The following is a 52,710-nucleotide window of genomic DNA, read 5'->3' as shown; positions in this document are numbered from 1 at the left end:
AGGGTTAATCGGTAATGCTTGATTTTTAAGCAAGACCGAGTGAGTTTACTCGGAAATGCTCGCTTTTTGAGCAAGACCAAGTGAGGCTACTCGAAAATGCTTGCTTTTTGAGCAAGACCGAGTGAGGATACTCGGAAATGCTTGCTTTTTGAGCAAGACCGAGTGAGTTTACTCAGAAATGCTTTCTTTTTGAGCAAGACCAAGTGAGTTTACTCGAAAATGCTTGCTTTTTGAGCAAGACCGAGTGAGTTTACTCGGAAATGCTTGCTTTTTGAGCAAGACCGAATGAGGCTACTCGGAAATGCTTGATTTTTAAGCAAGACCGAGTGGGGTTACTCGGTAATGCTTGCTTTTTGAGCAAGACCGAGTGAGGCTACAAGAAAATGCTCGCTTTTTGAGCAAGATCGAGTGAGGCTACTCGGAAATGCTTGCTTTTTGAGCAAGACCGAGTGAGTTTACTCGGAAATGTTTGCTTTTTTTAGCAAGACCGAGTGAGTTTACTCGGAAATGCTTGCTTTTGGAGCAAGACCGAGTGAGGCTACTCGGAAATGCTTGATTTTTAAGCAAGACCAAGTGAGGCTACTCGGAAATGCTTGCTTTTTGAGCAAGACCGAGTGAGTTTACTCGGAAATGCTTGCTTTTTTGAGCAAGACCGAGTGAGGCTACTCGGAAATGCTTACTTTTTTGAGCAAGACCGAGTGAGTTTACTCGAAAATGCTTGCTTTTTGAGCAAGACCGAGTGAGTTTACTCGGAAATGCTTGCTTTTTGAGCAAGACCGAGTGAGGCTACTCGAAAATGCTTGATTTTTAAGCAAGACCGAGTGAGGCTACTCGGAAATGCTTGCTTTTTTGAGCAAGACCGAGTGAGTTTACTCGGAAATGCTTTCTTTTTGAGCAAGACCGAGTGAGGCTACTCAGAAATGCTCTCTTTTTGAGCAAGGCCGAGTGAGGCTACTCGGAAATGCTTACTTTAATGATGTCGAAGGCGCGTCCTTGACCGAGTTGATCAACTCAGGAGGGAAGCCTTTTTGTAATGTCAAAGGCGCGTCCTTGGCCGAGTTGATCAACTCGGGAGGGAAGCCTTTTTGTGATGTTGAAGGCATGTCCTTGGCCGAGTTGATCAACTCGGGAGGGAAGCTTGTGATTTTTGCGAGGGCGCGTCCTTGGCCGAGTGGATCAACTCGGGAGGGAAACCCTTTTGTACAATTTTCCAAAGCTAGTAAGAAATAGAGAGAAAGAAGAACTGATTGATATTTTATTGATTGGTGTCTTGTTAAAAACCTTGTCGACCAAAACCCCTTTTCACTTTTTTATAAAGGGAGAAAAGACCGATCAAGGAAAAGAGTGCACCATGTGTTTACACATTTACATCTTTACAAAAATTAACTATAGTATGTCTTCAAATGAGAAGAGTTCCATGTTCTTGGAATGACCTTGCCCGAGAGTTCTTCGAGTTTATATGCACCATTGTCAAGGTAGTGTCGGACCCGAAATGGGCCATCCCAATTAGTTGCCAACTTGTCTTCTCTCAGATTACGCCTTGCCGACCCTTGCACTCTCCACACTAAATCCCCCGCTTTGAAGTTTCTTCTAGTGAGGTTAGAATTGAACCTCCTTGTCATCCTCTGTTTGCATGCTTCAGCTACAATTTGAGCCCGAGCGCGTACTTCGTCGACTAAATCAATTTCTGCTCGCAGAGATGCATCATTAGAAATTTCGTCGAAATGTGCTCATCGAAAAGAGGGCTCTCCGACTTCGAATGGTATCATTACATCCGTGCCATATGTTAGGAGGAAAGGTGTCTCCTGGGTTGTGGATTGGGGGGTACACCGATACGCCCATAAGACTTCCGAAAGCTCTTCGGCCCATGCGCCCTTGGCTGTCCCCAAACTCTTCTTTAATTTCGAGAGGATGACTTTGTTAGCGGTCTCGGCTTGGCCGTTTGACTGGGGATGTTCGACTAACGTGACTCGGTGTTTGATCCCCAAATCATGAAGAAACTTGTTAAGTTTGTGATTTGTGAACTGAAGTCCGTTATCAGTGACGATGGCATGGGGGATCCCTTGTGATGATGTTCTTCCAGAGGAACTTTTGGACATTGCTTGCTATGATTGTAGCAAGAGGCTCGGCCTCGATCCATTTGGTGAAATAATCCACCGCGACTTGCAGAAACTTGCATTGTCCCTTAGCAATTGGGAATGGTCCTAGTATATCCATGCCCCATAGAGCGAAAGGCCAAGGTGAATTGATACTGTGAAGCTGCTCGGCTGATGCGTGTATCAAGTTGCCATGCTTTTGACACTGAATGCATTTTTTAACAAACTCCATGCAATCAGTTTTGAGTGTCGGCCAATAATATCCGGCCCGAAGTATCTTTGCTACTAAAGTTCTCCCTCCCGAATGAGAACCGCAGATTCCTTCATGAACCTCCCTCAACACATAATTTGCCTCTTCAGAGTTTAGACACTTGAGTAATGGAGATGAGAAGCCTCGTCGATAGAGTTCTCCCCCCACCACCGAATACCTCACAGCTTGGGTTCTCAATTTTTTGGCTGCTGAAGGACATGTCGGTTCGATACCTTCAATGATGAGGCGTAGTATATCGGTCATCCAGGTTGCTGGTTGCTCAGAGACTACTAAACATTCAGTGGTATCGATGCTTGGGGATGAAAGTTCCAAGTGAAGGGTGGTTCGGAGTTGTCCCGGTTTGTGATTGCTGGTTGCCAATCGTGCTAATTGGTCAGCCCTTTCATTATTTTCTCGAGGAGTATGCTTCACTGTTACCTGATCAAAATGTTGGCACATGTTTTGAAAGGTGTGATAATACTTCAACAGTTGTTCGTCTTTAACCTGAAAGTTCTCATTGACTTGTTCTGAGACGACTTTTGAATCAGTCCAACACAGCAGCTTTCAAACACCTACTTCTCGAGCCAACCTTAATCCTGCCAACAGCACCTTGTACTCGGCTTGGTTATTCAAAGCCTTGAAAGCAAATCGAAGAGATTGTTCAAGCGCTAAGCCTGTCGGTCCCTCAAGGATTATTCCGGCCCCGCTACCTTGGTGCTTGGACGAACCGTCAACGTGAATTACCCATTGATTACTTTCGAAATTTCTGGCTGGTTGTAACTTATTAACAAAGTCGAATAGGCATTGCGATTTGATCGGACCTCTTGGCTCAAACGATATGTCAAACTCAGATAGCTCCACCGACCAGGCCATCATTCGTCCTGCTAACTCGGGTTTTCTAAGAACTTTGGTGATTGGGCAATCGGTTCGCACTACGATTTTATGGTTGTGGAAATACTGTCAAAGACGTCGCGTCGTGCGGATCAAACCCAGCGCCATCTTTTCAAGAAGTTGGTATCTCCTTTCGGAATCTTGAAGCATTCGACTGACGAAATAGATAGGCTTTTGTGACTCTTTTTCCTGTACTAGGACGGCGTTGATTGCTTCATTGGAGACACATAGATATACCACCATGTCTAGGCTTGGATCGGGTTTTGAAAGTTTCGGGGGCGAGCCGAGTCGATGCTTGAGGGACCTAAATGATTCTTCACATTCAGTCGTCCAGCTGAACTGACTGGCCTTCTTTAACAATCCAATGATGGGTTTTGCCATTTCGGCGAGGCAGGGAAGGAATCGAGAGAGAGAAGTAAGCCGCCCGGATAGAACTTGGACTTCTTTAATGTTACGGGGGCTTCTCATGCTGATCACCGAGTGGCATTTATCGGGATTGGCTTCAATCCCTCTGGCCGACAGCATGAATCCGAGGAACTTTCCCCGGCAATGCCGAAAACACACTTTTCGGGATTCAACCTCATGTCGTGTTTTCTAAGTTGTTGGAAAACTTCGGCCATATCATCTCTACGAGTTTCAAGATCGTTGGACTTAACCACCATGTCGTCGACATAAACCTCCAGATTTTTGTCGATTTGATATGTGAATACTTTGTTCATCAACCGCTGATAGGTTGCTCCTGTATTTTTTAAACCGAACGACATCACTCGGTAATAATAGTTGGCCGATTCAGTGATGAAAGTTGTTTTCACCTTGTCCTGTGGGTGCATTCGGATTTGATTGTATCCCGAATAGGCATCCAAGAAAGTCAATAGCTTATGTCCTGATGCCCCATCAACCAATCGGTCGATATTTGGCAATGGGTAGGCATCTTTAGGGCAGGCTTTGTTGAGGTTGGTGTAATCCGTGCACATGCGCCACTTTCCATTAGGTTTCTTGACCATCACTACGTTTGCCAACCAAGTAGTATACTGCACTTCCCGAATGAACCGAGCTTGCAATAACTTAGCGACTTCCGATTCAACGGAAGCTTTCCTTTCTGTACCCATCTTCCTTTTTTGTTGAGCAACCGGTTTGGCTGCTGGGCAGATTGATAATCTGTGACACATGAATTCAGGGTCTATGCCCGGCATGTCCAAGGGCGTCCAGGCGAATAAGTCTTTGTTTGAAACAATGACTTTGCTCAAAGCTTGTCTCTCGATTTCCGATAAGCCAATTCCAATGTAAGTGACTTGGGATGATTGTGAACCGATCTGCAGGGGAACCTATTTCTTCTATCGGTTCAGCTCGTTCGTCATTTAATCTTGGGTCGAGATCCTATGCTGGAGTCACTTCACACGTCTTGACTTTTCTTGCTTCTCTTCCACTGGGGGCAGCCGCAGACTGGCAAAGTAACACTCCCGAGCTGCCTTTTGATTGGCATGTATGGTGAGGATGCTCCCTCTGTCTAAAGGGAATTTCATGGCCAGATGAGGTGTTGAGACAATAGCCCCCAAGACATTCAGCGAAGGCCGACCGAGTAGGATGTTATAAGACATGTTGGCTTGAACGACAATGTATTTCACCTGTATGTCTCGATGCTCCTTTTCATCAAAGCAAAACCGAGTGGAAAGTTTGATGGATCCTCTGGTGTTGACCCTCTCACCTGCAAAACCTACAAGTGGCTCGTTGTAGTGAGTCAGCTCCTCCTCGGGGATGCCGAGCTGCTTGAAAGTATTCCAATTTAGAATATTGGTTGAACTACCTTGATCTATCAGTGTTTTCTTCATAATGCAATTACGTATCCCTACACTGCATAGGGTCGTCTTGGATCAGGTCAATGCCTTGAAAGTCCTTGTCAGTAAATGTGATGGTAGGCATCCGCCGACTTGGATGTCGTTCAACAGTATTGACCAATCTGACTACTCGCAAATGTCTCCTTTGAACTGACGAAGTCGATCCTCCCCCGGCAAAGCCTCCTGCAATCGTATTGATAACACGCCTATGTGCTGTTTGAGACTCATCCTTCCGATCTCTCGATCTGCTGCGTTCGCGCCGATGTCTATCTGAGCGTTCATATCAGCCTTGCTGTTGAGACTGGTTCGAGGGGCGATGCCGAGATGTATTTGGCCGATCAATGAAATTTTGGAGTTGCCCCTATTTAATAAGGTCCTCAATCCGATCCTTCAAGGCGGCACATTCTTCAGTGGAATGTCCGCGATTTCGATGATACTTGCAAGATTTGTTGGTATCAGCTCGGGGGGGAGTTGATGCTCTTTTTGGAACTGCTAACACTTCCGATACCAGAGCTTGTTCGAGTACTGCGGCTCGACTTGCATTGAGGGGGGTATAATGAGAGTATTTCAGACCCCAGGTAGGTCAGTCCCGAAGGGTTAACTCCTTGCCTCGCCCCCTGTATGGTTGTTCTGTTTGCTTCTCGGGTTTGCCCGGTTGTTCGGCTCGGGCTTGATTTCAAAATTCCGCTAATTCTTCCATTTGCATGTATTTGTCAGCTCTCCTTCGTAGGTCATTCATGTCCGAAGGAGGCTTCATGCAAATGCTATTAACAAATGGTCCAGGCTTCAATGTCGTTGTGAGGTGATGGAGTGCTACGGCTGGATTAAGGTCTCGGATTTCCAAGGTTGCCTTGTTGAACCGATCCATAAAGGTCCGAAGAGACTCTTTCTTGTCTTACCGAAGGCCGACCAGCGATAGAGACGTCAAGCTGTGGGGACGACTCGTTGCGAACTGAATGGTGAATTGGGATGACAAAGTGTTGAAGGAATCGATGGAGTTGGGAGGGAGCCACGTAAACCAACTCAAGGCCCTGCCCTTGAGCGATGTGGGAAAAATCCGACACAAGGCAGCATTGTCGGTTGTGCTCAACGTTACCTGCGTCAGGAAAACATCAAGATGTTCATCAAGATCTGTGGTACCGTCATATTTATCAATAGGCAAGGATTTCCAGTTATCCATCAATGGGAGTTGCATAATGGTAGGGGTGAAGGGGTGGCGGTGCGTTCCAATGGTTGCCAAGTCTGTAGGACGACCAACTGTAGGTTGGGCCGAGGGGAATTTTTCGGGTGCCGCCGTCGAGGCATGTGGGGCCGAGGTGTGGACTTCATGGGATTGCTAGGACCCCTGAGTTTGCATGTTGGTAGTCTGAGTAGGCTTCCACGATGGATCCTGATTTTTCAGTGCCTCGTTTTCGGCTCTTAAGGCCGAAAGCTCCTTTGCATCCTTCTCCCGTTGTTGTTTCATCGCGGCCATCTCTTGTTTCAGCAGACGAACGGTCTCAGAGAGATCGGTTTCGTCTACAACTTCAACATGTTCCTCTTCAGTCTGGTGATCTGCCGTATTCGTTCTCCTTGTAATCGTCATTGCTTTGCTCTGTTAATCTTCACAACTGTCTCGATTCGGCCCCACGGTGAGCGCCAAAATGTACCTGTCTGGAGGGCACACTAGTAATCTTCTTGTACTCTGAGGGTCGAACGAGTGTTCCGATCCAATGTTCCGATGAGGGGGAGGTTGCCTGCAAAAGGCACTCCAACGCTCAAGTCAGGATAAGCATAGATATCGATAACAATTAATGAACAGTGACGTTACCTTATGACCTGAGCTATTTATACTGACATTTATGGGCCCTGATCCCCATGGACCCTGCCATATGCTTACCATATTAGGTAATACGCCCTAATTGATTTATCGGTGTAATTAACCCCTAATTATTTATTAAGGGCAATGCTTTGAGTATAGGACGATCCTGGTGGTCGATTGGGTGTCGGCCACCAGATTTAACCATTCGGTAGCCGATAGGGTTTCGGCTATTTGGTGGCCGAACGCCCTTACCCGTACATATTCTTTTCTTTTTATTAGGATTGCTTGATTGTCCTGCTTCAAATTTTACTTTAACTTCTTCATTTTCTGATTCAAAAGTAGAATAATTTAGAATTATTTTCTCATTTTCTGTATCTTTTATATTTTTTACTTCTTGAACTTGTTTATTTTCTTCTATAATTTTTAGTTGTTCAAGTAATTGTTGAATTTCTTCTATAAATTAGGTTTTGTTAAACTTTTTTCCAATTTTATTTTTATATTTTTTGGTTTAGATATAATTATTTCTTCTAATTTCTTTTTTTAAATATATTGATTATTTTTTTTAAAGTTCTTCTAATTGTTTTAATATTCATGTATTGTATTCATTTTATCATTTTCGTTTGTATCTTTCTCTTGACTAATATTTTATAATGTTTACTTTATATTATTAATTTCTTTTAATTCTTTATTAATATTATTACAACTAAAATCTGCAATTTTATTTACTTCATCTAAAATTGATATTATATTTTTCATCAATTTTTCTATCATTATTTCTAATTTTTTTATTCATATTTTAAATTTTTTATGTAATTGTCATAATTAATTTAGTTACCAACTCTTTAGGTTTTCAGTCAATTTTTGTCTTATTAGTGCCTATTTATAGGGATGGCAAAAATATCTGCATCCGTGGGTATTTGCGGGTAAAATTCGCTACGGATAATAAATGAATAGGCTAATTGGGTGCCCGCGGTTAATGGGGACGGATAATTTTTTACCCGTTTATAAATGGGGTGGGGGCGGGTATGATGATATTCATACCCGTGAATACCTGTTTAATAATATTTCTTAAATATCCTAATTATCCTTGTACCACATAATCCTAAAACTACACTCTCTTATCTTATTTTCTTACAAAAGTGAGGTTGATGAAGTTACCAACATGTGTTAAGTATGTTATAGAATTATGTTGAATGTAATTTGATTAATTTTCTAGCTTTGATTGGACCAATAAAATTTATGTATTTTAAGTTGTTTACTTGGGTTTAGAATTATGAGATTGAATTATTGTAATTTTGTGATGAGACATTAACTTATTTGCGAGATTGGTGTATTTTAAGTTATTGATTATCTTGCATTTTTATTATTATTTCAACAAAATTAACGTCAAATATAACTTCAAAATTAACATTGAATTTTTATTTTTAATATTTCAATGACATTAAATATAAACTTAAAATTATTTGTAATATAATTTTTTTAATTTCTTAAAAAATTTATAAATATCCATGGATATTCATGGGTATTCAAGAAATTCATGGATACCCGCTTAATGGATACCCGCACGAATATGGGGCCAATTTTTATTCAGCGGGGCGAGGACGGGTCTACTACTACCCGCTCCCATGGGGCCCCATTGCCATCCCTGCTAGGGGTGTTCATGGATCTATTTTTTCAAAAAACCGATCAAACCGAACCGTTTTATAAAAGTGGATCGGTTAACCGATCCATTTCTTATAAAGTGGATCGGTTTGGTTTTTTTAAAATATGGATTGGTTTTTTTGAAATTGGATCGTTTCGGTGCGGTGCAGTTATCTATTTTTTACTCATATATGGATCAGTTTTTTTAGAAAACCAAACCGAACTGAACCGATCCACTTTGTAAAAATGGATCGGATAACTTAACCAGTTTTATAAAGTGGTTCGGTTCGGATTTTTTTTCAAAATGGATCAGATTTTTCAATATGGATCAGAACGGTTATGGATCGGTTCGAATCAATTTGAATTTTTTGTACACCCCTAATCCCTGCCTACTTATCTTAGTATTATTGGTTAAATGTATCGTACACCTTCAAAGAGAAGATTTACCAGCAAACTTATCATTAAAAAGAATTATAAATATAAAAATAATAAAAATTTATTTTAAATTATCGAGATTAAAAAAATTGAAAATGATAGATACAAAAATTTTAAAAAGTTATTTAAAATTTAAAAATAAAGTAAATAAAAGTAAAATAAACTAAATTATAGAGAATAAATTAATATTTTGATCTTTAATAGTCTAATTACTCACTTTAATTAAATTCGTCTTCTAGTCCCAGCAGATTCACATACCACATTGGTTACATGCGGTCACACTTGCCGGCGCGTTGCTTATTCTGACACATTCTCTTCCATCCCTCGTTATTTGGAGCAAAGACAAAGTAGTTACTACCATAATTCTACAAGGAAATAGAACAGTTTTTGTCACTCAATATGTAAATAAAAACCAAAAATTTGGTGGAAGTTTGAAATCTATCAACTGCATACATTTGCCACTTGACTCGTCGCTGTCGTCTTTCACGAAACAAACACTGGAAGTTCCTTTCTCTTGTGCTTCCTAGCAACTACTACAGACAATGATCACAATAAGTCTCCGTTCATTCCTCACAACTTCACTGACTTTGCAGTGTCTCACCGCAAACCATGAGTATCACCTCCATAACACTCTTCCTCCTTCTCCACCTCTCCACACACCTCCAAGCGTACACCCCAGATGAAGTTTTCACCCTCAGTTGCGGCACTACCGGAAAGTCCTTCGACGGAGAGAGGACATGGACGGGGGACACAGATACGAAGTACTTATCTAGTCAAGACGGCACCGTTTCAGCTAAGCCAACAACACAATCTTCTATAAATGAAGTCCCCTTCACCACAGCACGCTTGTCCCATTCCAATTTCAGTTATTCCTTCCCTGTCTCCGCAGGTCCCAAATTCGTTCGCCTCTTCTTTTACCCAGCTTCTTATCCTTCCTTTGCCCGCTCCGACGCCTCCTTCACTGTTGAATCAAACCAATTCACCCTCCTCAACGCTTTCAATGCCTCTCTAAACGCAGACGCAGAAAGCACCGACACCATATTCAAAGAATATGTGGTCAACGTGGACACGGGTGATAGGCTCAACCTCAGCTTCACTCCGTCGCATCCAAACTCCTACGCTTTCATAAATGGAATCGAGGTATTGTCCATGCCAACCGATCTCTATTACACGTCACAAAATGACCTAGGATTCAAGCTGGTGGGAAGTAAAACGTTGTACAGGGTGGTAACCAGCTCTGCGCTGGAGACAGAGTATAGAATCAAAGTTGGAGGGCAAGCAATCTCGCCACGAAATGACAGCGGTTTGTTAAGGAATTGGGCTGGGCACGATCAAGATTATTTAATGACACAAAATTTACAGAATAATGATCTACCAGCTAACACGGATGGTAAGATGAACATAACCGTGAATCCTGATTACGTGGCACCCAAGGAGCTGTACAGAACAGCGCGTAACATGGGCTCAAACGCCACTCTCAACAAAATCAGCAACCTCACTTGGGAGTTTCCCGTTGATTCTGGCTTCACTTACATGCTCAGACTCCACTTTTGCGAACTTGACCCCCATATTACTAACATCGGTGACAGGGTGTTATTTATTTACATAGCCACCAAGTTGGCCGAGGACCACGCTGATGTTATGAAATGGAGCCAGAATCAGAAAGGTCTCGCTGTGAACAGAAACTACGCCGTTTTAATTCCCAAAAATGATACTCAGAAAAAAGGTTAATCTCTCCCTCCAAATGCACTCTTATAATGATAGTAGGGATTCAATATATGACGACGCGTTCTTGAACGGTGCGGAGATATTCAAAATCAGCGAGGCCGGGTCTAACAACCTGGCCGGACCTAACCCGGACCCATTTCAGACTCCACAGAGCAACATACCGGGCCAAAAGGGAAACAGCAGCAGCGTAAGCGGAACGACGATAATTGGCATCGTGGCGGGGGTGGTATCCGGCGTCGTTTTGATCTCCTTTGTGGTTTTCCTCGTAGTGTTTTTACGACGCAAGAGAGCCACTACAAGCAAGCCCAGTGATTACCACAAGTCAAAGTCGTCAGGGACATCCAAGTGGGGTCCACTTTCGTTCGCAACCAAGTCAACCGCCACACAAAATTCTTCCCTACCGTCCGATCTCTGCCGCCACTTCTCCCTCGCCGAGATCAAATCCGCCACCAACAACTTCGACGACGTCTTCATCGTCGGCGTCGGGGGATTCGGCCACGTCTACAAGGGCTACATCGACGGCGGTTCCACCCCGGTCGCTATCAAGCGCCTCAAACCGGGTTCACAGCAAGGGGCGAACGAGTTCATGAACGAGATCGAGATGCTCTCGCAGCTCCGCCACCAGCATCTCGTGTCCCTCATCGGATTCTGCAACGAGAGCAACGAGATGATCCTCATCTACGACTTCATGGCGCGTGGCACCCTCCGCGAGCATCTCTACAACACCGATAACCCCCCTCTCGCGTGGAAGCAGCGCTTGAAGATTTGCATAGGCGCCGCGCGTGGACTGCAGTATCTCCACACAGGCGCGAAGCACACGATCATCCACCGCGACGTGAAAACCACCAACATCTTGTTGGATGACAAGTGGGTGGCCAAGGTTTCCGACTTCGGGCTTTCCAGAATTGGGCCCACGGGCATATCCAAGGCCCATGTCAGCACCGTTGTGAAGGGCAGCATTGGGTATTTAGACCCTGAGTATTATAAACGGCAGCGTTTGACTGAGAAGTCTGACGTGTACTCCTTTGGAGTGGTGTTGTTTGAGCTACTCTGCCCTCGTCCGCCTCTGATCCGCACTGCGAAGAAGAAACAGGTGTCACTCGCTGATTGGGCCAGGTACTGTTACCAAAATGGGACGGTGGGCCAGATTGTGGACCCCACGCTGAAAGGGAGGATGGGTGCCTGAGGAAATTTTGCGAGATTGGGGTGAGTTGTTTGTTAGACGATGGGACGCAGAGGCCGTCGATGAACGACGTCATTTGGATGCTGGAGTTTGCGTTACAGCTGCAAGAGAGCGCGGAGCTGCGCGAAAATGCTTATGTCGTTACTGATGAAGTTAACGAAAGAAGAGAGGAAAGTGATGATATGTTTAGTAGTGGGACCAGCGTGGGCCAGGTTTCGGATTTTAACAAGAGTAGTAGTGTGGTGAGTGTGATTACGAGCAGCGAAGATCATAGCTATGATCCCAAAGATAGTCAAAAGTTGCTGTCTGGGACCGCTTTCTCCGAAATTATGGACCCAAAGCCGCGTTGAGGTAATCCAACTGACCCGACGCTCTGGAAATGTGGACAATGAAATGAAATTGGATGTGAACACTTGCTAGAGGCACAAAATTTGTTGTATAGTTTCATAATTGTAATATTAGTGTGTACCGGAATCAAGTTGCTTCTGTGTCCTCCTAATGAAGACAAATGCAAGGACACTTGGTAAGTCATACATTTAAACATTTTTGTAATTTCGTTATGTATAGTTTACGCGTTACGTATTCACTCGTTGTAACATTTTTCCATCTAGTGACTTAATCATATATTTCTTGCAGAACACGACCTAATAATTTATTCTCTTAGTGGCATTCTTGTTATTATAACTAGTGGGTAAGAGCTTTAGTACATGTATGCTAGTGGAAGTAGTAAATGATTATCAAATTATAATATTAAGATGAATGAGTCCAATGTTTAAGCTTTAGCAGCAAAAGTTGGTGGGAAAAAAAATATTATGCCCAAGTCCTACCTTGTAATAGTCAACAGCAACGTAGTTTACCCACAGTAAGGACTTGCTCTTTTCATCAAGAGGAGAAGATTCTGCTGTATGTGGACAGCTTTCTGCTTCTCTTGCCCTCTCCCCATCTGAAGAATTTAAAATCACTATAATGAAAATTAACAATGGAAGGAAGAATATGTATATCGTTATTCACTCTATCTTCTCCTGTGTTGTTCACTTATAATTTAACAAATGGATATTACACAAGTTTTTTAGTTTCCCATTTTCTAAGTTAGGGGGAATGTTAGAATATCCAGCTGGTCATTGATAGATCAGCTTGTTTGAGAGAAAAGATATTGCCTTGGATCCGTAGGATGCACACCTCGTCATCTTGTGAAAATTGATATTTGGGATAGTGCCAAACATCTTTGGCATCATTAATCCAGATAACACTGGCGACAATTTTTGGAGAAACACAGGGATTTGTATCGCTTCCAAACTGCATACAGTTGATCCTATTCCTATCTTATTGGAAAAGTTCCATCGACAAAGTCAAATTTTTTCTTCATCTGGGGAGCCCTTACACGAGACTAATTGTTGTAACTGGAGACTGGGGAAACTAGAACAAGCGGTGGTTTTTCATTTGGATGAATGAGAGGGATCTTGAGAGGGAGATGAAGCGGTGTTCAGAATGGTCACTAAAAGAGATAGAAGGATAAGGCTGGAATGCGGAAGAGAGAAATATTTCTACTGATGCCACATGTTAGAACACTTAAATTTTGTAAAAATGAAATTTATTTTGAATTTGAAACCTTATATACAATGGGTCACTGGGTTTAGTTCAATTAGTTGCAACTGAACTGCATAGCAAAAAAGGAAATAACTAGCAAGGTGATGAAAACTGGATCATAGACATAAGAAAGATTGAAATGTTACTGAAAAGTGAGCAAGAATGTTGTACTGTACACAGGGGGAGGTGCAGACTGATCTTTTACAATTTCTAGGTTCATTCAAGAGGTTCTGGAGTCTCTCCTACACAAGTTTCTAACAATCCTCCCCTCTCCTATCCTAACCAGTAACTACTATTTATAAGCTATTTGGCTCGGGCCTCAACATTCTCTAGCCCATTCTTTCTCTCTTTACATAGACTCTTTATATTATGGGGTTTAAATATTCTCTGGCCAGTTCCATCCTTCCTTTTCTTTACATACTCTTTTTATTATGGATTTATTGCTTTCACAAAGTCAGTGTAGCTGAACTGTTTAACAGATAAACAGAAAAGGAGCTAACTAACAATGCCAGGAAGAAAAAGATTAATAATCTAATAGCGAGATTTTCAAAAATAAAAAACCAAAACCACTGTGTTAAGGAATAAAAGAGCTTTAGTGGTAGGTATTTTTTTTACACTGATTTTCAACCATGTAATTCCACTGGTATGCAATGCCTTCTCTTCGTTCTTTATGCATGACTGAAGTCTACACAATCATGTCACTCACAATCATTGGAGGCCAATCTTCGCCTTTTTCTGGCCTGCTTGTCATAGGAAACCTAAACTTGATCAATCTAGCATCTTTGAAGACTTTTGTCAATCCTTTTGGTGTTTGAACACAATCTTCCAGAGTGACAATTTTTGTTTCCTACCCATTAGTTGGGAAGACAGATTTTCCACACTTACATTCATATATTAGCCTAGTTACATCATTACTAATGACAGCGGTTTGTTAAGGAATTGGGCTGGGCATGATGAAGATTATTTAATGACGCAAAATTCACAGAATAATGATCTACCAGCTGACTTGGGTAATAGGAACATAACCGTGAATCCTGATTACGTGGCACCTAAGGAGCTATACAGAACAGCGCGTAACATGGGCTCAAATGCCACTCTCAACAAAATCAGCAACCTCACTTGGGTGTTCCCCGTTCATTCTGGCTTCACTTACATGCTCAGACTCCATTTTTGTGAACTTGACCCTAATATTACTGACATCGGTGACAGGGTGTTCTTTATTTACATAGCGACCAAGTTGGCTGAGGACCACGCTGATGTTATGAAATGGAGTGTAACATGCATAAAAGGGCAAGAAGGGAAATTGACATCAAAATTACTAGATGATCCTTCAGGACGCGTGGCACAAGACCCGGAAAATAAGGAAACCGTTAGGAGAAGCACACGTGAGCGTAAGGAGAACGTGTATTTGAAGGATTATGATCGTGGATGAAGGCATGTTGATGGTATGAAATTTCTCTCTGAATATTCTGTCATTCTTTCTCTGGTTTTCTCCTTCCTCCATTGCTCATTTCTTCTGGATCTTATCTCCGTTCAGGTAGACTCAGATTGGGAAGCACTGTTCGTGAGTCTTGAGGAATGTTCGAAGTTGTGTGATTTTGTGGTGTTATTGTTCTTAAAAATTGTAGCTACATTGTTCCAGAGTTGCAATTGATTTTCTCTGTTGTTTCATCTTGTTTCATTGATTTTCTCTGCTGTTATACTCTGTTACATTGGTGCTTTCATTGCTCTTCATGGCTGAGAACACCAGGTTGAAGGAAATTCAAGCTGAATTGAAAACCCAAGGTAGTGAGATTCAGCGATTGTTGGAGCGTTTTGAATTGCGAGATCGTCAGCAACGCGAATATAATGCTAAAAAAGAAACTGAAAATCAAGCTCGATTTGATCAGATCCAAGCCACCTTGGATCGTTTGTTGGTTAAAAACAATGACACTCAGCATCATGAAGAGTCTACGATGAATGTGGTATTACCTGTGAAAGATATTTCTCTCGAGTTTCCTCATTTTGATGGTAATTCTTCGGTGCTTGGATGGATCTTCAAGGCAGAAAAATTCTTCAATTATCATAACACACCAGATGCTTCTCGAGTTGAGATTGCAGCGATGCATTTTGATGGTGATGTGGTTCCTTGGTTTCAGATGTTACAAAGGTTGACAGCAGTAAATACGTGGGCAGACTTAACTCGTGCTCTTGAATCTCAATTTGGTCCTTCACCATTTGATTGTCCTATGTCAGAATTGTTCAAGCTGCAACAATCGGGTTCTGTTTCAGATTATTATTTGAAATTCATGTCTTTAGCTAATCGGTCGTTCGGTCTTAATGATGAAGCACTCTTTAAGTGTTTTATGAGTGGTTTAAATGCAGATATTAAAAGAGATGTTATGGCTTTGTTACCGACGTCCTTATTAAGAGTTGTTGTGTTGGCAAAACTTTATGAAGAAAAATATTGTCCCACACCAAAACAGGTTCCCAATAAACCATTTGTTTCAAATTACCATTCTAGAAATGTATCTCAATCAGCACCCCAACCATCTCAGAATCAGAAAGTTAATTTCAAGACTAATCTTCCAGCGTTATTACCTACTCCAAGTGGTCCTCCAATTAGAAATGCCAATATTAAAAGGATTAGCCCGGCGGAAATGCAATTAAGGAGAGATAAGGGACTGTGTTATTTTTGTGATGAGAAGTTTACCTTTAATCATAAGTGCCCAAACAGACAATATTTGTTTCTCCAATTGGAAGAAGATGATAGAGTCGAGTCTGAGATTATAGGAGAAGCGGAAGTTAAAAACGCTGCTATGGAAGATCATCATTTGTCATTGAATTCTTTGAAAGGTGGAGTCGGTGTGGGAACTATTAGATTCTTAGCTTATATTGATAAACTGCCCGTTCAGGTACTGATTGATGGTGGCCGTTCAGATAATTTTTTACAACCAAGGGTGGCTAAATTTTTAAAGTTACCAGTTGAGCCAGCTTCTATGTTCAAAGTGATGGTGGGAAATGGGAATTACATGAGTGCTGAAGGAGTGGTTCAGCAGCTTAATGTGCAAGCACAGGGACATTCATTTGTGTTACCTGTTTTCTTATTACCTATATCTGGGGCAGATTTGATTTTAGGTGCTAGTTGGTTAAAAACCATTGGTTCTCACATTGCTGATTTTGAAGCATTACAATTGAAGTTCTTAAAGGATGGAAAATTTATCACATTGCAAGGAGATAAAGATTTAATTCCTGCTCAGGCACAGTTACATCACATTAGAAGGATGATGCATACCAATTCAATAGCTGAGGTATATAGTATGAAGTTGGTTGAAGAGAATTCACACTCTTTTCCTTTGCTCGAATTGCCAGCGGACATGGAACCTGAACTAGCTCTGTTACTGCATACATATGGATCTGTTTTTGCTAATCCTACTAGTTTACCACCTTCAAGATCACATGATCATTCTATTCCGCTGTTAGAAGGCTCTAATCCTATGAAGGTTAAGCCTTACCGGTATCCTCATAGTCAAAAAGAAGAAATTGAGAAGTTGGTGGAGGGAATGTTGAAAGAAGGCATCATTCAGCCTAGTAGAAGCCCTTTTTCTTCCCCTATAATATTGGTTAAGAAAAAGGATGGGTCATGGAGGGTTTGTACTGATTACCGAGCTCTTAATGCAATAACTATCAAGGATAGTTTTCCTATTCTGACAGTTGATGAGTTGATAGATGAGTTATTTGGTGCTTATTATTTTTCTAAGCTTGATCTTAGATCTGGTTATCATCAAATCAGATTAAATCCTGCAGATAGACACAAGACAGCTTTTAGAACTCATTAGGGTCACTATGAGTGGTTAGTCATGCCCTTTGGCTTGACTAATGCCCCGGCTACTTTTCAAAGTTTAATGAATGATATTTTTGCTGGCATGTTAAGGAGGTTTGTCTTAGTATTTTTTGATGACATTTTGGTGTACAGTGCTAATTGGAAGGATCATTTATGTCATTTGGAAGTTGTTTTGAGTATTTTGAAGAAACATGAGTTGTTTGCAAGATTTTCTAAATGTAGTTTTGGAGTGACACAGATTGATTACCTTGGGCATACTTTGTCTGGTTCTGGTGTAGCTATGGACAATGCTAAGTTGGAAGCAGTACAAGCATGGTCTCAACCTAAAAACCTGAAACAGTTAAGGGGGTTTTTAGGCCTCACAGGCTATTATCGAAGATTTGTGAAACACTATGCAACTATTGCTGCACCATTGACTGAATTACTCAAAAAAGATGCTTTTCTTTGGACTTCGAAAGCAACAGAAGCTTTTGAACAATTAAAGGTAGCTATAACTTCTGCTCCTGTTTTAGCTATTCCTAATTTCAATGAACCTTTTGTTCTTGAGACAGATGCTTCGGGAAAGGGAGTGGGTGCTGTCCTAAGTCAAAATAAGCACCCTATTGCTTATTTTTCAAAGAAACTTTCCATGAGAATGCAGAAACAATCAGCATATATTAGAGAATTTTATGCCATCACTGAGGCATTAGCTAAATTCAGGCATTACCTTCTTGGCCATAAATTTATCATCAAGACAGACCAGAAAAGTTTGAAGGAATTATTGGAGCAGAAATTGCAAACTCCTGAACAGCAACAATGGTTGCCTAAGTTTTTGGGCTACGATTTTTCCATTCAATACAAACCTGGAAAAGAAAATATTCCTGCGGATGGCCTATCTAGAAGTTTTTTTATGGCTTGGTCTGAACCTAATTGTTCTTGGCTGCAACAATTGGTGCAATTAACTCAAACAGATCCTACATTGTCTAACATTTACAATGCTGGTGTTCAGGGTCAACAATCTAATTCTGAATATAATATCAAAGATGGTGTTCTTTTTTGGAAGGGTCGTATTGTGGTTCCTAATAATACAGATATGAAAAAGCAAATTCTTATGGAGTTTCATGATTCAAAAGTTGGCGGACATGCTGGTGTTACCAAGACAATGGCTAGAATCGGTAATCAGTTTCATTGGACTAATATGCAGCAGGATGTTAGAAAATATATCAGAGAATGTGCTATCTGTCAGCAAGCTAAAGTTGAACAGGCATTACCAATGGGATTTTTGCAACCCCTACCTATTCCTCAACAGGTTTGGGATGACATTGCTATGGATTTTATTACTCATCTTCCTCCTTCAAATGGTTATGCAACAATCATGGTTATTGTGGATAGATTATCCAAATTTGCTTATTTTATTCCAATGAGGTCTGATTTTTCCAGCAAATCTGTGGCTGAAGCCTTTATTACTCAAGTGGTGAAGATACATGGAATTCCAAAATCTATTGTTTCGGATAGAGACAGGGTCTTTATTAGTTCATTCTGGCAGCACTTGTTTAAATCACAAGGAACAACATTGTCAATGGGATCTTCTTACCATCCTCAGTCTGATGGTCAAACAGAGAATCTGAACAAGACACTAGAGATGTATTTGAGATGCTATGTATATGAAAATCCCAAGTCTTGGGTCAATATGCTGCCTTGGGCACAGTATTGGTATAATACTTCTTTTCATCATAGTGCAGGCATGACTCCGTTTCAAGCTGTGTTTGGTAGACTTCCTCCTCAAATTGTGAGATATGATCATGATCCTAAAGATCCCATCTCCGTACAAGAAACATTGAAGGATAGGGACCAACTATTGTTGCAATTAAAAGCAAATTTGTTGAAATCTCAAAACTATATGAAGCAGCAAGTGGACAAAAGAAGGAGAGATATTCAGCTGGATGTAGGAGATTTTGTATTGGTTAAATTACAACCGAACAGGCAACAATCTTTAGCATTACGGAAGCATCAGAAATTGGGTCTCAGGTTTTTTGGACCTTTTGAGGTGATTCAAAAGATTGGTTCAGTAGCATATAAATTGAAGTTACCAGAGACAGCTAAAATACATCCTGTTTTTCACATTTCTTTGCTCAAGAGGTTTCATGGTAAATTACCACAACAGTATGTACCATTACCTCTTACTACTTCAGAGTTTGGCCCTACAATTCACCCATGGGCAGTTTTGCAATGTAGAGTGATAACAAGAAATAATAAGAAGGTGTCTCAAGTTTTAATTCAGTGGGATATTTCAGAACCTAATGATGCTACATGGGAAGATGTTGCGGAACTGAAGAATTTAAAATGTTCCGGCCACGGGATGGACTAGGGTTTCTGCCTCGGTCGAGCCTCAAAGCCAGAGCATTCAAAAGTGTAATCTGCCTTCTCAACTCTAGGGTTTTGGGTTTTATAGTACGTCGTTCATGGGCCTCTTGGACCCCGAGGATTGAGGGATTTCCCTAACCGTTCTTATCACGATGGTGCGGGATTAGCGAGAACAAGCGTAATCGGAGTCCGACCGACCGGGCCCATACTAAGGGTCGAGCAGGATAAGTGCCGAGCAGCTCCCTTGTAGGCAAGGGAGACCGAGTCTAACGAGTCAAGTCGGGCTATGACCGACCAGGTATGCACTGGACCCCAGTCGGGTTAATGCCAAGAAGGTGGTTTTACTCGCCTTATTTCCGAATGAGAAACCAGGTCGGGCTACGACCTGGACGGTACACTTGCCTTCCATGACCGACCAGGTATGCACTGGACCCCAGTCGGGTTAATGCCGAGAAGGTGGTTTTACTCGCCTTATTTCCGAATGAGAAACCAGGTCGGGCTACGACCTAGACGGTACACTTGCCTTCCAGCCCTGAGCCGATAAGGCGAAAGGGCTTGTGGCCTGAAAAACCTAGTCGGGTTTTTGCCGAGTATAAATCAGATCGGATTTTTACCTTGGACGGTACACTTGCCTTCCAGCCCTGAGCCGACAAGGCGAAAGGGCTTGTGGCCTGGGAACCTAGTCGGGTTTTTGCCGAGTAGAAATCAGATCGGATTTTTACCTTGGACGGTACACTTGCCTTCCAGCCCTGAGCCGATAAGGCGAAAGGGCTTGTGGCCTGGGAAAACATCTCCGCCGTAGGGCAAGAAGGGAAATTGACATCAAAATTACTAGATGATCCTTCAGGACGTGTGGCACAAGACCCAGAAAATAAGGAAACCGTTAGGAGAAGCACACGTGAGCGTAAGGAGAACGTGTATTTGAAGGATTATGATCGTGGATGAAGGCATGTTGATGGTATGAAATTTCTCTCTGAATATTCTGTCATTCTTTCTCTGGTTTTCTCCTTCCTCCATTGCTCATTTCTTCTGGATCTTATCTCCGTTCGGGTAGACTCAGATTGGGAAGCACTGTTCGTGAGTCTTGAGGAATGTTCGAAGTTGTGTGATTTTGTGGTGTTATTGTTCTTAAAAATTGTAGCTACATTGTTCCAGAGTTGCAATTAATTTTCTCTGTTGTTTCATCTTGTTTCATTGATTTTCTCTGCTGTTATACTCTGTTACATGGAGCCAGAATCAGAAAGGTGTCGCTGTACACAGAAACTACGCCGTTTTAATTCCCAAAAATGATACTCAGAAAAAGGTTAATCTCTCCCTCCAAATGCGCCCTTATGAGAATATGCTAGGCCTAGGCATGGACCCCTTCTTGAACGGTGTGGAGATATTCAAAATAAGCGAGGCCGGGTCTAACAACCTAGCCGGACCTAACCCGGACCCACTTCAGACTCCACAGAGCAGCGAAAGCGAAACGACGATAATTGGCATCGTCGTGGGGGTGGTATCCGGCGTTGTTTTGATCTCCTCTGTCGTGTTCTTCCGACGCAAGAGAACCACTAATAGGAAGAGCAAGGACTATGAATCCAAGTCAAGCACCACACAGAAGTACTCCCTACCTTCCGATCTCTGTCGCCGCTTCTCCCTCATGGACATCAAATACGCCACCAACAATCTCGACGAGGTCCTGATCATCGGCGTCGGGGGATTCGGCCACGTGTACAAAGGCCACATCGACGGCGGTCTCACTCCCGTGGCAATCAAGCGCCTGAAACCGGATTCGCAGCAGGGGGCACAAGAGTTCATGAACGAAATCGAGAAGCTCTCGCAGCTCCGCCACCTCCATCTCGTCTCCCTCATCGGCTACTGCAACGATAGCAAGGAGATGATACTAATCTACGATTTCATGGCACGTGGCAACCTCCGCGAGCATCTCTACAACACCGATAACCCCCCTCTCTCGTGGAAGCAACGCTTGCACATATGCATTGGCGCCGCGCGTGGGCTGCATTATCTCCACACAGGCGCGAACCACATGATTATCCACCGCGATGTGAAAACCAGCAACATCTTGTTGGATGATAAATGGGTTGCCAAGGTTTCCGACTTCGGACTTTCTAGAATTGGGCCCATGGGCATGTCCAAGGCCCATGTGAGCACCGCTGTGAAGGGCAGCTTCGGATATTTGGACCCAGAGTATTATAAACGGTACCGTTTGACGGAAAAGTCTGACGTGTATTCCTTTGGAGTTGTGTTGTTTGAGATATTGTGCGCTAGGCCACCTCTGATCCGCAACGCCCAGATGGAACAGGTGTCACTTGCTAATTGGGCCAGGAGCTGTTACCAAAGCGGGATTATGGCCCAGATTGTGGACCCCACGTTGAAGGGGAGCATCGCGCCGGAATGCTTTAAGAAGTTTTGTGAGACTGGAGTGAGTTGTTTGTTAGAGGATGGGACGCAGAGGCCGTCGATGAACGACGTCGTTTGGATGCTTGAGTTTGCGCTGCAGTTGCAAGAGAGTGCGGAAGAACGTGAAAATGCTTGTTTTGTCATTGAAGAAGATAATGAAAGAGAGGAAGTTAACGACTACGCATGTTGTGGTAGTAGTGCGGTGAATGTGAGCACAAGTAGCGCTAGCTGAGAGCATAGCTAGGAGGGACGGAATTACTTGCTTCGTTGAGACTTCAGGTACCTCCCATGACAAATTGTAATATAAATCATTTATGGTGTGGTTGGATAAAGAATTTTACAAATTTAAAGAATTTTAAATTTTTAATATTTGAATTATTTTAATTTTAATTTTTTAAAATATTTTGTTTAGATAAATTAATTTAAAATTTTTTAAATTTTAAGTTATTAGGTTGGATATAATAATTTGATTCTATCAATGATAAAATTAATTTAAAAATATATTTATATGTTAAAAATTTTAAATTAAATTTTATAAAAATAAATATTAGTTAATTTTTAAATATTTAGTAATTTAAAAATTACTAAATAGTTTAGGGACGACATTTATATTCAAGAGTTGATGTGCATTTATTTATTCTATTTAATAATTTTTTATTAATAACTTATTTTTTATATTAAATTTAATGATATAATTTTACAACTTAAATAATGATCAAATTAGTGAGAAAAAGTCAAGTTGTCATATTGAGGCTAACACACTACGATTTTGTAATTATGGATAATTATGATCAAATTAATGAGAGAAAATAGTATATGGCAAAATCAACTCTAGGTCAACATAAAAGTTGTGGATAATTGTCTTAATTTTCTAACAAAAATTAAGATCAACTTGATTGCATGAATATAACTCTAGATATTGTATTTGGACCACACAAGGTTATAAAAGATTAAGTTATGGAAATGCAGTTTGTGAATTATGATGGTGAACAACTTTATTCTTTAAGTTTTTTATCTTATGAATGATTTAGGTACTTATATTAATGTATAGGAAAAATAAATCATGAGAAAGAACAATTATGAACAAGTTATGATGTGAGTTGATTATAAATAACTTGAGGTATTTTAGTGATAATAATGCCTAAGGAATTAATCTATGATATCAATAACATTGCGAGATTAGTTAAATTATTAATTAAATGTTTAGTTTAATGTTGATTTATTAGTAACTATGATTGAGGGGGAGGTTTGCCAAAGTCTGTATTAAAATTGACCTCCATAAGCTGATGTTAGGCAGGTGTAATCTCAATAATGTATGATACAAAGTAGAAAACAAAGGCTTGCATATTTACTTTGTATCACATGTGATTATTATGGCCATGTTGCCTGTGTTTGTGCGTGATGGCATCCTGCGACTCCTCCTATAGTGATGAAGAAGAGTGCCCAGGGTAAAGAGTCAATGGCAAAGGATGGGGGTTCATCAACGTTGAGTGGAACTGGCAGTAGTAATGAGAAGATGGAGGAGAAGAGTGATCATGAGCTCCTAGATGTCTTAGTGAATTCACTGCAATTGTATGGAGATTGGTTGATTGTAAAATGAAAATCATGATAACATAATAGAAGCAAATTATATGCAACACAATTCATGCATGGATCAAGGAGGGGTTAAAATTTTGACAAGATAAGTGAGAGAGGAAATATCTTAGCTGTTATGGGTGGGTTTTTAGCACTATCCAAAAATATGAATAATCATATGGGGCCCAATGTTTAGATTATCTTGGCAAATAGGGTTGGGCCTAATAAAAGGGTACACAAGGCCGTGAGGAAAGAGAAGAAATGGGATCTTGCTGACATAGGCGATCCATGCATGCATGTGGATGTGATTAATGTCAAGAAGGTTAACTCGAAGCTAGGGCTTACTTAGAGTATTGTTCTTCAAATTGTAGATTTAAGTTTGCTCTCCCCATCAAACATGTTGAGGTTACCCAATATACGTATTATGACGAGGATCCCATGAAGGAGGTCCAAAGTGTGGTGCAAGATGGCAATCAAAATGATTGTGAGGACATGCTAAGGTTGAGGATATAACTTGTGATTACATGCTCTCTTGAGGAAAGCTTTTGGTTACCACTCTAACAAGTTTCTCATGTTAGATAACCATAATATTATTTGTTTGAACATTAGAGGCACAGCGAATGCGAAAGGGAAAAAAGGGTTTGTGAGTTGGTTAAGTTGCATAAACCTTCTATTTTCATAGTACTCGATACCCATTGCTCATTCTCGTCGGTTGCCTTGCTTTGGAGGAATTTGAACTATAAGTTGCATCATAGTGTGAATGCTATAGGCATATGGATCTTGGTTGAGAAAAATCATCAAATATTGATGTTTGAGTTGTTTTCTTTCCCTCAAGTAACTACGATTTTAATCAAGCAATGTTGTAGGAGTGGGTGTGTAGAGCTGATGTAACTCCTAGCTTTATTCAGAGAACGAAGGATTATATCAAAAGTCTTAGAAGCCAATTGGTGGTGCCTTGGCTCATACTAAGAGATTTCAACGAGGTCATCTTTAGCTCAAAGATTCGAGGATGCTGTTTTTCTCCTTCTCGTGCCTCCTAGTTGGTTCAACTCATGAATGCTTGTTCCTTGAATGGACCTTGGCTCTAAAGGTTTTAGATACACCTGGTATTGGAAGTAACTGGGCGCAACAATGGCTAAAAGGCTTGATAGAGTGGTTTGTGACGCATCATGGTGGTCTTTCTTTTCAAAAGCTTTTGCAGAGGTTTTTTGTTGGGCTTATTCAAATCATTGTCCCATCTTTGTGTGGTGTGGTGGTCTGAAAAATAAGCAAAAAGACTGTCCATTTTGTTTCCAAGCTAATTGGTCCACTCATAAGGGATTTGAAAAGGTGGTTCGCAAGGCTTGGATTAGGAGCACCCCTATCCTTGCTAACGGATTAAAATTTGTCAGGACCGATGCATTGGAATTTAACACTCGTGTGTTTAGCAATATTACAACTTGAAAAAAGCTATAGAGGTGAGGTTAAGAGGGGCTCAACTAGAGCTCAAGAAGGGGGATTCTAAGAGCCTTTCTCAGCTGGACTCCAAGATGAGTTGGATGAGGTTTCATTGCAAGAAGAATTTATGTGATTTCAAAAGTCTAGAAAGAAGAGGGTGAGGTTTGGTTATAAGAATACTAGTTATTTCCATGCTCAAACCCTTTCCTTGAGAAGAAGAAATAAGATTTGAGGCTTATTTCTATCGGATGACACATGGCATACAGATCCAAATGTCCTCATAGTAGCAAAGCTTTTCACTTTTATCAAGAGTTTTTCAAGAAGGAATCACATGGTGCTTTTGTAGACATGCATCTAAGTGTTCCTTCAATTTTGGGAGAAGAGGTTGTGGCCACCCTCTTGGCTCCAGTATCTAAAGAAGAGGTTAGAAGGGCTCTTATGAGCATGAAATCCTTTAAGGCACCTCGATTGGACAAATTTCAACCTTTTTTTATAAACAATACTGGCACATCGTGGGTCACAAACTTTGGAGGATGGTGCGTGAAACATTTATACATGGCTTCTTAGATGAATCTCTTCTTGAAAGGTTAATTGTGTTCATCTCAAAGATAAATAACCCATCTAACCTTAAAGACTTCTGCCTAATCATTAATGTAATATGGCGTATAAGGTTATATCGAAAGTGATACTAGCACAACTGCATCCTGCGTCCTCACCTCCATGATATCATTGGACCTTTCTAAGGAAGTTTGTACCAGAGAGGAACACTTGATAATAGTATTCTTGTACAAAAGACTCTTCATTTTATATCTAAGGATAAAACTGCTACGAGAACTGTCATTGAAAACTAACCTTAAGAAGGCATATGATAAAGTGAGTTGGGATTTCCTTCAAGCTACCTTACATAAATTTGATTTTCCTACTTGTATCATCCAATTGATCATGTAAGGAGTTGAGAACTTTGCATTGTCAATGCTTTAGAATGGAGGGAAGTTGCAACCCTTTCAACCTTCTTGGGGTCTTAGGCAAGGGGATCCTCTCTCCCCATATCTTTTTCATGCTCTACATGGAGAGACTTGCTTTTCGCATCCATGAGCTAAATAGAGAAAGGTCTTAGGAAGCTATTTAAATATTGCGAGGAGACCCACTTTTGTCTCATTTGTTATTTGCAGACGACATTTTCTTATTTTGTCATGCCATAGAACAACAAGTGTAATTGGTAGCTTCAACCTTAGAGGACTTTTGTGTTGCATCAAGTTTGAAGGTAAATTGTGACAAATAGAGCTCACCATATTATCCCTTTGTCAAGTTGAATGTTAATGGAAGTTGGCTAAAGAATTCTTGAGTGATGGGGATGGTGAAGTGGTAAGGGTTGTTATTGGTAGATGAAAATGTGTTTATGTTGCTTTGGAGGCACGATTGTGTTTATGTTGGGATGAGGGGTTTAAATTTCTTTTTTGTGCGTCGTATTCTATAACTGTCATCTCTACCATTAATGAGTACTCACAATACGATTGTTCATGACATAAGCATGCACTTATTGTCAATATTAGAGAGTTCTTGACTCATGATTAACATGTGTATCATGAAAGTATTCCTAGAGAGAGTAATGTTGTTATTCATGGGTTAATTGGATGGAGAGCCAAATTTAGTTCGACATTTGTTAAATGGAGAAGTCCTCCAAATTTTATTTTGCATGACATTGGTTTAGATTTCATGTAGTTCTCTTTGTTTATTTCTATTCATCAATATGCCAAACAAAAGATTTTTTTTAACTTCTTATATAATTCAATTTTTATTTATCATATTTTTATGAATTAATATTAATATATAAAATAAATTATCAATAAATAAATAAGTTATGCTACAATATAAATTATTTATCATAAATCTAAAATATAATTTATATGTTTAAAAATATATATTATACAAATTTTAAATAAAATTTATACATTCGAACATAGTATTTATTTATATACATGATATTTATTTATATAGAATTTATTATAAATTTTAATTATATATAATAAACATGTTTATATATTACACATGCTAAAATTAATATTAGTTATCAATAAATAAAAATAATTTTATATTACAATATAAATTATTTATCATAAATTGTAAATATAATTTATATCTTTAAAAATATTTATTTACACAAATTTTAAATATAATTATATATGCAAACATAGTATATATATATATATATATATATAATTTATTATAAATTTTAATTATATATAATAAATATGCACACGTGATAAAATACTAGTAAACAATTATTTTCTAAAATAAACTCTACTAAATATGCACTAATTATTTTTTTACCAACAAATAAAAAAAATACAAAAAAATAACGTTTTATTTAAGAAAATATAAGTATAAAAAAGAAGAAACGAGAATACAGAGAGAGAGAGAGAGATTTGCAATTTTTTGTTAATTTAACTAAAAATTGTATTGGAACAAGGAAAGGAGAAATTAGGACATCAAAATCATCTTCTTTCATTTCTTATTCCTAGCCATTATTGAATTCTTTTTATATAGAAAAGTGAAAATAAATTATAATATTCGAATAATACTAATTAAATTGTCACAATTTTTTTTTCCTTTCATCCCTTCCTCTCCTTTCTCTTCTAAATTAGACAAATGGTTTCCCTCTCTCCTTTATAGCCAAACTAGATAAGATTCTTTTTCCCCCTTCATTTTTTCTTTTCCTTCATCTATTTAAATTTCAGTCTTTCTTTGAATCAAATTTCAAACATTTCTATCAATTTCCACATATGTTGTAAATAATATTATATATATACACACATTAATATTAGATTAAATCATATTTTTATTATTTTATTTTTTTTTCAAATTTAATTTGATCTTATAATTTAGTCTTTTGATTTTAAAAAGAATTCAATATTATTCTTGTGTTGAGATGCCTTGAATTTATAATTTTGTCCGTTACTATTTCACTATTATTTGGGTTGTAATGAGGCTGTTATATTTTATCCTTGTTATAAGGCTAAAGACATCTGTATCAGATATCTCTATTCATTCAGAAATAAGAAACTCTTGAATTGTCCGTGGACGTAGGTCACACTCACTGAACCACGTAATTTGTGTGTCGTCTTCTTTCTCTTGATCTCTTTCTTTTACATATTGTCATAACAATTGGTATCAAAGCTCTAGGTTACGCTAGGGCCTGATCTGAAGAAACGCAATGTCTTCGTACAAATTCGATATTGATAAATTCAATGGATCGAATGATTTCACTTTGTGGAAATTGAAGATGAAAGCGGTTCTTGTGCATCAGGGTTGCGCTGCAGCACTGGAGGGTGCGGATAAATTACCCATAATTATGACTGATGATGAAAAGAAAGCGATGTTGGAAAAGGCGCACAGTTTGATTCTCTTGAGTTTCACTGATGAGGTTCTGCGAGAGGTAGGTGAAGAGACAACGGCTGCAGGGATGTGGAAGATGTTGGAAGATAAATTCTAGCAGAAATCCCTAACCAATCGGTTGTATCAGAAGCAACATCTCTATACCTTGCAGATGTCTGAGAATATGTCTGTGAGAGATCATCTTGATAATTTTAACCGTATTATCTTGGATCTACAGAGTATTGGAGTTAAAGTTGATGATGAGGATCTAGCTATTATTTTGTTATGTTCTCTGCCAAAATCATATGAGAATTTTATTGATACTATGTTGTATGGCAGGGATAGTATTACTCTCAACAATGTGAAGGACAGCTTACAATCTAAAGAATTGAAGAGAAGAGTAGTCTCTAGTTCTAATGCGGATGATGTAGGTCTCACTGCTAGCCGAGGCAGAAGCATGGAGAGAGGAAATAGTAGCAAAGGTCATACATGCAGTAATTCACTTTCAAAGTCAAAGAAAGTCAGATGTTACAAATGCAAAGAGATGGGGCACATAAGGAGGAATTGTCCACAACTGAAGAAAGATAGAAATAGTAACGCCAGCGCAGCTGTTGTTCGTTCTAGTGCAACTGTCTCTGGTGAGAGTTCAGATGAAGGAGATGGCGGAGATGTTTTGACTGTTAGTACTACTGGTTTTGCTGATACATGGGTCATGGATACCGGAGCTTCTTATCACATGACTTTTAACAAGAAGCTGTTCAATTCATTTAAAGAATGGAATGGTAGTGTAAAGTTAGGTGATGATGAAGAGCTTGGAGTAAAAGGTAGTGGCGCTGTACAAATAAAAATGTATGATGGCATGGTCAGAACGTTTGATGCTTGGTATGTTCCTGGCTTACGGAAGAACCTGATTTCTATTGGTACCTTAGATAAACAAGGGTACAATTTTTCAGGAAATGACGGACAAATTACAGTTTCTAAAGGTGCTCTGGTTGTTATGAAAGGAAAGTTACAACATGGAATTTATGTTATGCTTGGCAATTCCTTTCAGGGAACGGTGTCTATATCCCATTCCTTAAAGCAACATGTTGATAACACAAAATTATGGCATTGTAGGTTGGGACATATGAGTGAGCGTGGACTTGCAGTGTTGAGTAAACAAGGACTGTTGGGTGGAGCGGTGACAGGGAAATTGAAGTTCTGTGAATCTTGTGTTATGGGTAAACAACGCAGGCTGAAATTCAGTCACGGTAAACACACTTCAACTGAAATATTGCAATATGTTCATTCTGATTTATGGGGTCCTTCCCCAGTGCAGTCCCATGGAAGGAGCAGGTATTTTGTGACGTTTATTGATGACTACTCTAGAAAGGTTTGGGTGTATTTTTTGAAGTCCAAGGATGAAGTGTTTGGGCGTTTCAAGGAGTGGAAGACTATGGTTGAGAAACAAACTGAGAAATTAGTCAAGACTCTAAGAACAGATAATGGACTGGAGTTCTGCAATACATTATTTGATGATTACGGTAAAGAAGTAGGTACAGTCAGACACCTCACAGTGAGACATACACCACAACAAAATGGCGTTGCTGAAAGAATGAATCAAACACTACTTCAGCGTGCTCGGTGCATGCGTTTAAATGCTGGTCTCTCAAAGGAATTCTGGGCTGAAACAGTTAATATTGCTGCCTATTTGGTGAACAGGTCTCCATCTACTGCAATTGACTTAAAGACTCCTCAGGAGGTATGGTCTGGTAAACCTTCTGATTATTCTGGCTTACGTATATTTGGTTGTCCTGCTTATGCTCATGTTAATGATGGTAAATTAGAGCCTAGGGCAATGAAATGTATATTTCTTGGGTATCCTACGGGTGTCAAAGGATATAGATTATGGTGTACTGAGAATAACAGAACAAAAAAATTTGTTATTAGCAGAGATGTTACTTTTGATGAGTCTGCTATGTTAGGCCAGAAAGAGGAGGTTGAAAATCTTGCAGGAAATAAAAGTACAAATAAGGGAGTTCATCAGAAGGTGGAGTTTGAGGTTGAAGATTCAAATAAAGAAAATTTGAATCTTGTGGAACAATCCAGTAATGTTCAAGAAGAGCCTCAAAGCATAGCAACAAGGAGAACAAGGAGGGAAATTAGAAAACCTACGAGGTATGCAGATGTTACTAATGTTGTTGATACTAACTCTGTTGCATATGCCTTGCTAGTAGGTGAAAATCTTGATTCTGATGAGCCTAAATCCTATAAGGAGGCGATTCAAAGTAAAGAAGCATCGAAATGGCTAATTGCCATGGATGAAAAGATGCAGTCACTTAAAAAAAATCAAACCTGGGAGTTAGTACCATTACCTAGAGGTGTGAAGCCAGTGGGATGCAAATGGGTGTTAAAAAGGAAAGAAGGGATTCCTAGTGTTGAACCATCCAAATTCAAGGCAAGACTTGTGGCAAAAGGTTTTTCACAGAAAGAAGGAATTGACTACCATGAAGTGTTCTCGCCTGTGGTAAAACATAAGACTATTCGAGTTTTATTGGCTATGGTGAGTTCTTTGGATATGGAGTTAGAGCAGCTTGACGTGAAAAATGCATTCTTGCATGGAAATTTAGAAGAGGAGATTTACATGTCACAGCCAGATGGATTCCTTGAGGCCGGAAAAGAGAACCATGTGTGTTTGCTGAAAAAATCCTTGTATGGTTTAAAACAGAGCCCGAGGCAGTGATACAAGAGGTTTGATGCTTTTATGATTTCCTATAATTTTGTTCGAAATGAGTTTGATAACTGTGTTTATAGTAGGAAACTATCATATGGTTCCTATATATATTTGTTGTTGTATGTGGATGACATGCTAATTGCAGCTAAGAGCAAGACTGATATTGATGTTCTTAAAGCTATGTTGAGCAGTGAGTTTGAGATGAAGGATTTGGGTGCTGCCAAGAAGATTTTAGGAATGGAGATTTGGAGAGACAGGAATGCAGGTCTACTTTATGTATCTCAGAAGAAATACATTGAAAAGTTGTTGCAGTCTTTTCAAATGGAGAATTCTAAGCCTGTTAGTACTCCTTTGACAACACATTTCAAACTTGATGCTAACACTCTTCCTACTACTGATGAAGAGAAGGAGTATATGAATACGGTTCCTTATTCTAGTGCTGTTGGGAGCTTAATGTATGCCATGGTTTGTACAAGACCAGATTTGGCTCATGCTGTGAGTGTGGTTAGCAGATTTATGAGTAATCCTAGAAAGGCTCACTGGGAGGCTGTGAAGTGGATTATGCGATATTTGAAAGGTACTAGTAATATCTGCTTAGTTTATGGTTCTAATGATATTGGGTCTGGTCTTATTGGCTATGCAGATTCTGACTATGGTGGAGATCTCGTGAGGAGAAGATCTTTGACATGTTATATCTTCACTCTTTATGGTTGTGCTGTAAGTTGGAAAGCAACACTTCAACCTACTGTTGCTTTGTCTACAACTGAAGCGGAATACATGTCCTTGACAGAAGGGGTTAAAGAAGGTATATGGTTGCAAGGTCTTATTGATAGTCTGAGTTTGAATGTGCAGAGACGTATACTTTATTGTGATAGTCAAAGTGCTTTGTGTTTTGCAAAGAATCCAGTCTATCATGAAAGATCAAAGCATATTGATGTCAGATTGAATTTCATACAAGATGTAATTGAAGACAAATTGTTCTCCATAGAGAAGATAGCTACGGTAGACAATCCAGCAGATATGTTGACTAAACCTTTGTCTTTTGACTTGGTGAATGTTCGCATCGCTTGAGACCCTTCAGGGAGAATAAGCAGGAGAGTTGTTCTTGGTTATTGGTGACTTGGAAAATTCAAGTCAAGGTGGAGAATTGTTGAGATGCCTTGAATTTATAATTTTGCCCGTTACTATTTCACTATTATTTGGGTTGTAATAAGGTTGTTATATTTTATCCTTGTTATAAGGCTAAAAGGCTACATATCTCTATTCATTCAGAAATAAGAAACTCTTGAACTGCCCGTGGACGTAAGTCACACTCACTGAACCACGTAATTTGTGTGTCGTCTTCTTTCTCTTGATCTCTTTCTTTTACATATTGTCATAACAATTCTTGTGTCAAACACTAACAATATTAATTAATTCAAATAAAATCAAAATGTTTGTCATCAGCCTTACGAGTTCGTTTTTGGAACATTTTTATAGCCAACAACTTTACTTATTATTTTTTACTGGCAAAGCACGGCTCAATAATTTTTCCTCGTAATGACATTATTATTATTATTTATTATTATTACATAGTTTCTTATATTATGATTTTGTTATCTATCAATTATCAGACTTTGGTAAGCGGTGTTTTTCTTGTTTGTGTCGACATTTTCCAATCTCCCAAAAAGAAGTATCTTTTCATTGAAACAGTGATAGTTTCCTACAATTTTTTCTTACACGTTTAAGCCTATTCCGGTAACTAAAACCAACGCATTTGTAGTTGTGAACCAAACACATTCTGGTAACACTGTGGCAGCATATAATATGTGATTATATCGGAACCAGGAAACATGGGATAAAGGAAAGCAATTCCAGTTAAAAGGACTAAACATTTCCATAAGCTTGTTGCTATGCTTTCTTTGCTGAGCAAGCTTGTGAAGTAGATCCAGCCTGAAAGTGGCACAATCAAAATTAAATTATTGGGCAGTTATATACTGATTTTGTGTTTGTGGTGTATAAAGCAAGAGTGAAAATTTCATTACCACACATGCATGGACATCATTACAACCGCACATGAGCTCCCCATTGAGAGTATCCACGGCTTGAAATGACCCTCTTCCTTCATTCCTCTGCACAATGATCCCCAAATTAGGATGTATTGAGCCCAGTGTTTTAAGCTTTGGCAACAAAAGTTAGAAGGAAAAAAGGAAAAAGTATGTACAAGTCCTACCTTGTAATAGTCAACAGCAACATAATTAGCCCACCTATTGCCAGCAGCATTGTGACAAGTTTGTAGCATGCCAATGAGACCTCCAGAATTATCTACACATGTTATTGCCTTAAGTGGAACAGAGCGAAAATAGTTTACCAACACTAAGGACTTGCTCTTGTCATCAAGAGGAGAAGATTCTGATCTATGTGGACAGTTTCCTGCTTCCATTCCTCTATCCCCATCTGCAGAATTCAAGATCACCAAAATGAAAATTGACAAAGGAAGGAAGTATAATGTATACCATAACTCACACTCTACCTTTACTGGTGTATCTCTCTTTTAGGGTCTATTTGGGTAAATCTCGGTTGAAAAACTTTTAGAAGAAAAAAATATGAATTAAAAACGAAACAAGCTTCTCCATGAACTAAAATTAGTTTATGAATAATCTTTCTCCTATTAGTATTTTCAAAATCTCATTTTTTAACTTACATATAAGCTAGATTTAGTTTATGAAGAAACTTATTTCGATTTTTCTTCCTATTTTTTTTTTCTCCTAAAGTGCTTCTAGGTAAGTTTATTGAAACAAACCCTTTAATTTAACCCTTGTGTATTAGACTATTACACAATAAAAAATAGAAGGGCTTTAATGGTTGGTGTTTTCTTACACTGATTTTCAACCATGTAATTCCACTGGTATGCAACGCCTTCACTTTGTTCCTTAGACCTGACTGAAGTGAACACCAGCAATCTTTGATTTTTAGCAATCATATCACTTACTAGAGGCCAATCTCCTCCTTTTTTGGGCATTCTACTCACAGGAAACCAAAACTTCATCAAGCCCGCGTCTGTGAAGACTTTTGTCAATCCTTTTGGTGTTTTAACATAATCTTCCAATATGAGTGTCACAATTTCTGTTGGGTTGGCTGACAGAAAAGCTGCAATTTCCTTCAGTGTATCTATAGCTGGTTCCTACTTGTTGATTACAAAGTTAGGGTTTTTGTGTAGAGGTACTAGTTGGTCACTAGTGTGCTTGCAAAGTAACAAGTTAGGAAAGCATAGGCCGAAAAGAAACAGAACGGGCAAGATTTTACATACAAAAGCTGTGAAGTCATAGCACTGGCCTCGAAATGAATGGCATAACCACACTTCTCCATCAAAATCGTACGTATCTAACATTAGTCCTCGAACTCCATTCTACAAATGAAACATTGATGGAAGAAAATAGTGACCTTAAACATGCTTGTAAGATACAGAACATCAGAAAAATAAGCAGAAGCTAAGCTTAGTAATAATGAATGACATACTTTTAGCTGCTGGGTTACACTGTCTTCTTGGTTAGTGATGGTTGCTCGAGGCACTCCTGTGTGAGATGGTTCTCCATCAATGGCAAAAGCATTGTGCGTTGTCAAAAATGCATATTTGTTGAATGGTAGAGAGTTATTCTAACCAGCAAAAAACACAACCAATTAACAACAGATTAAGATGGAATACCCCTAAATTTCCTTTTTTTCCTCTCTCAAAGAGTATGCATACATTACACTATAACTTATTTTTCTCTTTTGGTATCCAAAACTTCAAAAGTTTTTCATAATTTTCCCCAAAGAGGCAGTAATGCTCAGATCATGTAAATGATGGAAATATTTTCAGAAAAAACTTAGATATTGTATCAAGTATTTTTAATGTTGTTCAGCAATTAGAATTTGAATTTTACTTTGGTAATTTGTGTTGACATATAATGCAATCATATATCATGCATGTTATCAAAGTAGAATTCCATTTTTGTTTGGAGAATCATACCAACTTCAAATATTATAATGTACCAGTTTTTCCAATAGTTTCTGGCCTACACCCACCAGAACTAGAACCAACCTAAGTGTTGTTCAACTACTCCAAATTTTGTCACTTGATGGCATGTTAGAAGTTTAACATTTAGGAATTGGGTGGGTTGTCATTTATGCGTGAGTTGTGACAAATTCTTGTGAAAATAGGCAAATAATAAAGAGAAATGGGTATCTTACTATGAGCTTGAATTGATCTGTGATGGAAGATCTCACACACCTAGAGCCTGAAAACCCAAGTGGGCAAGAGAAACAATAGAGTCCGGCCCCACAATCACCATTAGACGAGCATTCATCATCAAGCTGATAAAAGATTCGAAAAAATATGATAGTCTTAGAAACGGAAAAGTTAAAGGCATGATTGAAAGCAGAGGTGGTAGGTACGGTATACAAACCTTGCAGTTTCCATTAGAGCAAGCAGCATCAACACAATGGCACAATGGAAGAATAATAACCAAAAGCAAGCACAGAAGTGAACCCATTTGCGCAATGATTAATCTGAATTAATGGGGTGCCTAAAAAAGAAGTGAATAACAGGAGAAAAAGGAAAGAAAATCACCAAAAGGGATCCAGTTTATCTTAAAAATACATTGATGGGAATTCTGTCTTGTCCGGGGAAAGTTTAAGGGAACATGTGGGTGTCTCAATTCTCATGTACAGGCCAGTTTTAACTTTAAACACACGAGTATGCCACTGTAGCCGAAAGGGGAAGTGGTTATGTAATAATATGTTGCATTTATTGTTGGAAACGAAAGTTCAAAATAATCGTTGAACTTGACTAACGAGAGTGTGAAAGGTTTCCAACTTTTTCGTAGTTATCGGCGAACGCAGTGCTACATATAAAGAAGAGCACATTTGGTTGAAGTACTATTTCGGAATTGCCTTTATTAATATGGGGGACATAAAATATACGACATTCTCGTAAGTGCTCTAGGCTTGTGGTTGGACACATTTATATACATGCGCGTTGGTTTTGACAATATAAGATTATGGTTTATCAACCATTTTCGTTGCTGGTGTAATTAATTCAATACATAATTATATTATGAGAGAAGAACATAAAATATAAATTTGTCTGTATGTGTATGTCAAGAACAGAAATGAAAAGATGATTTTTTTTTTAATTCAAATAAACTTGTATATAAAATTTTCCTGTATATGTCAAAAACAAAATTAATTCAATCAAAAGCTTGTTGTATATTCGTTTGAGTTCTATCTTTTAATGATGCAACTATCATTCATATCCATCCATTCCAGATTCATGGATGATCCATATCTTTAAACGCGGCGCATATTATTTGGAATTATTCGTCGTCTTCCTGCAGAAAAGAAATTCAACTATATATATTAATAGTTCATAACAAAAAAGATGGATTCGAATAATAAAACTTGGATTGCATATTCTTTGAACTTCGAATCTGTCATAATTACCAAATCTTTCTATACGTGTTGCATAAGTTTCTTTTATGGTTAAATAAAACTTAAAAATATAAATAAGTACCATTAATTATTTTTTGTTTAATACTTCGTTTGTTCCTTAATTTTTTCGAAATTTTTTTATTAAAATTTAAAATTAAATTAATTATAACTAAATCATTCATCTTTAATATTTTCGTATTTTAGTTTCTATGACTAAAAATATCATCTTCATATTTAATTATAAAATATTTTCAACTAAATTATACTCTTTAAGAAAATTAGTTAGTTTAGTTATAAAAATATTAAATTTGTCAATAATTTAAACAATTTTTTCAAAGTTGTCCTTAACATATTTTAAATTAATCTTCTCTTTCTATTAATCATTTCTCATTTGTGTCTATATCTTCTCCATCATAATATGATTGAGTCTCCATTCAATTAATTTTGAATATTTATTATCTTTATATAAAATTTTTTAATTAAATAATAGTATTTTAGAGAATATATATAATTAATACATTTCATAATTAGGTGAAAATGGTCTTATATTAGGAAAAGATGTAGTAGTGATTAATTTTTATGAATGATTGTGAAAAAAAAAATATTTCACTCCTAACATATAATTTATTTCATATATAAATCTAAAATTAGAATTCTAAATAATTTGTTTAAGAAATATAAGCATGTTATCACTTATATCAATCAATATTAATAATATCATTATTATTTGAAAATAATAAAATTGTGTATTTTTTTATCTATAAAAATCAAACTAAGATTAGAATAATTTACGCATATTATTATACTAATCTCCTTTAGTAATAAAATTGTATAGTTAAAGTTTAATGGTAAATGTTTTTATTATCAAAAAATTTCTATTTATAAGACATAAATCAATTGAAAATATTATTTTTAAATTAAAAACATGAAAAATTAATTAAATTATAAATTAAACATGTCATCTTTAGATTTATTAATTTGATATGATGTACGAAAAATCAAATTTAAAATTTAATATCATTAAACTAATATAGGATGTGAAAACTTGAAATTGATCAAGTCAATGTTAAATTGAGATAAACTATTTTTAAGTAATAGTATTTGTCTCGAATAAAAAAATAAAAATAAAAATAAAATGAAATGACTGAACGCAGCAAAAGTCACGTGACTTCATTATTAAGAATGTAAATGAAATGACATAAATTAAAGAAGCTAGTTTTTATTTAATTTATAAGAAGTAATATTTTAATAACTTTAGGTTCAATTAATTTTCAATCTTAAAAAAATTAAGTAATTTTAAGGTTATCCTTTTTAGTATAATGATAGTAATACTATATCTAAATTTGTAATATTTAATTTCATATTATAAAGGAGTCATTATATTGAATGTATTTCGTAAGTCCTTTTACTTAGTTTATAATTTATTTTACTAACCTATAAACTTTGAATAAAATAAATATGTTTGATAAATGAAGTTATCTTGTTTAGTTAAAAGTCGTGGTTGAAACTTGTTAATTTTTTATTTTTATTTTCACCCGTGTTACTTTAATAGAAATTTTCGTTTAGTGATTGATATTACGCTATTTGTTTTAAAAGTGGTAAAAATAGATAAAAAAAAATTGAAAATAAAGATTAAAATTATGATTTAATTTAAATATTATTAAATATTAATTATTATGTATATATTTAATCTAAGATATTAATTAATGTAACAATTTTATAAGTTAACAAATGAAAATTAATGATTGAATTAATAAAATTAAAATTATGAATTTTATAAAATTAAAAGATTAAAATTAAATATCCAACAATTGATAATCAAATCATGGATCAAATATTATGAAAGATGAAAAAGTAAAATTTAGTCTAAAATCAATAATCAATTATTTTTACCAAATATAACCATTGTAATGTAAAATTACTGATAAACTGCGAAAGTAAAAAAGTAAATAGAAAAAATAAAGTTTTTGCTGAAATGTGGCTCACATCTTTGCGGATGTCTCATCAATTTGGCACCCAAACAGGCTTAAAACACTGGCAGATTTGATCAATGGAATTGTGGGAATTGTAGTTGTTAATTTTATGATGCAAATCAAAAGTATTCTCACTCAACAATGTCTGCTTCTTCTACTTAATTACATGATATTTTACATAATCTTTAAGATCATGTTTGAAATGGATGATCACATTATCAAAAATGGTCCACCCTTGAATTATGAATTCTAAATTGCTAGGTATATATTATTTTAATTAAATGGATGGTATGATAGACAGCTCGAGTAGCAGATATAAGTATTTATTTATTTACTTGATTCATTTTATGTGAGTTTTATTTTCCAAACCCTACGTTAATCCTCTTCTACCAAAATCAGTCTATACCATACTCTCCTTCATGGGTGGTTGACTTTGCTATGCGTATTAAATCAGCCCTTATCACTAGAGACGTGATTATCATCGATACCTCTCCACTAGATGATACATTATTTAGGAGAAAAGAAGGAATCCAAACATCTATATCATTCTATGTATAGTATATAGTGCATGTATAGGACTCAAACCTGTATATAGTGCCCATGCATAGTTTATAGCTTACCTCCACTAACGAATATATACCTAACATATTACATAACCCCAAAGAAAACCTCTCAAAAAGTAAAGGAATTAAGGCATCCACTTTCCGAATTACGTAAATTTATTACACGCACGTAATTAACATCCTTTTTCCACTTTTGGGCTACGCATTATTAGGCTTTAAGAGATGGGCCGCCATACATCATATTTGTACAAAACCCTACTCCTTTCGCATTGATCAAATAAATAAAAAAATTACCAAACATATCACGTGACATGTATTTAACACGGTTAGATATGGACTCACCAATACACTACCCAAAAAAAAAAAACTTATTACCGACAGACTTTTCTCATGAATAAAATTTCAGATGAATATTACTCATAAACTTTTTTCATGAAAAAATTATGATGTTTTAGATAGATATTTTCCACGAATTATCTGTCTAAAATATTATTCGTAGAAAATGAAAAAAAAAATCATTGGTAACTTAAAAAAAAATGATAAAAGATTAATAAATTAAAATTTTAAATATTTAACTAATTTTCTCATGCTAATTAATTTACCATACCAACTATTATATATATATATAATTTATAATTAAATTTTAGTATAAAATAATAATTTACTATCAATATAATTTAATATTATATAGATAATTTTATTTAAGTTGAGAAATATATAATTAGTGAAATGACATTGATGGATGATAGTCTAAAATTAAAATATAATTTCTTAATATTTATAATAATTTTACCAATTTTGAACTATGTTATTACCGACGTATGTATCTGTGGGTAATTATTTTTTATTAATAATTTGTTCTAAAAATAATAAATTTAATTTATAAATAATTATGATAAATAAAAAATTAAATTAGATAATTAACCACGAATTTATCCATGAATAATTTTTTTATTAATAATTTATATTAAAAGTAATAAAATTAATTTATAAGTAATAATGATAAATAAAAACTAAATTAGATAATTACTTATGGATAAATCCCTGGGTAATTATTTTTTATTAATAATTTATGTTAAAAATAATAAAATTAATTTATAAGTAATAATGATAAATAAAAACTAAATTAGATATAAAAAAAATTTAAAAATGTATAAAATTCTTCTAGTTAAAGAAAAGTCTCTACAAACGCTATGGCACAAGAAAGACATTTGTGCTTTATATATAGAAGTTAATTATTCTTTGATTAGTTACTAATTTTTATTTAATATATATTTATAGAAATTTTAAATATAATTTATTGATTTAACTATAATATTTATTTTTCTATATAATTTATAATAAATTTTATTTATATATAACAAAAATGTAACTTGTGAAATACATAGACTAAAATATTAATATTTTTAATTTAGATAAAAATTATAGTATTATATTATATTTTAATTTGTTAAATATATTGGAATGAAAGGAATCCAAAGATTGTACAAGTATAAGATTGTATAGTTGAAGATGGCTTAAAGGAATTAATTTGTACTATTTATACCAATGATATGCATCCCTCTTTGGTAGCTTATTCCTTAAGAACTTCACAGTTAAGCGTGCTTGATATGAAATAATTTAGGAATGGGTGACCTTTTGGGAAGTTTTCTAGAAAAATGTGCAAGTGACGACAAGGCACGCTGAAAAGTTTTATGTTAATTTGTTGGGTTTGTGAGGTCAATCTTTAATCCTAAAAGAACTGGTGAAGGGTTCTGACTAACGAGGAGTTATGTGAAGTGTCATGAAATGGAGCTATTGAAAAGGTCAGATATGAGAGATGTTACACTAAATAAGGATGTTATATTTAATATAATTTTGAAATAATTTTTTTAAAATATTATCAACAATACCCATGGATTTTGTCCGTGGGTAATTACCCACGGATAAAACATATGTATTGATACTTTGTTACCAATATTGATGCTCTTATATACATAGTATGCTCTTATATATATGTTGATAACAATGCATGATATACTGAATAAGACAAATTTTTTCAATTATGCTTCTTTGGGAAATGCACAAGAAAAATGATATTTGTCTATGCTCTAATATATTTGTCCAATAACACTTGCTTTGATATCTAGAAATAGTTTTTTTACTTTGAGAAAAATGTATGAACAAAATTGCCTAGATTAATTTTACTTTGATAAGAATATATCATCTGCACTAATAAATGATGATTTTTTAGGCTCTAAAAGACCTATTAAAATAGACATATCATCTGAACATATCACTTTCTTTTCTAAATAGATAGACATATGTATTTTGATAAAAACATATTTGTCTAAAATTGAAAATGACTATAGATCTAATGAACTTAAAATTTCTTTTCAAAAATGTGTTTGTCATCATAAAAAGGGACAAATTGTTAGGTCAAAAGATGATCTTAGATCCCTCAAGCTTTAAGTTTTAAGATAACAAACATAAACATTATTCTAAGAAATTTTTTTTTTGTATATTAAGTTTTAAGACAAATAGAGATAAGACAATCAATTATTAAGACATTAAGTCTCATAGACAAAGCCTTTCATCTATAAGACAAATACAGGTTATGTATATCACTTATGATGTCTATTAACGAAATCATGCATCTTTGTCTACTTGATTCCTTAATAGATCGAAAGGAAAAATTTTTTTTTTGGTACTCACAATTCATTAAAGGAACTAAAGGCATGCTCTGCATAAGAAAAAGACTATTAAATCCCATAAAGCACGAAAAACTATAAGAAAAGTTGCTTTGAACTGACACATGCATGGTTCCTCTATTTTGGTACTTAAAAGAGGATAAATAGCTTATTTTATCAAATAAGAAGTGACAATTTGGTGAAATATATTTAATACAGTAGTAGAAACTTCTCTCTATATTGAACAAAGATGAAGACAGATAAAACAAGCCTATGAGAGATGCTCAAGGATTTGTGATGGTCATCTTTGTGAAGATCCTATGAAGAAGCTTCAAGATTCAAAAAGAAAAAATACAACAACATAGATAAAAATTTACATGACCTTTGTACATTTCATTTCTTTCTATAAAATGACTTATACTTAATTGGTTGTATCACATCTTGATAGTAAGACAAAACAACATTGTTAGCTTACACAACTTTAACTTTGTGTTATTGTTTTGAGCTTGAAAAGGCTTGACTGTAAAAGAAGACTTGGTTGCTTTGAGTATGGGAAGGCTTGAGTGTAAAAGAATACTTGATTTCTTTGAACTTGAAAAAGCCTGACTGTAAAAGAATACTTGCTTGATTGAAGCCTAATGAGGCTTTGTGTTCAAAGAATACTTACATAGTTGCCTAAAGAGACAAGTTAAAGAACACTTAGGTTAAGTTAGAAGTGGATTGTGAAAGAATATGTGTATCTTTGTAAAATATAGTGGAACTTGATCAAATTGATGAAAAACTAGATTTAGTTTCGGTGATTGAGACAAACCAATATAAAAACTTTGTGTGTTCTTATTACCTTACTTTTAGTATGCTCTCATATAGTCTTGCTAATACTTCATGATTCGATAAAATGTTGAGTTTTTGTTTGATACTATTTAATCCCTCTTCTAATGTCTCTTTTTCTCCACAAGGTTACGACAGTTTCTTATTTTATGCTTCTTATTTTTCCTTTCTTACATTGTATGCTTTGAAGAATAGGAAGGAGAACTAGAGTTTGTGGGAGATCACCCCAAAGATCCACGTCGTTCATTGAGTGTTCATCGAGATAAAGAGGGAGTGAATAATCTTGTTCTGGACATGAGATAATTGTTGGGTAACGAAATTGGTCCCCAATCTCTTTTTCGTTGTATGCGTTATATGAGGAGGGAAAACCTAATTTGTATATAATTCTTTGATTTTATCTTCTATGTGATTCTTCATTGATCTAATTGATGATATATATTGAACTATGCATATGTTTAATTCCATGTATTGAACTAATCTTATGGATCTTGAATTGCCAACGTGTTCTTGTAGGAACCCTAAGAGAATTTTTTTGGTAAAATTATGTGAACAATTAGTATAAGCACGTAATTATGTGTAATTCGTGCCTTTTAGATGTATATCTTCATCTTTTGAAATGTGTTACTGATTGAAATTGCAGATGGAGACATTATACTCTTGTATGCAATTCAAAATTCTACAAGTCGTGATTTTTCTGATATGATGTCGGGCACCACCTTAGGCTCATCAGGTATCGTTGTTGCCAAGAGCAAAGTTTAATCTCTATGTCGCTCACGCATAGGTGTGGGAGCTCGAAGGGCTCCTTGTGGCTATCTTGCCAAGCATGAGGTAAGTCATGTTGACTGTAGGTCGTCTTGAGAGCTACGAGTGCTCTTTGGATGCACCATGCCAAGTGTGGGGTGGTTATCATCGGGTGTCGTCCTATTTCTAATACCTTTTCTTTGTAGATAATGGTGGATGATATGAATGACTCTTGTGTTATTTGATGAATATGATTGAGTATGATTGAATTTATATAATTGTAAAGTTATGATGAATGAATGTTGCAAATGAAATGTGATTAACAAATCATTGTGAATGGAAAATCATTGTTGGTATGTATATTGATAACATGATATTGCACCGTCTTATGTAAGACATGCATCATATTAACGTTGGCAAATTGTTGTGTGTGGATCTTGTGAAGGTTCTGTAAATTGGCAAATCGAAAAATCGATACATATATGTTTATACATATATTTGACTACACGTATATGCACATTGTAGTATGTATCCATTGCATTACGTGTGTGAGTGTATATTATGTGATGGAATTAGATGATGAATGATGTGGTGAATTGTGGTTAATCTAATTGTATCTTATTGAGATTGCTTAATTGATTATATATATATGTTTCTTTTGTGTGTATTTGGCTTTTTGGCCTTATTTTATGCCATGAGTAAAAAAGAGATGTTTCTCACTCTCCATTTGTTGTGTTGTTTCTTGTATGTATGTTGTTGTAGATGAGGCTTATCATAATGTTGATGGTGTTGGTGACAACACTTAATCCTTATATGTGAGTGCTTTGATAGGATATGTGACATTAGGACGTAGTTATAACTATTATTTGTGTTATTTAGATGTTCAGAGGACACGATGTTAAAGTATTTTATTTTATTTTAATTTGGAGTTATTATTGGAGTTTCAACATGAGGAGTTAGTTATGTAGCATCCTTTGTCAAATTTGATATTATTTAGTTAATTACTTATGTATGAATTTAGTTGTTGATTTAAGAATCCTTTGTTATACTTATTGTCACATGTAGGGTAGAAGGTATCACATTGGAAGCCAAATCTTTCCATAGAGTACACTTAATGAAATTTTTCCTACTTGAATAAATAATAAAAAAGAATTGATAATAATTAAAAGTGAGTAAATTTATTAAATAAATAACAATACTAACAAATATTTAAAATTCTTACTCTAAATCATGGAAAAAATTGTCAATTAGGTTAAAAATAAGTAAAAAAATATATATAATATTAAACTTAAATATTTTACTACATAAGATTAACATTAACACACACATAAAATAAATAAAAATATTAAGAATAAAGAATATTAAAATTCAAACCTTATTGACAATGCTATTACAAACTAAAATTAGGGAATGCTATGTTTTCTTTTTGAGATCTAAATTAACTTTTATATATATATATATATATATATATATATATATATAAACAACATTTAATTTGTTTTTATTATATTGTATGTGTTTTGTTTTTATTGGTTATTAATGTCTACATGTACATGCTACTATTTGATAAATTAAATAACCACCAATTGAAGAATAAGTCATTTATAAATCTTGTAATTAACTATAAGAATAATAATTAGCCTCTTTAAAAATTAGTTTTTTTATTGCAAAATTTATTACACTATTCTTAGAAGTACATTTTATATAAGTTTTTTTAATGACATTTTACATCAATTTTGAAAATGATGTAGATTAAGGTAACGTGAAAAGTGTAAGACATTCTATCAGAGTCGATGTAGAAATGCAATATTTTATATTAGTTTTATTAATAACCAATGTAGAAAGCTCAATAGGCAAATCTACATTAATAGACAAAATTTATTTACATCAATTACCCCAAAATCTCTTATAACATCACATTGTTAAACACCAATCACTAAAATCATTTGCTTATAGAAAGAAATTTCATGCTTGTTAAATTCAGCTGAAAACAACAATATAATATTGTGGAGAAAAGATAGACAATAGAAGGGGAGATTGAATAGTGTCAATCAAAATCTCTCACTTTTCAAGTAGTGAAGTAGTAATGTTAACAATAAATAGTGCTAGAGAAGAGGCAGACGAAACACAATATTTTTATACTAATTGTCTCTTCTTTTTCTAACTTTTGATGACTACTTGTTATAATTAAGACTTCTCCTATTTAGTCCAATTGAAACCATTGGTTGTAAGTATATTCATGTCTATAGAACATCAACATCAAAATCATATTCTAAGGGGGCATTCCCTCCAAAGATAAGGCAGAAGGATGGGGTTGTTAATTAACAACAATAACCTTTGGTTCAACATCTTGCTCAAGAAAATGAAATAGAATAGAGACCAAATTTCTATAATTTATCCTCCTATTATATATAGAATGAACTTTAGTAATAGGCCCTTATTCCTAACAAATTCCTCCTATTATATATTTTTTGATATATGACCAAAAAAATTTCTCTTCTCTAATTTTATGCAAGTCGTTATCCCACTTGTTACAGTAATCACAACATTGTTAGTCTAACATACAAATATAATTTTCAATTTCAAAATGTAACATATACATAACAAGAATACTAGTAGTAGATAAAAGTGGATATGGTGGTGCAAATATTGGGAATTGATACCATGCCCACAACTATAGTAGGGAACATGCACCACCTATTTTCTTGTGGTTATAGTTGGTGGACAAGCACAACTCCATATAATTTTGCTAGTAACACTACAAGAAATTATGTTTTTAACTGGGGTTATTTGACTGGGGTTACTATAACCCCTGGAAACGTAAACACTTATGGGGATTTTAATAACCCTAGTTAAATTATAGGGGTTTGATTTAAAACCCCGGGAAAGTGCCAAGTATTTTTTAGAAACCCTGGGTAATATTATTTTAATTAATTAAAATATTATTTTTTTAATTTCCCTCCAATTATTTCCTTTCCCTCTTTCTAATAAAGACAACTTTTTAATTTTATTTTTCTTTTTGAGAAGCACAAAATAAAACAGCAATTAAATAAAAAACAAATCTGAAAATACATTAAGAACTTATAATGTGAAACGTGAAAATAAATTGAAGCATTTTAGAGTGGGAAGCCTTTTAAACACGAAAACAAACCCTAACGTCTTGAACCTCTCCTTATTGAGGCGCTGCTTGGTTTCATTGAGAGAAGTGATCTTCTTGTCCTTTCGAAAGTAATGCCCGTTGTCTGGATTTGATCTTCGGTGAGTTTTCATTTTTCTATTTTGCAAAGAGTTTGTTTTTTTTTTTCATGTTTTGTTGAATACTATTTTGCCAGAATTTGTGTTCAAGGCTTTAAAGGGAATTAGGGATGTGTTTCCCTGTAGTAAACTGAAAAAATGGATAGGATATGTGATTGTACTAATTGAATATGAGACAGAATTGTTTTTGTGTTTATCTTGGGGTAAGATTAGAACTCGAAAGCTCCATCATTTTTTGCCACTGCCTGCCGTTCAGGTTTCAACGTTTTATGCCATTTGCCTGTAACCAAAGCAACCCTTGAAAGTGAGTGTGAGAAACAGAGCGCTGAAAAGATGCTTGCTACCTACATTCTATTACCACTCACTAATATATTATTATCCAAAATTTTATTTATATATTCACTCAGCCCATATATCCAAAAAAATTTCTTAAATTCACCGGGGTATCCTAATTATTACTGTACTAACCGTACTTCGCACCCGGGCTCCGAGCCCGGATTAGCAATACAAAACAACTCCGGGCACGCGTTGTGCCACGTCAGCCCGACATTTGAGCAAATCACACCCGAACCCGAGGATCTCGCCCCAAACCAGATCCGCCCTTCAACTATAACATATCTTATCTCAAGCCCAAGGCCCAAGGCAAACCTAAACCACCCTAAGGTACGTACATTATATATATGAGACTATTATTCATGCAAACCCTAACTTTGGCATCGGAGTCTCTTTTGCAGGTACCTCCCCCATCTCGGAGCCCCAATACATCAAGCAAAGGAGGCTCGCCAATCTTACTGGACAGATCACCCCTACGGTCAAATTCCGGTAAGAACATTTGGCGCCCACCGTGGGGCCGATCAAGACAACTCTTATCGGCCACCTGCATGGTTTCTACTAGAAGCCACATCAGACAAGCAACAGACGACGCAAGCCACTCAACTACCATGGACAGCGACGCTGCAACCCTGAGGCGGCTGATCGACCAAGTCGAGCAGATGCAACAACAGCACGACGCTGACCTCCAGAACATGCGTGCCCAGCATGAGAATGACCTCGTAGCAATGCGAACCGCTAATGAAGCAGACCTCGCAGCGTTACGCACCGAGAATGAGTGCATCCGCACCCAGCTCCCTCGACATCACTCCAATCAACCTCCGCATGACAGTGACGATCATGAGGAGGAGACACATTCAGCCTCCCAATCCCGAGCAACAACTAAGGCACCGACTTCACGACCTGCCACGCACCAGTCTCATACATCAACGCACAGAACAGGGCAGGGTACCAGCAGGGCCCCCACCCACGTCTCCGAGGGCCAAGAACCCTTCCGTCGTCATCCCTTTGTGGATGGCATCATGGAGACCCCGCTACCCCGCGGGTGGAAGCCCCTCCACCTTGACCGCTACGACGGCACCATGGACCCCGATGAGCACATAGACTCGTACACAACTCAGGTAAACCTTTACACTAACAGCGACGCTATATTGTGTAGGGTTTTTCCGACCTCACTCAAGGGACCCGCGCTTCATTGGTACACCCATCTACCAGCCGGATCCATCGACAGCTTTGCCACCTTGGTGCGGCGATTCATGGCACAATACGCCACCAACCGGCCTCACCTGATAGACTATGGCCAAGGCCAAGGAATCCAAGAGGTGATATCTTAAAAGAACCAAGAGGAATGGGATGATCTTAAAGACCTTTTTCATATGTTTGTACATATAGTAGTTTCTTTGTATAGGCTTATTTTTGCCTTTGTATTTGTGAGGCACTTTACTGGCTTTTATTAGTGATTGTATAATGTTTTTAGGGTGGGTTACTTGGAGAGTTTAACTCCATTTAACCTCCTTTGTTGATACATTCATTTTATATTTTTTTCAGTAGGGAAAAAGGGGTGGCATTTAGCAATGCTTGAGGGTGTGACTAGTAATTGGGCCAGAATTGGGCCTAGGCAAAATTTTGCATATTATACTCATTTTGCTCCTAATTTTTCATAGATTTAATTTAGCTAGGTCTCATCATCATATGATGAACCTAACTAAACCAAATCAAAGAATTTCAAAATAAATCATGGAGCATTTTGGAGCCTTGACTGCCTAGCTTGTGTCTTAGTTCTTGGCCAAAATTGACTAGTTCTTTCTTCAAGTTTTGAAGCTTGCCTTCCAAGTTTCTAAACCTTGGTAGATTAGGCTGACCTTACCATGGTTCTTAAGTGAACCATGGTCAAGGTTATCTTCTCCTACAAGTTTTATAAACCATGGAAGGTTAGCTACACCTTACCATGGTTCCTAGTGAACCATGGTTAAGGTTAGCTTCTCCTAGAAGCTACCTCTCCCTATAATTTCGTTTTCTCTTCACTTGTAATCACTTTTGGGACATTTATGAGAATTAGAAATCAGATTTCTCTCTCATTTTCAAGAGTCAATTTCGTGAGAAACCTTCTCCTAGGTTATCTCTCAAGGTTCCTTCTCCTAGAAGCTTGGTTTCTCAAGCTTCTTCACCTCTCTAAGAGGTAACCGAACCTCCTCAAAGGTGCTTCTCCTCCATTGAAGCTTCTTCAAAGGAGAATTCCAAGGTCAAAACGTGATAACCTCATGGAGCATTTTCGGTCCTTGCATGGAAGCTTGGATGAACATCAATCTTCACCAAGTGCTTCCATCATCACCACACAACCTCGGCCGCCTTGGCCAACCTCAGGCAGAACGACGATGAATCTCTGCAAGCTTTCATGGAGTGCTTCTCCAACATCTCGGTTTGGATCCGGAATCTAAACCCGGAGGTCGCCCTGCACGCCATGCTCATGGCACTGAAACCCGGATCGTTCGTCGACAGCCTATGCCGCGACGCCCCCCGCGACATGGATGAACTGCGTGCCCGCGCCGCCGGCTACATTCAGATGGAAGAGCACTCGGCCTTCCGCGACCAAGTTCGCAGGAAGGGCCCCGCAAAACCAGAACAGGGCCACAAAGATAAGATAAAAGTCAATAATGACAGCCAATTCAAGAAGTCGGCCAGAGCCAACAGAAGCGGGAGGTATGACTTCTACACTCCCCTAAACGCCCCGAGAGTCCACATCCTGGAAGAAGCCAGTAACAATAACCTACTAGCCCTTCCACCACCCGGCCACACCCCCAACAGCGCCGATAAGTCCAAACACTGCCGGTACCATAAGAACTACGGCCACACCACTGACGAGTGCCGCACGCTCCGGGACCGCATCGAAGAACTCATCCAGGCAGGCCACCTCGGCCACTACATCCAGCGACAGCCAGGTTCTCGAGGTGGCTCTGGAGGCCGGGGACGCGGGAAAGGCCGCGGGTCAAGAGCTCGCACAGACTTACCCACAGGATCCCAGCAAAATGCTAATGGCGCGGTACAGGCCGAAATAAGTCAGGAAACAGACTCAGCCCCCTTGCGGGGAATAATCAACACAATCGCAGGCGGCTTCGCTGGAGGAGGCGCCAGCAGCTCGGCCCGAAAAAGACACCTTCGAAGCATCAACTGCACCCACTCCACCGCCTCGATCTCGCACAAGAGCTCACCACCGATCTCTTTTTCCGATGAGGACTATGCAGGAATCAGCCCTAACCAAGATGACCCCATGGTCATCGTAGTAGAGATCGCCAACTGGGAAGTACAAAAGACACTCACCGACCAAGGGAGCTCGGCCGACGTCCTGTACTGGCCAACATTCCTCAGGCTCGACGTCCCCCATTCTCTAATCCAGCCACACATAGAGCCCCTAGTTAGCTTTGCCGGCGAACGGGTCCACACCCGCGGATACGTGGACCTGCTGACAACCTTCGGAACACCTCCGGATACAAGGAGGATCATGGTTCGATACCTCCTCGTGGAGGCCAACACCTCCTACAACATCATCATCGGGAGGCCGACCCTAAACCACCTCGGTGCGGTGGTATCCACTATGCACCTCACCATGAAGTTCCCAGGGAATGACAGAAAGATTATCTCCGTCAGAGCAAACCAGAAGACAGCTCGGCAATGCTACGCCGAAAGCCTGAGGATCTCCTCATCCGGCAAGGAAAGCAAGGGCAGTCCCTCCACCGCCCCCCATTAGACTCCGTTCCCCCATTTGTACAAACGAAACCGTGCACTCTTTTCCCGCCTCAGTCCAAACTGAGAGGGTTTTTAACGAGGCATGCAGAATCATTTAATAACATTCTCCATTTTGCTCACCTATTGCTTTCTTAACTACTGTTTTCTTACCTACTGTAAAAATCAAAATTGAACCACCCTCATTCACGTAAATCCGAGGTCGAGTACGAACCCCGGTGTTCTCGTTGAAGGTCGAGTACGAACCTTAATCCAATCATTCACGTAAATCCGAGGTCGAGTACGAACCCCGATATTCTCGTTGAAGGTCGAGTACGAACCTTAATCCAATCATTCACGTAAATCTGAGGTCGAGTACGAACCCCGATGTTCTCGTTGAAGGTCGAGTACGAACCTTAATCCAATCATTCACGTAAATCCGAGGTCGAGTACAAACCCCGATATTCTCGTTGAAGGTCGAGTATGAACCTTAATCCAATCATTCACGTAAATCCGAGGTCGAGTACGAACCCCGGCATTCTCGTTGAAGGTCGAGTACGAACCTTAATCCAATCATTCACGTAAATCTGAGGTCAAGTACGAACCCTGATATTCTCGTTGAAGGTCGAGTACGAACCTTAATCCGATCATTCACGTAAATCCGAGGTCGAGTACGAACCCCGGTATTCTCGATGAAGGTCGAGTACGAACCTTAATCCAATCATTCACGCAAATCCGAGGTCGAGCATGAACCCCGGTGTTCTCGTTGAAGGTCGAGTACGAACCTTAATCCAATCATTCACGTAAATCCGAGGTCGAGTACGAACCTTAATCCAATCATTCACGTAAATCCGAGGTCGAGTACGAACCCCGGCATTCTCGTTGAAGGTCGAGTACGAACCTTAATCCAATCATTCACGTAAATCCGAGGTCGAGTACGAACCCCGGCATTCTCGTTAAAGGTCGAGTACGAACCTTAATCCAATCATTCACGTAAATCTGAGGTCGAGTACGAACCCCGATATTCTCGTTGAAGGTCGAGTACGAACCTTAATCCGATCATTCACATAAATCCGAGGTCGAGTACGAACCCCGGTATTCTCGTTGAAGGTCGAGTACGAACCTTAATCCAATCATTCGCGCAAATCCGAGGTCGAGCACGAACCCCGGTATTCTCGTCGAAGGTCGAGTACGAACCTTAAGCCAACCATTCGCGCAAATCCAAGGTCGAGCACGAATCCCGGTATTCTCGTTGAAGGTTAAGTACGAACCCCGGCACCCTCGTTAAAGGTCGAGTACAAACCTTAACTCAATCATTCGCGTAAATCCGAGATCGTGTACGAACCCCGGTATTCTCATTCAAGGTCGAATATGAACCTTAAATCAAACACGTAAACCCGAGGTCGGACATGAACCTCGGCACTCTCGTTAAGGACCAAGTACGAACCTCGAACACGCAAATCCGAGGTCGAATGCAAACCTTAATCCAATCGCTCACAAACCCTAGTCAAATCAAACATGTAAAACCGGGGTCGAGTATGAACCTCAGTATTCTTACCTAAGGTCGAGTCTGAACCATAACCAAATCAGTTTGCTTGAAGAACCCGAGGCCGAGGTCGACAACAAACCTCGACGCCTTCATAAAAAGTCGAGTCCGCACTTTCACCCACCTGAGTTTGAGGTCGAGTACGAGCCTCAATATCCCCACTTAAAGGATGGAGTTGAACCTCCGTTAACCAGTTCACCACAAAGTGAGGACAAATGCGAACCCCCAACACATAACCCGGAGCCGAGCACGAGCCTCAATATCCCCACCTAAAGGTCAAATCCGAACCTTCATTATATCGCTCACCTCACACCGAGCTCGAAGTACAAACCTCAAGCATGAAAATCCGAGGTCGGATACGGACCTCAAACATGTCACTCGGGGGTCGAATATGAACCCCAATATCATCACCTAAAGTCGAGTTCGAACCATAACTGAATTGTCCACTCAAATCCAAGCCCAAGTTGCGATACGCCCCATTCCCAAGTCGAGCATAAATCAAAACCGAGGTCACGCAC

The 52,710-nt window shown here is 37.7% G+C and overlaps 3 protein-coding genes across 3 annotated transcripts; 1 reads left to right on the top strand and 2 right to left on the bottom strand.

The window, feature by feature from the left end:
* Positions 1-4,625: 4,625 nt before the first annotated feature.
* LOC145954692 (uncharacterized) lies at positions 4,626-5,066 on the bottom strand. The gene has a single exon (XM_083069377.1). The coding sequence runs from the start codon at positions 5,064-5,066 to the stop codon at positions 4,626-4,628; it is 441 nt and encodes a 146-aa protein (XP_082925503.1).
* A 4,318-nt stretch (positions 5,067-9,384) lies between these two features.
* Positions 9,385-22,258, top strand: LOC109815430 (uncharacterized). Its single transcript, XM_083069376.1, is given in 9 exon segments — positions 9,385-10,668; positions 10,670-11,852; positions 11,855-12,205; positions 12,323-12,383; positions 14,372-14,851; positions 15,198-17,159; positions 17,361-19,594; positions 20,416-20,530; positions 20,844-22,258. Coding segments are annotated over 9 exon segments (8,901 nt in total). The 5' UTR covers positions 9,385-9,558; the 3' UTR covers positions 22,249-22,258.
* Positions 22,259-32,766: 10,508 nt separating this feature from the next.
* Positions 32,767-36,087, bottom strand: LOC109815426 (PI-PLC X domain-containing protein At5g67130). The gene is made up of 8 exons (XM_020380150.3): positions 35,544-36,087; positions 35,329-35,451; positions 34,615-34,752; positions 34,406-34,504; positions 33,976-34,279; positions 33,329-33,552; positions 33,141-33,227; positions 32,767-33,048 (listed from the first exon to the last, which is right to left on the bottom strand). The coding sequence occupies exons 1-8, from the start codon at positions 35,628-35,630 to the stop codon at positions 33,007-33,009; spliced, it is 1,104 nt and encodes a 367-aa protein (XP_020235739.2). The 5' UTR covers positions 35,631-36,087; the 3' UTR covers positions 32,767-33,006.
* Between the last annotated feature and the right edge of the window lie 16,623 nt (positions 36,088-52,710).

The sequence above is a fragment of the Cajanus cajan genome, chromosome 2 (assembly GCF_000230855.2).
Source record: "Cajanus cajan strain Asha chromosome 2, NIPB_CcT2T_4, whole genome shotgun sequence".
Taxonomy (NCBI): Eukaryota; Viridiplantae; Streptophyta; class Magnoliopsida; order Fabales; family Fabaceae; genus Cajanus; species Cajanus cajan.
This window is presented reverse-complemented; position numbering and strand designations above follow the sequence as displayed.

What these genes read in the sequence shown, in the direction of transcription:
- LOC109815426 (XM_020380150.3), bottom strand. Translation starts at nt 35,630, where the DNA reads ATGGGTTCACTTCTGTGCTTGCTTTTGGTTATTATTCTTCCATTGTGC. An exon ending in GCTCTAATGGAAACTGCAAG is followed by an intron (nt 35,452 to 35,543) that starts GTTTGTATACCG and finishes ATCTTTTATCAG; the next exon opens with CTTGATGATGAATGCTCGTC. An exon ending in CAGATCAATTCAAGCTCATA is followed by an intron (nt 34,753 to 35,328) that starts GTAAGATACCCA and finishes TTTGCTGGTTAG; the next exon opens with AATAACTCTCTACCATTCAA.
- LOC145954692 (XM_083069377.1), bottom strand. Translation starts at nt 5,066, where the DNA reads ATGAAGAAAACACTGATAGATCAAGGTAGTTCAACCAATATTCTAAAT.